General features: G+C 40.5%; 1 non-coding gene across 1 annotated transcript; it reads left to right on the top strand.

Moving 5' to 3' along the window:
* The first annotated feature begins 41,157 nt into the window (after nt 1-41,157).
* Nucleotides 41,158-52,922, top strand: LOC18421485 (uncharacterized). The gene is made up of 2 exons (XR_002280677.2): nt 41,158-41,364; nt 52,120-52,922. It is a non-coding gene; the product is annotated as an uncharacterized LOC18421485 (transcript).
* Nucleotides 52,923-72,089: the final 19,167 nt, after the last annotated feature.

The following is a 72,089-nucleotide window of genomic DNA, read 5'->3' as shown; positions in this document are numbered from 1 at the left end:
AATGTTGACCTCCCTAGAGAAACGATCAGTGTAATGGTCGTAAGCGAGCCGGGTCATGTGCAAGAGGATCATATGATCAAGTTTGAGAATATGGTGAACGCGATGATGGAGAAGATCGATCGTATTGACGTTGCATGTCAGTCGGCTATACATGAGATCAATTCTCATCACTCTGATGGTGCACCTCCACGGAAGCCCCCTTCTTCTACCTCATAGGACAATTTTGTCGCCCATCTGGTCTCTCTGTTAGATATTGACGTTATGGTCACCCATAGCCTAAAGAGCAGACAAATTTTGGAGATACAGGGTGCGATGCCTTATCAATGACCTTACCCCTCCTATGATCAGGTCACGTTCCCCTCAGACTATAAGAAAGGGAAGTTTCCCGTATTCAGTAGAACCACCTCCCCAAATCAGCATATTGCCCACTTCCAAGCAGCATGTCGGGAAACAATGACTAATGGGAGACTTCTTCTCCGACAGTTTGTTGATACCCTCGATGGCCCAGCATTCCAATGGTATGCCTGACTTCCTCCAAACTCAGTGTATACATGGGAGGAGATGGAGAAATTGTTCTATCAACGCTTCTATGAGGTCGAGAGAGAGGTTCAAACTATCGAACTTCTCACCCTGACTCAAGAACAAGATGAACCTGTGGATCAGTTCATATCAAGATGGAGAAACTTGGCTTCTCGCCATCCTTGTCCTATACCTGAGAAGGAAGCAGTCCAGACATGAGTGCAAAACATGCGACTTGAAATCGCTCTACATGTCGAGGCCTCCAATTCGACCTCCATGTCAGAGTTGTTCTCTAAATCAGTTCGCATAGAAAGTTTGTCACGCCATCATGGTGGAACATGACAACCATCTACCAGTTTAGCAAACAACAGGGGCAATGGTAGCTCTCGGAATAACACAGGGGGTAGCCAATAAAAGGGGTAATCAGTGCCGCCATCATCGTCGCTGATTCAAAGAAAGCTCCCTCTCAAACTTTGGACCTCTCTAAAGGGGTAACTGTGATAACAGTAACACCCCAGACTAGCAAGCAACAACCGTCGTACAATCGGGTGCCTCCACCAGCCAACCTTGATCGGGGTGATTATTTTGCTAGACATAGGAACAAGGTCTATCCCTTCGAGAAGGAATGGGTCCCTGTGCTGTTCCGGTTACTATTGGAGCAGAATACGATCTAGCTTCCAGAAACCAAGTTCCCTGAGCAGTCTTGCCATTACACTCAGGCGAATTATTGTACCTACCATCGGAGAATCAATCATCCCAGAGATGACTGCTACATGCTAAAGGATATCATTGAGGCCCTCATTCTGAAAGGTCAGATAAAGCTTCAAGATTCGAAGAACGCCTTCGGGGCAGCTGAGGCCTCTCATGCCATAACTATTCAAGAGGAAGATGAAATGCCTGATATCCTCCACGCTTTCTTCATTATAATGCTTCAGGAAGGGATAATCACACCGAAGCAAGCAAGGCAACCCCACCGCCTTGCTAAGGGGACTGAAGACCGTTGGTGCCCATTTCATCAAATAAGAGGTCATTATTTGTCAGAATGCACAACTTTTCTTTGATATATTCGTAGAGAAAATGCGAGAGTGTTAATAATTTTACAATCTCCCCGTAAATGATCCCCAAATCACTTCTCCATCAGGGAAAGATGATCTCACAAACCAGAACCTTCCTATCAATGACTTAGACTCTGCGGAACCCTCAAATTCCCAACCATGGATAACCTACCATGGCCGAAGCAGACTCAAGTCCTTAAGACGAGAAGTGGTTCGCCAAGCTAGAGTGGTTTGCCAACCCAGAGAGATGAACCAGACATCATGTAAGAAAACCAGAAAGATACGGGCACCAAGGGCTGATCACCGACGAAACAAGACCGCTCAACCCCTAGTCGAGCAGTAATTTCTCATGCCCCTTCCCCCGATGCCAACCTTGCTTGAGTTCATCCCTGACACAATCCTTTTTCTTTCTTCATCCTGTCAAGAAGATGCCCCCGTCTCATCTCCCACTCAACACACGTCCAATGGGGATGATGACGTTAAAAGCACTCCCCAACGGTCTAAGCAAGGGAAAGACCTAAAAGATCCCCTACACCCATCCAACTCTGGCGATGATGTAAAAAGCTTCCCAGATCGGTCTGATGAGGGGAACGACCTTAAAAGTCCCCTACCTTCTAACCCTACTTCTCCTTCTTCTCCTGCTTCTCATTCTTCCTTGTCTATGTCTCCTATAGGTACAACCTTGATATGTCCTGACTTTGATTCTCTCGATAGAGAACTTGAGGGATCAAACATAACAAAGACGCAACAGAAATGATTGAGAAAGACCTTAGCGCAGGCAGCAGGATTCTTAACAATTGCTGATGCCCTGGCAGCTAAAGCTAAGGTAAAGCCACCTTCTTCAAAGAAGCGCAAGAAGTCTAAGCCAAAGAAATCCCAGTGGCCCCCTGAGCCCGACTTCGAGCAGAGGCTGAAAGAATCAAGGGGGCAAAGTGTTTATTCTCAAGAAGCTTGCCATATGGTACAAGTGTATGCAGCGCAAGTCACCGCGGAGCAAGCACTACACACATCTCCGCAAGGGCTGTGTGATTCATACGAGGACACTTCACGCCCAACCTTTGCTGAACCCCAAAAAAAGCTCCTGCAGCCTGATTGGCTTCCCATGTTTGAGGTCAACCCTTCTGTCCCGATCTGAGAAAGGCGCAAAAATCATGACATGTCTGGAACCCGATTGGGAGCAGAGATGTCAAGGTCATGGGTCTCTGTGCTTGAGGTTGATGAAAAGTCCTCTGAAAATAATGATGAAGAGTTCCAAGAGGCCCTAGAAGAATGGGAAGAAGGTGATTAGGCCACAGCTGACGAACTCAAACAAATAAATCTTAGAGACGAAGCAGATCCACTTTCATTTCAGCGAATATGTCTTCAGAAGAGAAAGAGCATTTCACTACCTTCTTGTGATCAAACCGTGACGTCTTTGCTTGGCATTATCATGAGATGCCCGTCTTAAACCTTCAAGTAGCTGTTCACCATCTTGGCATCGATCCAACTATCAAACCTGTCAAACAGAAATCGAGAAGGTTCAGGCCTGACTGCGAGATGCAGATAGATGTCGACGTGACAAAACTCAAATAAGCAGGCTTTATTCACGAAGTCAAGTACTCGAAATGGCTAGCAAATGTTGTTCTGGTCAAGAAGAAGAATGGTCAAATCAAGGTGTATATTGAATTTCACGATTTGAATACCGCCTATCCCAAAGATGACTTCCCATTGCCATTCATCGGGATGCTCATCTACTCTACTACTCACTGCCAAACCTTTTCCTTAATGGACGGATACTCCAGCTATAATCAGATAAGGATGGCACCTGAAGATGAAGAGGCCACTGCATTCTTAACTCCAAAAGGGGTCTTCTATTATACAATATGCCTTTTGGATTAAAGAATGTTAGCGCCACATATCAGAGAGCAATGACGACCATTTTCAAAGACATGATGAACAAAGAAGTGGAATGCTATGAAGATGATTTGGTGGTAAAATTGGAAGAGGCGGATGCTCACATGAGAGACGTTGAGAAAGTATTTGAGCATTTGCGTCTTCATCAACTTAAAAAGAACCCGCTAAAATGCGCTTTTGGCGTGTGCTCCAGAAAAATCTTGGGGTTCATCGTCACACATCGAGAGCTTAAAGTGGAGCCAGTCAAGATCAAAGCAATCCAAGAAATTCCATCACCGATGACGCTTTGAGAACTGCATTCCCTCCAAGGGCAACTGGACTACAATCCTAGGTTCATCACCAACCTCTCAGGTCGCTGTAAACCCTTTACACAGCTGCTAAATAAAGATACCCCATTCATCTGGGATGAAGCATGTCAGGCAGCCCTTGACGACATCAAGCATTATTTACTCAATCCTCCAGTACACTCAACACTAGTATTGGGAGACCCCTCATTTTATATGTGACTGCCTTAGATGAGTCCCTCGGAGCATTGTTGGCACAAAACAATGAAGAAGGAAAAGAACCCGCGTTATATAACTTTAGTCACAGGATGCAAGGTGCCAAGAGGAATTATCCCCCTATTGAGAAGATGTGTCTGGCCCTAATCTTCGCAGTACAAAAAATCCGTCATTATTTGCTCGGTCATGAAGTGAAGCTTATATCGAAAGCTGATCCTATAAAGTTTCTCATGAAGCCCCCATGCTTGTCGGGATGCCTGGCTAAGTGGGCACTATTTGCTGATGGAGTTCGACATCACGTATGTCCCACAAAAGGCCATCAAGGGCCAAGCCTTGGCTGACTTTCTCACAGCACAGCCTGTACCAGCAGAATCGCCTCTATCAAGCGACTTCCCTGATGAAGAAGTATTATGTGCTGACCTTGCTCTTGTGCGGGAATTGTACTTCGACGAAGCCTTCCAATCAAGTCGAAGAGGTGCCGAAGTAGTATTCCTGAGTCCGAAAGGAGGAAAATTGCCACTTTCTTTCTCTCTTGCTCAAGCCTGTTCTTATACTAAGGCAGAATATCAGGCCCTTATAATTCAGATTGGAGACAGTCTTTGACCACGACTTGGAGCAGCTCAAGATCTATGGCGACTCTGAGTTGGTTATCCGATAGCTCAAAGGGATTTATGATGTAAGAAAAGACACTCTCAAGCCTTATCATGATACTACAAAATCGTATATGGCTCAGTTTGAGGACGTATCCCTGAGTCACATCCCTAGAATACTAAACTCGCAAGCTGACACACTTGAAAACTCGATGCTATAATTCAATTATCCTCATCAGGGCCTACGTTTTTCTGGGCGGCAGAATGGAGACACATCGAACTAAGAGCCGAGGTTGATGCGGATGACGAGAGAAATATCTTCCCTAAGTGTCCCCCTTATCCATTTGGAGCACTTCTATCGGTCAAAGAAGTAGTCAAAACTGAACAAGAAATAACACAAAGTCAAGCATCTAAGGGTCGAAACCAAGAACCAGAATTCTTTGACCCATTGTGTGCAGAAGTTGAGCAGGTAGAAGATTGGAGAGGACCCATCACCAGTTTCCTAAAGCATGGCAGGCTCCAGGAAGATTGTACCGAACGCAACAGCATACGGCGAATGTCTATCAAGTATACCCTCCTTGAGGGAGATGCTCGCTTCAGACAGTCGTTTGACGTCGTTCTTCTTAGATGCGTAGACATCCAAGGAGCAAAACAAGTGCTAGAAGAAGTCCACTCAGGCATCTATGGACTACACCAATCCAGTCTTAAACTCTATGAACGAATACGCAGATTGGGATATTATTGGCCTTCCATGATAGCTGATTCCTTAAGCTATGCTAAAAAGTGCCAAGTATGCCAAATACACTCCAGCTTGGTTCACCAACCTCCAGAGCCCTTACACTCAACGGTTGCATCATGGCCCTTCTCACAATGGGCTATGGAGATCGTAGGGCTTATTGACCCCCCTTCTGCAATGGGCCATGTTTTTATCCTAGCTGCAACAGATTACTTCTTTAAATGAGCTGAAGCGATCCCCCTTAAGAAGGTTCATGGGACAGCAATAGCCTACTTTGTTCGACATCATATCAAATATCTCTTCGGAGTGCCCGACCAAATCATATCTGACAACGGCCCTCAATTTAGGAGTCATCACATTGATCGCTTAGTTAACCAATTCAGTTTCGAATGGAGGTACTCGACTATGTGCCACCCTCGAGCGAATGGATTAGCTGAGGCTTTCAATAAGACTTTGTGCAATGTCTTAAGAAAGTCAGCATCAAAAACAAGGAAGAACTGGCATGAGAAGCTTCTCGAAGCACTGTGGGCTTATCGTAATACTACACTAAATGCTACTGATTCCACTCCTTATTCTTTAGGCTATGGGGTTGAAGCAGTTTTACCTCTCAAAATACAAATCCCTTCATTGCGAGTCACTATTCACCAAGGAATAACCGAAGATGAGAGAGTCAAGTTCCAGTATCAAGAATTGGATGCACTTGATGTAAAGAGGCTAGAGGCTCAGTAGAACCTTGAACTCAACCAAGGGAGAATGAAGAGGCCTTTTGAAAAGTCTGTCAAGATCTGCTCGTTCACCCGTGGTGATCTAGTCTTAGCTGTCAAGAGGCATATTGTTATGCATGGCCAGCATAAAGGGAAGTTTGAGCTTAAGTGGGAAGGTCCCTTTACAGTTAAAAAGGTCTCGCCCAATGAAGCCTACATATTGGCACATCCTAATGGAAAGGAGGCGATGCCCCCTATCAACGGGCGATACCTAAAGAAGTATTAACCATGATGTGTATTCAAAAGAAAGGGACTCAACGTGAGAACAAGCAAGATAGTCCAAACAAAATGGTAACTTATTTTTTATTGCAGTAAAAATGAGTTATAAGAACCCATTACTAGGGAGGTTACAAGTCTCTTGTGTCTGAGGATAAGAGGACGGTTACAAGTCAAAACTTGCACTCTTGCTCTTGCATCTGAGAGTAAGAGGACAGTTACAGGCCAAAACAAATGCCGGTCCCATGAAAGGGAGACCTTCTCATGAAGAAGAAGCAAACCCACCAAAGGAATACCCTCCTCATGAAGAAGAATCGAAACCACTTGGAGAGTTAGCTTTAATTCATCCGACGAGTAAGAGGATGGTTACAGGTCTGAAGACAAAGCAAAGCCACTCCAAGACGTTTGCCTCAGTCCCTCCAACATGTATGTCAAACATACAAGTCAGATACCTCATCTGACGTGTATGTCAAACATACGACGTAGGATCCATTCGACGTGTATATAAAACATACAAGAGGGGCTGCCTTAGCAAGGAGCTGGCTTATGACGGAAAGCATGCGTTGTTCACAGTGGATGCCCTTCCACAGAACAACATGGACCTCACTATTGTCCTGGAGGAATTGACTTCAAATAAGTCCCACAAGCCACGCCCCATCCTTCGCCACTTTCTGCTGGCCCATGAACATCATCGTACGTAGCTCATCACCGAATGTTGCGACCCTGCACGTGACTTACTGCCATACGTAAGAAGCCACATGTGCTGACGAGCGCCGACTGAAGCCAGCACCGATTGTGTTCTCCAAAGGCTAGCGCCAGTTGTGCTCCTAGCCCTTAGCGTCAGTTGCCTTTCTTGAGGTTTAGCGTCGGTTGCCTCAGTGTCAGTTGCACTTCTGTTAGCATCGACTCTATCGCGACTGTTCGCCTCTCGAGACTCCTCATTTTTTCAAAACATAAGTTTTAGCACCTCCTTAATGGTCACACGATTTCCAAGGATGAAGGCCAAACCGTCACCAATTGTACGCCTTCCCCACGATGATTCACCTCCTACAATCGTACGGCCCACCCCCTACGACCGCTCATCTCCCGCCAGAACTTTTCCAATACGGCCGGAAACCCACTGAAGAACTTTCTCGCCTGTGTTTTTTGCCAAAGTGTCACCAGAACCTCACCAAAAAACTCTTGAAAACTTCCCCTAAGTTCTTGGAAACTTCTACAACACCATGACCAGTGTCGGAAAACTTCCACAATTGTCGGGAAACCCCTAAAAATCCCTACCAGAAGAAAAACTGCACCCGAAATTTCCTCTCTTTCACAAAAAACTTCCTAGAGGATTCTCCTCTCTCTACTACTCTCTCTGTAACATCGCCAATTCTGGGAAAAGTCCACATGCCAAAGGTTTTCTCTGCAAGACCCTTGTCAGAATTCTGCGATTTGCCGAAGAATCTTCCCTGCAAAACTCCTGCTGAAGTCTTACTGCTTGTCGAAACTTCAACCGAGCACACCCTCTCCTCACTATTAAAGAAACTTGTTGCTTCAGGTTTTACCCTTGGTGAAAAATAAGGGAAAACAGGATTTTACCCCCTTAGATAGACTACGCTGCTTTCAAATGCCCCTCACAAACTCGAAATTTCAGTTGCATCCAAGGAAAGCCAAGAACCGATGAGCCGGGTCGGGCCTCGAACCGAGTCCTGAGGTAACTCTCATCCCCAACGCCGATTGACTTAGCACCAGTTGAGTTTCCAAATACAACCTTAGCACCGGTTGACTTAGCGCCAGGTGAGTTTCCAAATACAAGCCTAGCGCTGATTGACTTAGCACGGGGTGAGTTTCCAAATACAACCCTAACGTTGGTTGACTTAACACCGGGTGTGTTTCCAAAAGCGGCCCTAGCGTCGGTTAACTCAGCGTCAATTGACTCCAAATAACATCACGGGTCGTTCACAACGCCAACGGAATCTTTAACAACCCAGTGTCGATTATATTGTGAGAACTCAACGCCAGTTGAATCTTCTCAATAGACCATTAGCGCTACACATGGCGCCGGCCGTATTTCAAGCAATGTGCCCTACCCCAATCCCTAGTGAAGTTGCATCCAAGCCATGATGTGTCATCCCCAGTGGAGTTACACACGCGCCGTTGCACCCAAACCGTGACTTCCCAAATGAAGTCAAGAGCTGTCCCGGTCACACCCATATTGCAGCCTATTATCCCTAGTGGGGTTAGGGTCATTCCTACCTCTTCAATTCTTGGTGGCTCTATTTCACACCAAGCAATCTTATCCCCAAAGAGTCGGGTTATCCTCATAAGCCAATTCTCCAAAGAGTACGCTTACCACCATTAAACCCTAGTGAAGTCTACCTCTGTTGACCAGCCTTCATCAGGTCACCATTTCCATCTAGGCCTTCAGTTTGTGAATGGCCTTAACCATTATCCCCAAAGAGTAGGATCGCCATCCGCATACCTACTCCCCATGGAGCTCCACCCACATGCTACCCAACCTCGATCCGTGCTGCACGACCCTAAACTCCACAGCCTCGGTCCGTGCTGCATGACCCTAAACTGCACAACCTCGGTTCGCGCTGCATAACCCTAAACTGTACAGCCTTGGTCAGTGTCACACGACCCTAAACTGCACAGCCTCGGTCTATGCTGCATAACCCTAAACTGCACAGCCTCGATCCGTGCTGCACGACCCTAAACTGCATAACCTCTGTCCGTGCTGCATGACCCTAAACTGCATAGCATTGATCCATGTTGTCAACCCAAAATTGCATAGCCTCGGTCCGTTCTGCACGACCTTAAACTGTACAGCCTCAGTCCGTGCTGCATGACCCTAAATTACACAGCCTCGGTCCGTGCTGTGTGCCCAAAACTGTATAGCCACGGTCTGTGCTGCACGACCCTAAACTGCACAGCCTCGATCTGTGCTGCATGGCCCTAAACTACACAGCCTCGGTCTGTGTTGTACGACCCTAAACTGCACAGCCTCGGTCCATGCTACATGACCCTAAACTGCATAGCCTCGATACGTGTTGCACGACCCTAAACTGTACAGCCTCAGTCCGTGCTACATGACCCTAAACAGCATAGCCTCGGTCCATGCTGCACGACCCTAAACTGCACACCCTCGGTCCGTGCTGAATGATCCTAAACTGCACAGCCTCGGTCAATGCTGCATGACCCTCAACTGCACACCCTCAGTCCGTGATGCACGACCCCAAACTACATAGCCTCGGTCCGTGCTGCATGAACCTAAACTACACAGCCTCGGTCCGTGCTGCATGACCCCAAACTGTGCCGTCTCGGTCCGTGCTGCATGATCCTAAACTGCACAGCCTTTGTCCATGCTGTAAGACCCTAAACTGCACAGCCTCGGTCCTTGTTGCACGACCCTAAACTACACAGCTTCGGTCCATGCTGCACGACCCTAAATTGCACAACATCGGTCCATGTTGCACGACCCTAAACAGCAAAGCCTCGGTCCGTGATGCACGACCCTAAACTTCGCAGCCTTGGTCTGTGCTGCACGACCCTAAACTACACAGCCTCGATCCGTGCTGCACGACCCTAAACTGCACAGCCGCGGTCCATGCTGCACGACCCTAAATTGCATAGCACAGCCTTGGTCCGTGCTGCACGACCCTAAATTGCACAGCCTCGGTCCGTGCTACATGACCCCTAAACTGCACAGCCTCGGTCTGTGCTGCACAACCCTAAACTGCACAGCCTCGATCCATTCTACGACCCTAAACTCCATAGCCTCGGTCCGTGCTACACTACCCTAATACTGCACAGCCTCGATCTAGACGTACGACCCTAAACTGCATGGTCCAAACTATGTGACCTTAAACTGTAGTGGTGGTCCGTTCTGCATGACCTTAAACTGCACATTACCATTTTCCAAACTATGCGACCTTAAACTGTAGCAGTGGTCCGTCCTGCATGACCTTAAACTACACAGCACCATGGTCCAAACTATACGACCTTAAACTGTAGCGGTGGTCCCTATTGCATGACCTAAAACTGCACAGCAACATGGTCCAAACTATATGACTTTAAACTGTAGCGGAGGTCTAGTTGCACGACCTTAAAGTGCATGGTCCTAATCGTATGACTTTAAACTACATAACCACGGTCATGTTGGGTGACCTTAAACCGTAACACCCGTCCTAGTCGCATGACGTTTAAAGGCTCAGCAACCCCAGTTCAGCTGTATGGCCTTAAACTATAGTGCACGTCCTATTGGTATGACGATAAACTTCTTTGCCCAGGTCATGCAGGCATGACCATAAACTCGTCCCCACATACGTGCACACGCCTTTACGTGCACTTTCATGCATGCCTTTCCTAACCTACTTGATAGTGTGTGCGCACCACCTTCATTACCTCCCCAGTGAGTTCATTCATTTCATCACCATACCCCATTCCCTAGTGAGTCTCACCCATGCTCACAAAACAATGAACCATCCCACCATCCATACTTGTTGTAAGTTAGTGGTTCATCATCATCCACTCACATTCATACATCGTTCATCTCTCATAGGTAGCCCCGAGCCATCTGCCCAAGTGAGCCAAACCACCACCATACTCACTCCATGGCCTTCATAGACTGTCATCCATCACCATCACGGTCCAGCTGTATGACCTTAAACCATAGTGCACGTCCAGGCTGCATGACGTTAACCTGTTTCGCATAGGTCCCGGAGGCGTGACCTTAAACAAAACTTTACAAAGAAAAAAAGAAGAATAACGGGCATAGTGTATACCTGAACAAGGGAATGCTATGAGTAATAATGATAGACGGGCATGGTCACGAAACCATGAGTAAAAGAGTTTCGTGAATAAAAAAATCGGGCATGGTGAAAACCTGAAAGGGCATCGTGTGCAAGAATGAAAAAAAAAAAGGTGGACATGACCAGAAGGTCATGGTAAAAGAACCCCATTAAAAGAAGTTGGTTAAAATCGTCTCTAAGGCACCACTTCCCAAGACCAAGCTAAAATCCTCAAAGAACGCTTGGATCAATAAAAAGGTTAATACAACACTCGCCTCAACAGGCGGCTTCAATCCTCACTCAAAAGAAGAAAATCCCTAGTGACATAAAAACCAGGAACCCAAAAACATGAGCTTCAAGGAAAAGATTCTGACAGTATGAGTCCAGTTGCATAAGGACTGGAAAGACAAAAGACTCACCAAGATGGCAAGACAAGTCTCATGAGGAAGAACATTATTCTCATGAGGTCACAATTACACTCTAAGAAACGACCATTACAAAGGCAAGAAACTGAAAAAGCAAGGGGATAACCTGTCAGAGACTTCAGCTTGCCTAGCCGATAGGCCCAGACCTTCGGGACCGGCTAACACTGCCCCTGACTGAACTCGGCAGTCGAGACCCAGAGTGGTACTCTGAACGTCAAAAGCAAACCTGGTGTAGCAGCAAACAACACCTACCAAAGCAAACCAACGAACCCAGACCAAATGGGAACAATGCCCTTCGCCATGGCACTCAATTGCCAGATGGGCCCAATTCTGACTGACGAGGTCCGTACAAAATCCTCAGATTCAGAATCACAAACAGTCGGCATGAGGGTAAGGAATTCAACAAGATCCTTCAAAAAAGGTTCTTCTCCCCCTAAAGTCTCCACAGACAGACCCGCGAACAATGCATCCCTACGTTTGAGCAGCCTAGTTACACCATTACGTGAATCTCCTCAGCGTTCACATGGTCTTGAGGCTAGGAAGGAAAAAAGCAAAAGACAAAGGAAAATTTCGGGATGATTTTCCTTCTCGCTTCTCTTTAAGAACAACACTCGGTGGGGCAAGCTCTTTGAACGTATTTTTCAGCACCTTGGTCCTTGGTATGAAGCAAATCAATAAAGCCTACAAAACAGTGAAAATTCCTGACAGTCTCATAATGGCCCCAAAACTGGTCAAGAACTTTATCAGCACTTCAAAATACCACCTACCAAGTTTTATCACGATCAGACATGTCTAAGGCAGTGAACACAAAGGAACAGTTTTTGAAAAATGGCCTCTAGCACCCTGAAACGGATCCTACAACTGGAACTACATTTTCAGTATCTCAAATCACTGTGGAACGATCATCATTAGATCTGGCACAGTTGAAAATCCTTATCGACCAAGTTTTGACTTAATCAGACACTCCAAAACAAAGATATGAGCAAATCATTGAAACATAAGTGGCCGAATACTATTCCCATGTGGCCTTACTGCACCAAAACACCATTAAAGGTGATTGTTTTTACAGTCACGAACAGTCACCTTCGGTATCCGTAACTCACTCGTTTCAATTCGGGTTGCTCCCAAATTAGGTAAGCGTATTCGCCTCATCAAGATGAACAATTCGATATGTGCCACGCTCCGAGACGATGTCCGAGCGAGGAGAAAAGCTAGAGAGAAGTTGTGCATCTGTGAAGAAATTGCAAGAACTTTAGCAGCGACACGCCTCGCTCGATGGACCAAATCATGACGCTCGTGTAACGGATCAATACCAAACCAATTCCATTGTGTGTGTAAGGTTCAAGGCTATCATTAGTCCGAACTCCGTACATGATGGACGGTCAGATTTCATGCACGAAGCTGACAAAGTAACTGAAATTTTTGACGCCTAATTCTAGATTCGGGCCAAAACTCAAAAGTTCTGAAATCTTTGTACGGGCTCCAAATCGTGTCCCGTTTGTTGCCACGTGATCGTGACGGCATGCTTAGTGTACTACGACAAAAAAATTATAGAGAAACATCAAGGAACGAGCGCACTATCGATTCGAAGTTTCCATGATTCAATTAAATTTTAAGTCTCGTGATCATGGCTCAAAAACATGATTCATGTCTCAAAGTTCGTATCAAAACGATCGTCACATCGAGCCCTACAAGAAAACAATAATCTTTCGATCAAACGTGCATCAGAGCAAGCCCGGGTCAGCCATGGAAGATCACACAAGTTCTTGGGCAGCAATAAGGACTGTTTTGAAAGTCCACACATTATTAGGCAGGGGCAAAACAGTCCTTTTGCACCCAATTTTAGAATTTATTTTAATTTAATTAAATTTTAATTTTCAGCACGTAGGTTTAATTTTGATCAATCCACCCATGTTTGGGCACAATTCTATATAAATAGGCACTGCCTCATTATAAAAAGGACCCTTGGCCTTCAAATGATTAATTGAAGATTGAATAAAAATTTTGATTCCTTGCTTGAGCCTATGAGTACGTCTTGGAGAGAGAGAGAGGAGAGAGAAGAAATAGATCAATACCCTTCGAGCATGCAACGTTTTCTCTCCACCATTTCTCTCTCTTTCTTTCTTTCTCTCTTTCTCTCTTCTCTTTCTTTCTCTCTTTCTCTCTCTTCTTTCTCTTTCTCTCTTCTCTCTCTCTTTCTCTCTTCTTTCTCTTTCTCTCTTCTCTCTCTTTCTCTCTCTCTCTCTTCTCTGTCTCTTTCTTCATCTTCTCCTCTCATCACTATCTCTATTTGTCCCCCTTTGATGCAATCGACGAGGCTTAACGCCGGTTGGTCTCCCCTCTCTCTCTATCAGTCTGCGACACCTAACACCGACTGGTTTTCTCTCTCTTCCTCTGTCAGTTGGTGAGACCTAACACTGACTGGGTTTTTCTCTTCCTCTCTCAATAAGCGAGACCTAGCACCAACTGATTTTCCCTTTCTTCCTCTGTCAGTCAATGAGACTTCACGCTGATTGGTTTTCTCTCTCTTCCTTTGTCAGTCGGTGAGACCTAGTGCCGACTGGGTTTCTCTCTCTTCCTCTGTCAGTCAGTGAGACCTAGCACGGATTGATTTTCTCTCTCTTTCTCTGTCAATCAGTGAGACCTAACACCGACTGGTTTTCTTTCTCTTCCTCTGTTAATCGATGAGACCTAACACCGACTGGGTTTCTCTCTTTTCCTCTGTTATTCTGTGAGACCTAACACCGATTGTTTTTCTCTCTCTTCCTTTATCAATCGGTGAGACCTAGCGTCGACTGGTTTTCTCTCTCTTCCTTTGTCAATCGGCGAGACCTAACGCCGACTGTGTTTCTCTCTTCCTCTGTCAGTCAACGAGACCTAGCGCCGACTGGTTTTTTCTATCTTTCTCTGCCAGTCGGCGAGACCTCGCGCTTACTGATTTCCTCTCTCGTCCTCTGTCAGTCGACGAGACCTAACACCGACTGGTTCTCTCACTTCTTCTGTCAGTTGGCAAGACTTAGCGCCAACTGCTTCCTCCTTGAAACAGTCGGCAATGTCTAGCACCAAATGCATCTTCTCTCCTTTCTTCTTCCTCCTCTCTTCCTTCTCTCTCCTTCTGTCTATTCCCTTCTTCTCTTTAGACCATTTCTTTGTTATTCTTGTGTTCGACCAAGAGGGATTGAGGTTAGCATCTCATGGCAGGTCTGTCATCTAGCTGTACTCCCCTTGTCTTTCTTTCTTCTTTTTGAATGTGCATGCCTGTGTAAGTTCATCAGAGAGGAAAAGGGTGAGGTCTGACCCACCTGTCCCATAACCTTTGCCATATATGTGTGTGATTGCAGAAAAGTAGAAAATAAGAAGAATACGAGTTAGGGGAGGCGAGTCTAAATCAGTTTTATTACTGGGGAGCTTTCTTCGTGATCTAAGAGGGTGCCCACGCGAGTCAGCACGAGTAAGTCCCGAACCCACCTTTAAAATTCCTCTCTCACGGATTGGTAACACTTGCCCTCGTTTTCGAATGAGGTTTTCGAGAGAGCGATCTCAAAAATGTCCCGGGTCTCCCCTGAAACCTGAGACACACGTCACCCGATCATTCAGATCCGGAGGGCGAGATCGAGGCACCTAACTAACGTGTCTCCCGATCACCTAGATCCGGGAAGGCGAGATTGAGGCACCTAACCAGCTTGGCGACTCCACTAGGGACTTATTACCCCTTCGTCGGTTCACTCTTGCTTGATCAGTATTTCCTTTTACTTTCTAAGTTACATTTTATGGCATCTGGGTTATGCAACCCGTTCATCAGAGTCGGGGACTTTCTCATCCCCGCACTCATGACTGTCCTAGGGAAGCGAACTACTGAAGCTTCCTTCCTTTCCCACCTTCTGAGTTAGGACTCACAGTCTGGCTCCCAGGTTCTCTCCTAGATTGGTGCGAGAAGGGACATAAAGGTCCCTGACTCCCCACTTCCTCGCCCTAGTGGGCCCTGCACCAAGGCCCCTTGCATTGGAGCACATCTGCTATCACACATAGCACGCACCTTACTACTAGCAAGTCCCTTGCCAGTCATATTGCTGAGGTACGCTGGAAGGCTGCCCTGTTCACTCCCACAAAAGGCAAGCAAGTTGTCATTACTTCAGAGGGTCGCCGTAAGGCTACTCCTTGAACTCCTTCACTACCCCAAACCTCTACAACTTGAGGCTCAGCACGAAGAGGCGGAGATCCTAGGGTCTCCACCCCATGCACACACCTAACGGCTTGTGGTCCATCCACTCGAACCACACCTCAGGGCAACTTCCACGCTGGCTTGAGCTCACGTCTAAGGCTAGGCCTTCTAGGGCCGAACCCTGCATGTGCCATGCATCTGCATCCCATAGCTCGGGGCAGTGCCAGCTCGAGCACACGAGGGTCCACCACTTCGCCCTTCTCAACACACATGGCTTCACCCTATGAGAGATAGGTTCCTACCTGATCCCTCACAAACACAAGCTTGTAGGTCTCAGCCTCCTAAGGTCGAACCAGTTGACCGAGCCAGGGCTGACCCCCAAGTCACCCGGACAACCAACCCTAAAGGTGCACACGCACCGACTTCGTAGGTGCCTTCCCGCTCCCGACTAAGGTGGAGTCACGAGCCGGTCCCTTCCTCTGTCACTCTTCCTTCACCAAGCATGCACCTTGAGACCTAGTACTGAAAGGTTTTTCCTAAGAGTACCATCTTGAGTCAGCCGCCTCAAGTCAAGAAGGCACTCAGGCCTCACAAGCGAATTTGGGGCGATGGCCTGATGTTAAACAGAAGCCTATAGCCTCCAAGGCAGTAGCCCAGACTGCCCTCCGTCCTTAGACCCCATTCTCTGCTCCCGCTAATGGACATAGCCCTGTTGTGCTCAAGAAGACGGGGCAGTCCAAATCTCAGGCTCGGTTCTGGAGTGAAGTCCATAGCAGCCTCAGGATTAAGCAGAAGAGAGGCTTGCAAATCTTGACTAAAGAGGCCCCTAAGGTAGTTGAGGTTACCACTCTTGGTGACATCCTGCCACACAATCCCTTCTTCTCTTTGCGAATCCCAGAACCTGAGCAAGTCCAAGAAAATTGCTTGGTGATTACTGTCAAGAAGTCACGGTCCCACGATCGTCAAGAACCGGTCTATACACTGTCGATGTACAAGGCTCAAGTCTAATCGGGGCATGCTGAGCACCTGCTGACCAACTTGTCACACACGACTCGCCAGCCCTGGCAGTTCACTACTCCACTTGGCTCTGACCTTCGAGAAGAAACGATCAGTGTCATGGGATCAATGAGCCAGACGATGCCTAAGAAGAGCAGATGAGCAGGTTCGAGGTAATGATGCAGTCCATCCTCGAAAAGATGGAACGCCTAGAAGCCTCTAGGTCCCCTTCTTCTCACAATGAGACTGATTACCCGTCTGGTGAGGACACAGTTCTCAGGCAAACTCCCCCACCAGTCTCCCAAGGCAGTTTTGCTTCCCGCGGGGTTTCCAAACCGACATAGATGCCATGGTGGCGCACAGTCTCAAGAACAAGGTCCTGGACATGCAAGAGGCGCTGCTCTACCAAAAGCAGTACCCCTCTTACATCGATCAGGTGTCACTTCCCCCAAACTACCAAAAAGGGAAGCTCCCCTTATTCAATGGTACTACATCCCGGCACCAGTATACTGCTCACTTTCAAGCAGACTGTCGAGAGACGGCAACTAATGGGCAACTCCTCCTCCGTCAGTACATCAAGACTCTCGAAGGGCCAGCCTTCCAGTGGTATGCTCGGTTGCCTCCCAACTCGGTACACACATGGCATGAAATGGAGCAGTTGTTTTACCAATGCTTCTACGAAGTCCAGAGAAACGTGGAAACCATCATGCTCCTCACTCTGACTCAAGACCCTGGCGAGGCAGTTGACAAATTCATTTCCCGATGGAGAGAGTTCGCAATCTTTCATTCCATGACTAAAAGAGAGGCAGTTCAAACTTGCATACGAAATATGCTGCCTGAGATCGCTCTGCATGTTGAGGCCTCCAACCCTCCATGTCAGAGCTCACCTCTAAAGCAGTTCGTATAGAAGGTTTGTCCAAACACCATGGCGGATCTCGTCAGCAGCCCTCTAGCTCTAGAAATGTAATCCTCGCTCCAACAATCGAGGCAACCAGAAAAAAGTGGTGATTAGCACGACTGTCACCGTGACTGACACTAACAAAGCCGCCCCTCAAACCTTGGACCTCTCCAAGGCACAGACGTCTCAGACCGAGGGCAAGCACTAGTCTTACAACAGGGTCCCGCCCCCCTAACAATACAAATCGAAATGACTTCTGGATCTAGCACCAAAACAAGGTGTACCCCTTCGAGAAGGAGTGGGTTCCTGCGCTCCTTCGGTTGCTACTTGAGCAGAACATGATCAAGCGGTCAAAACCCCAAAGCTAGCCGGGCAGGCGACACACGAGAGGTACTGCGCCTATCATAGGAGAGTTGGTCATCCCACTCAAGACTGCTAAACGCTCAAGGATATTATCGAGGCCAGATAAAGCTCGAAGAGTTAAAGAAAGCATTCGGGGCAATTGAGGCTGCTCACATAAGTCAATACAAGAAGATGACGAGGCACCTGCTATCCTACATGCACTATTTTCCCTAATGCTTGAAGAGGGACACATCACGCCAAAGCCGACAAGGCAGCCCAAATTCCTGCCTCCAAGAACTGAGAACCTCTGGTGCTCGTATCATCTGATACGAGGCCATGACTTGAGAGAATGCACTAGCTTCCATGAGATCTTGACAAAGAAGTTGCAATAATGCCAAGAAGCTCATGGTAACCCGGAAGGACACCCTCAAGCCCCTACTCCACCAGTACAAGAGGACCTCCCGTCACAAGCCCAGGGAAGCGTTGAGTCAGATCATCTGCAGACCCTCTTTGAGGCAATGCTCCAACAAGGCCTTGTCACCCCCAATCACGCCAGGCAGCCCAGGCATCTTGCCCAGGGAACAAAAAACCTCTGGTGCCCTTATCACTAAGTATGGGGCCACAAGCTGAAAGAATGGTCTGGGTTTGAAGCTGTAGTCGTTGAGAAGGTGCAGGAAGGCCACATTGTTTGTTCCATTCTCCCAGAACACTTTCAAGCCACCACTCCCGTCCAAGAGGAAATCCCACTATAGGTCCCTTATGAGCATATACTGGACCCTATAGAGCCCTCGATTTCTCAGCCCTGGGAAGTTTACCATGGACGAAGCAGGCTCAAATCCCTGAAATGTGAGTTGGTCCACGAAGCTAGGGCTACTCATCAGATCGATAGGATGAACCAAACCCCTCCTCAGGGATCCAAAAGGAGACGAGTGCCCAGATCGGCTCACCGAAGGAATCGTATTCTTGAGCCACCAGTGGATGAAGAATTTCTCCGGCCCCTTCCTCCACTACTGACCTTACAGGACTTCATCTCAGACTCGGCTCACCTTATCCCTTCATCCAAACACATGGACATCCCTAAGTCATCAACTTCTCAAGATTCGTTCAATATGGGTGACGACGGTAAAAGCACCCACAACAGTCAAAGCCAGGGTACGACTAAAATAACCCCTGCACACGTCCAATTCTGGTGATGACATGAAAACCAACCCAAAATATTCTAACTCTTCTTCTCCTCCCTCCTCCTCTATCTCATTCATAGGTGCGGTCCCACAGTGCTCAGACTCCGACGTTCTAAACAGAGAGCTCGGAGGCACCAACCTCAGCAAGTCACAATGGAAGTGCCTAATAAGGATGCTGGCCCAGGCGACTGGATTCTTGTTAGCCGCTGACGCCCTGGCAACCCAAGCCAAGACCGAGCCATCTTCATGCTCCAATCCCAAAGAGGCCTCCCATATGGTGCAGATCTTGGAAGTATCCTCTAGCACGGGGCAAATGAGCCTAAGATCAGGGATGAAGCTACAACCCACACCTCAAAAGCCTAAGGTCCTCAAATTTCCTAATCCTTCACTTTTCCCTAGACCTTGACCTCAAACCTCTACATCCCTAATACAAATCCATATTACTTCCCCATCAACCCAGACCACACTGGCTTAACAACAAGTCAACAAGTGTCACAAACCAAAACCCGCTCCTAAACTTACCCTACCACCTACACCAGTGATTGGAAAACATAAGACTAATGAGGATAAAGTGAAAGATGATGTAATTGAGCATTTGAGAAAGCTTCCAGCCCTTCTGAGTATCTATGATGCGCTTCTGCTATCTAGAGATTATCGTATGGCCTTGGTTCAAGCTCTTTCTAACCCAGAGGTGTACGAGACTGAAGTGGAGCCTATTGAGGTTGACCCAGCCATCCTGAGTGGTGCTTGGCAATCTCCTTTTCTGAAGATGACCTTCAGTTGGGAGGAAAATTTCATAATCACCTCCTCTTTGTGAATGGTGAACTACACGCCTGCCCTATCAATCGGATCATGCTGGATGGAGGGTCAGCAGTCAACCTGATCCTGGGACGGATCCTTACCTGATTGGGATTAGTATCTAACGACCTCACTCCCACCCACATCATTGTACAAGGGTTCAACCAATCAGAAGAAAAGCCAATTGAGACAGTTCATCTTCACCTCAAGATCGGTGACCTCAATGATTACACTCAGTTTCATGTAATTGACACCAATACATCTTACAATATCCTCCTCGGCCGCCCTTGGCTTCACGATCAAGGGGTGGTTCCTTCCACGGTCCACCAATGCTTCAAATACAGCCGAGATGGGAGATAGAACACGGTCTATGCTGGTAAGAGACCGTTCCCTATTGTCGAGACTCACTATGCTGACGCTAAATACTATTTCACAGACCTTCCAGCACTAGAAAAGTCAAAGGATGATAATTGGAAGCCTGTGAGAGAGTCTGGACCCTCGTCTCATCATGATGTTGAAGATCTGGGGCGAATGATTAAGGACATGTTCAAAGAGGAGGAAAGACAAGGCAAGATCTTCCCTTTGACTCCTATCTATCCAAGTATACCTTGCCACCTCTCCGAGGTCATGGCATCCTCTCCCGAAGATGAAGCTTCCCCCTCTACTTCTAAATTGTAAGAACAAAATGACAAGTTAGAAGTAGTACTTGAGACCGAGGAAGCCTAGAAGTGGACCTTCTATCACCAAGGGTCACCTACACGTCGGACCAGCAAAAAGTCCTGTATGTCCCCATTGCTCTTTTAAAATCAGAATTGGCATACCATCCACCAAGGAAGGTACTCCAAATTCCATCCTCCTTGAACAAGGAGATCACCAGCAGCCAAAAGAAAGTATTACACTTCTCAGGGGTTGTCGAAGAAGTACATGTGGACAAGAGTCAGCCCCCTGGCTCTCAGGAACAAGACCCCATGGTGGAGCTGAGAAATGAGGTTTGTAGCCTCCATAATCAGTTGGAGGTTATGCGCTTGAAAGCACTTAAAAGAGTTCGTCCCTGAGACCAAGACCTACGATGAGCTCAAGAGGAATGCACCTCGAATCGAAGCCAAGGCTCCCCCAGATTTGAGTATTTACAGCAAACAGACTCATCAGATCATGAGAACCATGGACTATGAGCCCCTGTCTAGTCAAACCCTAAGGGGTGAAAAAGCAACTCTGCAAGCTGCCAAAAGACAAAGCCAGGAGTGGGCTACTCTCCATCATCTCACACTGTGGAAAAGCAGAAGCAATAAAGGAGAACGAGAAGGAAGAATAAAAGAGCCATGCATCACACTGAAGCAAAAGAGAGAATTTTATTCATAAATCAAGAAAATGTCACAAGTGACCGCGTACAAAGAAAGTAAAAGGCAAAGAGGGGCACTTTTATTGCCAAACATCTGTATACAATGCGTTATAAATGAAGAATGCCATTCAGTTCTCAAGACTAAGCTGATAGTAGTTCTGTGGCGTCCATTTGATTCTATCCTTCATAACCGCTGCCTGGAGAAAGGCAAACTTTCTAACCAAACGAGGATATTCTCCACGTATCAACTAAGGTGAAAATGGGTCTTTTTCTACCTCACGGTCGTAGTAAGCAAGCCTTCCAAATCATTGATGTTACGGTCAAAAATTGGCATGTCATCCTCATTTTCAAAACATGCATTTCTTTAAATATTGAAGGAATCTCTGAGGGAAAAATCTCGAAATCTGGGTGAAAAAACTGATGCATAAGAAAATTGGTTTTAAGGTTACCTAAGTGCACCGCCACGGAATCAGTGACAGTCAAAGGACCAGGGAAGAACTTAAGTAAAGGCCTGATAGAGGGATATTTCTCAATAGAAGTTGATTCTTCTAAATCTAGAACTGCCCTAGCTCGTTGAGCTATGTCACTTTCATTTTGAACAAGTCTGCATAGGGAACATTGAAGTTGAGGAGGTTGTCTCTCTGCCTCTTCGTCAAAAAATGGGAAGATGACCATCACGAAGAAAGAAGCTTGGCCAAAAAGTTGATAAGCAGCTCTAAGAAGATCACGTCCATTGTCCGTAGAAACATTACGATGATTGAGTCTGGTAACTTGTGCAGGGAAAGGCATCACGGCCTATGGTACGACAAAGCCTCCATGAAGGCGCCAAACGAGAGGATGAATAACCTTCCCTGAGAAGGAGGTGACTATAAAAGTTGAACCCTTCGAGTAGAAACTGCAAGGTCCCCTCTCAAAGTTGCAAGAGAAAACCCCCGGTTCCTCATTACTATCAAGTCTCACGAACCAGAATCACCTTAGGAAGGCAGTGGCGTGCCACCACTCCTAGGAACAGGAGGTTGAGATGAGGGATGCGCTTCGTTAGGATCAATTACCATCAATTCCCCCTATTCTCGTTCTCAAGACCTTCTTCCAAGGTACTGGCATTTTGGAAGCTTTCAAGGCCCTGGGTGTTTGCCAAGAAGACATCCGTTAAAAGAGGATTGAGCCAACCACCATCTACGCACAATCAATCACCAAGACACAAGCCTAACGCTGACTGCTCTTATGAAGGCTATCGTCATGAGCAAAAGGCAGGGCTATTACCGTCTCACGACCAGTGGGCTATCGCCGTCTGCCGAAGTAAAGTAGAAACACTTGCGCTCCAGCTGTTTACACATGTCACACGTGCAGCACACCACGTTCCTTGAAATTTGGGCACACCGCCTGACACTTGCGGCATGGCATGTCACTGCGTGTGCAAAGGGTGACCATTCACCGTCCCACCACCCTTCTCACGTCCACCTTCGCATGACCTTTTGCCGGCCTCGTGATGCCTCGGCTTCTCATCGAAGTTTCCTCTCCTCGCCTGGAATCCCCGTCCGACCCTTTTCTTTCCCCTTTCCAACAGCTCGGAACATCCAAAAAATTGCTGGAAATCTCCCGAAAGCTCCCTTGTGACCCTGCAGGTTTTCCTTCTCCCTTCTTCGCACTTCTACAGTTTGCCACAACTCATTGGAAGTTCACTGTGTTTTCAGTGAGCCTACTGCTGCTCCTCCTTCATCTCTCCAGATAACCAAATGACCGTCAAAACCCCCTGACCCTTTCGCAACCTGACAGTAACCACGGAACTACTGAAAAAGCACTAGGACTCCGTTAGAGCAGCACTGCGACTCTTGCAGTTTCACTGGAAAAGTCTCAATGAAACTCGGAGTAGCCCCCGTTCCCTGCTCAAAAAACCTTAACACTCTTCGAAAACAATCGCAAGCACAATGCAAAGGCCCACGACCTGCTCAAGATCACCAGAAAATTCATGAAGGCCTGTATGCTGCGAGTTTTGGCTGGGAAAATCTTGCCAAAAGTCTCTTGATGGAAGCTCTGGCACTCTCTAAAAAACTCTCTTCGACTATTTTACCCTTCTGTGAAACAATAAAATCGAGTTTTTCCCTCTTCTTATACTCAACGGTGCCACAAACTGCCCCTTACAAATTCAAAATGATGCTCCAGTCCTCATCCTCAGACAGCAATAAGACCAGGCCCGGGCGGGTCAAGTCCGAGACCCTAAAGGGTTATCACGGCGTGCTTCGTCAAGGAGATTTCACGGCATGCTTCGTCAGGGACAAATCATCGCGCGCTTTGTGAGGACTTAACGACACACGTGCCTCACCCAAAAGCCATCGTTGTGCACTTTACCAGAAGGTATCGCCGCATGCGCTTCACAAGGGCCTAACGCCGCGTGCCCTCCATCCAGGGCCTAATGTCGTATGCACCATCCAAAACTTAGCGATGTGCGCATTCCATGGAACTCCCATCTAGACCTTCGTCCTACATCCCCAAGAAGTTCATTCCCTGTAGCACAGTCTCACTCCTCAGAGTCGAGTTTCCAGTTACGGCTTTCCCCAGGGAGTCACATTCCCTTACCACATGGTTTAGATGCGTGACCCTAAACTGCATGGTCCAAACTATACAACCTTAAACTATAGCGGAGGTCTAGTTGCATGACCTTAAACTGCATTGTCCTAGCCGCACCATGGTCCGAGCTACAAGACCTTAAAACTGTAACGCACGTCCCTATAGCAAGACGATAAACGGCTCGACAAATAGTCCATATGCATGACTCTAAACTTCAAATGGGCACACCTCCTCGCCAAGTGTATTCCATCAACATCCCTGGTGGAGTTAAGCGTATTCCATCAACATCCCTAGTGGAGTTAGGTGTAAATAAAAGAAAAAGAGGATCGCCTTACCCCTTCAATCTTCGATGGGTCTATTTCACACCAACATCCTCAGCAGGAGTCACACAACCCATTATCTTCACAGGGTCATTCTTATCTTTTCAACCCCTAGTTGGGTTGCATCTGCGATGTAGCCTGTCATCCTCAACAGAGTTATATTCATACCATTACTCATTATCCCCGGATAGTTACACTTGCCCTCTTAATCCCCAGTGAAGTTCACTTCCATTTGCCACTCCTCGTAGGGCCAATATCTTCATCTAAAGCTCTTTGCTTGTGTATAGCCTTAACCGCTTTTATCTCCAAGGGAGTCGGATTTCTATCTACGACCTATTCCCTATGGAGAATCACCTACATGGTGACCCACACAATGGTCAGTGCCGCATGACCTTAAACTGCACAGCTATGGTCTAGATGCACGACCTTAAACTGCATGGTCCAAACTATACGACCTTAAAATGTAGCAGAGGTCTAGTTGCACGACCTTAAACCGTATGGTCCTAGCCACATGACTTTAAACTGCATAGCCATGGTCCGAGCTACGAGACCTTAAAACTATAACGCATGTCCCTATAGCAAGATGATAAACGACATGATAAATAATCCACATGCATGACTCTAAAGTTGAAATGGGCACACCTCCTCGTCAGGTGTATTCCATCAACATCCCCAGTGTAGTTAGGCGTATTCCATCAACATCCCCTGTGGAGTTGGGTGTATGCAAAATAAAAAGTGGGTTGCCTTACCCCTTCAATCCCAATGGGTCTGTTTCACACCAACATCCCCAACAGAAGTCACATCCGTACCACAACCCGGTAGCTCCACAGGGTCATTCTTATCTTTTCAACCCCCTGTTGGTTTGCATTTGTGCTCTAGTCTGTCATCCTCAATAGAGTTATATCCATACCATGACTCATTATCCCCGGGAAGTCACAATTTCCCTCTTAATCCCCAGTGAAGTTCACTTCCATTTGCCAGACCTTGTAAGGCCACCATCTTCATCTAAAGCTCTCTGCTTGTGTATAGCCTTAACCATTTTTATCCCCAAGGGAGTCAGATTGCTATCCACGACCTATTCAACATGGAGAATCACCTACATGGTGACCCACACAATGGTCCATGCTGCATAACCTTAAACTGCATAGCCATGGTCTAGGTGCATGACCCTAAACTGCATGGTCCAAACTATATGACCATAAACTATAGCAGAAGTCTAGTTGCACTACCCTAAACTGCATGGTCCTAGCTGCAGGATTTTAAACTGCATAGCCACAGTCCAAAATTTATGACCTCAAACCATAGCACACGTCTTGACCACATGACGTTAAACTTCTTTGCATAGATCCTGGAGGCATGACCTTAAACTCACCCCTACACACACGCATACTCCCTTTACGTGCATCTTCATGCATGCTTTCCCTAACCGACCCCTTCGTACGCATGCACCACCTTCATTACCTCCCCAGTGAGTCCATATCCATTCACTATCATCCATCATTCCCCAGTGAGTCTCACCCATGCTCACAAAATGACAAGCCATCCCGCCATCCATACTCGTCATAAGCTAATGGGTCACCAATTTTCACCGTCCACACATACATCACCCATCTTTCATAAGTAGCCTCATGCCATCTCCCCCAAAGTGAGTCAAAACCACCACCATACTCACTCCAAGGCCACCACAGATTGCCATTCATCCCCACTACGGCTCAGTTGTATGACCTTAAACTGTAGTGCACGTCCTGGCCGCATGACATTAAAAAGCTTCGCACAGGTCCCAAAGGCATGACCCTAAACACACCTTAACAAAAAAGAAAATAACAGGCATGGTGTATACCTGGACAAAGGAATGCCATGAGTAAAAATGACGGAAGGGCATGGTCACGAAACCATGAGTAAAAGTGTTCCATAAAAACAAAAACCCGGGCACGGTGAAAACTTGAAAAGGGTACCCGTGAGAAAAAACAGATGAACAGAGGCGGACAAGGACACAAGGTCATGGGTAAAAGAGCCTAAAAATAAAGGAGGGTAGTGAAAACCATCTTTACAGCGCCACTTCCCCACTCCAGGTGAAAACCCGCAAAGGGCATTTGGACCAACAAAAAAGCAGGTTGAAACAACATCATAGCCTCAGCTGGCACCCAATTGCCAAACATGCACAATTCTGGCTAATGAGGTCCATACAAAATCCTTAGCAGCCAGCATCGAATCACAAAACAAGATGGTTCACCCGGGAGTGAGAGCCTGACAAGATCTCCCAAACAACAAGAACAAGAAAAACATTATGACAAACTTAAGATTCCAAAGGCAAGAAACTGACAAAGCCAGGGCAGATTAGAGACTTCAAGGTGATGCCTCGCCGTGAGGCCGCCTCGTCAAAATGCCCTCTAGTCGACAGGCCCAAACCTTCGGGACAGGTCAAAGAAAAAGCCCCCGGCTGGACCTGGCAGATGGGGCGCACAGAGGTACCCTGATTATCAAAAGCAAAGCTGGTGTAGCAGCAAACAAACGTCGACCAAAGGGTCTTTGGCTGTCAATCCAATAGTGCTCTAAAGCATGGCACCTGGCCTCCAGATAAGCTTGATTCTGATCAACAAGGTCCCATAAAAAATCCTCAGCTGTCAGAATCGCAAATAGTCCCTTGAGGATGAGGACTTCGACAGATCCCTCAAAAGTCTCTTCTCCCACTAAATTCTCCACATATGGACCTATACAGTGCATCAAAACGTCTAAGCATCCAAGTTACAATTTTGTGTGGATATCCTTGGCATTCACGTGATCCTGTGGCTAGGAAGAAAAAAGAAATAAAGCCAGAGGAAATTTTTCGAATAATTGTCCTTCTCACTTCTCTCGAAGAACAAAATTCGGTGGGGCATGTTGTCTGAAGACATTTTTCAGCACCATGGTTCCTCGATGCGGAATTAAGAAAGAGAAGCCTGTCAATAAAGCCTGACAAAACAATGGAAATCCCGATAGTCTCAGAATGGCCCCAGAACTGGTCACGATCTTCATAAGGACCCCAAAACATATCTTACCAAGTTTCGTCATATTTTGACATGTCTAAGGTAGTCCACACCAATAACAGTTTTGGCAAAATCAGTCTCTAGCACCCTAAAATAGATCCCTATAACTAAAACTATATTTTAGATGTGTCAAATTGCTGTTCAACCACTGTCATTGGATTTGGCACTATTTAAAACCCCCAAGGATCAAATTTTAGCTTAAACGGACATTCCAAGAAGAATTTATAAGTAAAAGAGTAAAACATGAGGAGTTCCACGCTTTCCCGTGCAACCACCCTGCAACTAAACTTCATTAAAGGGACAATCATGAACAGTGACTTGCGATGCTTATATCTCCCTCATCTGAGATCTGATTATGTTCAAACTTGATGGAGCATGTTCGTCTCATCGAGACGAGCGATTCGATATGTGGCAAGCCTTGTAACGACGCCCGAGCACTGAAAATCTAGAGAGCAGTTGCCGATATATGAAAGTTGCAGGAAAATCAGCAGCAGCACACCTCACTCGAGCGGCCAAATCACACCGCTCGCAAGTCCGATTGGCGTGAAACTAGTTGCACCATGTTTGCAAGGCCCATGGCTATCACTGGGCCAAAGCTTGTGCATGATGAACCGTCGGATTTCTCACACAAAGCCGATGAAGTGATTGCAAATTCTAGCACTGGAATTCCAGATTCCAACCAAAACCCCAAAGTTGCAAAATCCTCATCCGGACACGAAATCGAGATGCGTTTGTTGCCACACTATCATGATGGCATGCTCAGTGTGATTTAACGAAGAAATCATGGAGAAACATCAAGGAACTAGCACACTTTGATCCGAGGATTGCAAGATTCATCCAAAATTTAAGTCACATGATTGTGGCCTAAAAGCACGATTCATGGCTCGAAGTTAGTATCAAATCAATCGTCATGCCGAGCCTTATAAGAAAACAATCATCTTTTGATCAAACGAGCATTACAGCAACCCCGGATCATCCATAAAAGATCACGCAAGTTTTAAAGCAGTACAGGGATTGTTTTAGAATTCCACAAATTGTTAGGAACGGGCAAATCAGTCATTTTTCACCATATTTTTCTAATTTTTTTAATTCAGTTAATCTTAATTTCTAGCAATTAGGTTTAATTTTGATTAATCCACCCATGTTTGGGAACAACTATATATATCTCACGAACTACCATTGTACGAGTACCCATCGCCAAAGACAATTTTTCCCAATAAAATTTCCTCTTCTTCTTACTGTTGGGTCACGTTTTGAGAGAGAGGAAGGAGAGAGAAACTTTTGGATTAGTACCCTTAAGCTCAAGGTAAACATTTCTCTCTCTTCTTTTCTTTTCTTTCCATTTCCTTTTCTCTTTCTTCTTCTCTCTCGTTGTCTGTTTCTTCTTATTCGTCCTAGTTTCCCTCAGAAGCCATACACGGCAGTGGCAGTGTCGTGCATGCCTCTTTCTTTTCTTTTTTTGTCCCTCTTGTGGTTTTATAGGTCATGCATGGCGGTGGTAGCACCATGAGCAAGCTTTTTTGTCCTTCTTTTTTACATCTCTATCTCTCGACAAGGCTCACAGACAGCGTTGCTCATCGTTGTCCGCAGATGTTTCTTCGACATATCAGCGAGGAGCATAGACGACGAAGCCTATTGCCACCCACAGGGGTATTCCCTTATTGCGTACCTATTGCAGACAGTGATGCCCGTTGCAGACGTCGATGTCTATCGCCACCTGCGAAGGGTCGCAGTAATACCTATCGTCGTCCATGAGCTTCCTTCACACGTTTGGTACCTATCGCTGTCCACGAGCGTTTTTCGTGCGCTTAGTGCCCATCGCCATTCGCTGGTTTCTCTTGCGTTCGACGCCTATCGCGGTGTGCCTCATAGGGAACTATCGCCGCGTGCTTCACAAGTGGCCATCGTTGAGCGCTTCATAAGAGGTTATCGCTGCCTGCGAAAGGGTGTTCTGCCTTCTCCTGTTGCCAACATCGATGCTTAGTGCCACCCGTAGTTCACTGCTCACCCTCCAGCCGTGAGCAGTAGTGTCTAGCGTCGTCCAAGGGCCGTGACGCTGTTGCTCCACGATAGTGAATGGCGATGCCTAAACATCGTTGGGACCTGTCTCTTCGCCGTCTCATGCTTTCCCTTCATTTTCTTCTCTTCTCACTTGATTGAGGGTAGACTCAGCTTAGCATTGCCATAGCGGTCTGGCTGTCGAGCAGTATTACTGTCGTGCTGGTCTTAAGTACCATGCCCGCCTTGCTGCCACACCTGATTAAGACAGTCATATCAGCCTCAGTTTCGAGTAGCATTACCATTGTACTAGTCTTGAGTACCATGTCCATCTTGCTACCACTCCGAGTCGGTCACTGGTCTAGCTATCATGCTAGTCTCATCCCCTTATCAAGTTCCCTTCTTTTCCTTTATTCGAACCTTCCGTTTCATCACCCTCACTTATGAATGTGCATTTCCTTAAGATAAGGACGGGTCCCTTGGCCCACTTGTCTTACAAGTTAACCATGATAATGTTGTGCAGAAAGGAGATTGCAAGTCAAGGGAGGCGATTCCGAACCAGCTAAAGTAACTGGGGAGCTTTCTGTCATGATCTAAGAGGGCTCCTGCGCGAGTCAGCCCGAGTAAGTCACGGACCCAGGTGAGGTTGTTCCCCACCTCACATCCAAAATTCCTCACTCACTAGTTAAACACCTGCCCTTGTTTTGTGAACGAGGTTCCTAAGAGAGCGATCTCAGATCTCGGGTCTTCCAACCCGAGGCACGTGTCACCTGATCACCAAGATCCGGGGAGGCGAGCTCGAGGCACCTAACCATGGACCTCTTTGTTCTTCACAACTATATGGTTCTTATGGGCAGAATGCAATTGAGAGTTTTCCAGGATAGGTTGACCAGAAGGGAACAATTAGTCATACAGATCATTTCACATGTTCAGGAGTTAGCTGATGCTAAATCTTGGACATTTCATTTGTCAGAAAAGGTGATCATTGATAACTTACAGTTCAAATGGTATCATCCGAGGGATAAAATTATTATTTCAGTGGCATGGTCATTTCCTAGCCCTAATCACTTCAAGAGAAACATTGATGGGGCTTCCTTGCATAACCCAGTTCAAGCAAGGGTGTAGACACCCCATTTTAAAATTAGCAAATTCCATGGTTTTCTTGAACCCATAGGACCACACTATTACAGTAGACCCCTAAACCATAGACCACACCACAATCTATGGTCCCATCCTATGATCCACACCTAGCAAATCTTCTAGTTTTAGTAGTTATCCATTCCACACCTAGCAAATCTCAAGCTTTTAGTAGTTATCCATTCTACACCTAGCAAATCCCCACCTTTTAGTAGTTATCCATTCCACACCTAGCAAATTCCTATGTTTTAGTATATATCTATTCCACAACCATATTAGGTTTCTAAGAAAAATAAAACTAACGTCCCTTTTTTTAGGAGGTGAGACGTGGGAGACTAGGGACACCTCTTAAAAAGGTGGGACGTGTAGGTGAGAAGAAAAAGGAGCTGGGATGTGGGAGGCTAGAAGTTAGAGAGAGAGAGCACAGAGAAGGAAAAACCTAGACCTAAGAAACCCTAGTTCTAAGCTATCTTTAGATCAGAAAAACCATTCAACCAGACTAAGGCTTGGTCAACCCTTGGGAGAAAGAGAGACAAAGATGACACTGGTTCTGATACGGACGAGCCCTCGAAAGCTCAAGAGTCCTGGAACATCTAGCCCAGTTTGGTATCATTTCTTATCCTTTTATTATTTCTTTTCTATTTTTATTACATTTTAATTAGAAATAATTAGTTTACTTCTTTTTATTCATTGTTTCGTATTTCGGATTTATGCTGGCTCTGCCACTGATCTGAGAGCAGATCTACTCATTTCTGAGTAGATCTGGCCTCAGATCAGAATTCGATTTTCCCCACATTCTCCATCACCTTTTAAAATCAGTTTGTGGTATTCAGATTTGAGGATTCTTCTTCTGAAGATATCTCTGATTATGCATTGTAAACAGTTTGGCGCCCACCGTGGGGCATTTCGAGCTAGATCTGTTCACGAAAAATAAAAACAAAAAATAAAAAATATTTCGCACCAATTTGAATCATATTCATTAATTTTTTGCTAAAATCTCTTATCAAAGATATTTTCATCAGAGATGTTTTAGGAAAAACCTTTTTCTGAGCAAATACAAAAGTCCAGTCTTTGTTTTCATATGCAACTTCCTTTTTCGTTTAGATCACTGTCATTGGCCCACACTTTTCTCCTCCTCCTCATTCTCCGAGAGCAGTTCTAAAAAAAAAAGTGTTTTTGTTGCATAAACCTTTGCTTCATGTCTCCTTGTTTTATTTTCTCCCCTCTTCAATAAAACATGCTTTTCCTTTCTGTGCACTGGTTAGGTGCCTCGATCTCACCTCCCCGGATCTAAGTGATCGGGTGATACATGTCTCGGTGTTGAAAGACCTGGGACCTGAGATCGCTCTCTCGGGAATCGCATTCACAGAACAAGAGCAAGTGTCCAACTAGTGAGAGAGGAATTTTGGATGTGAGGTGGGGACCAACCTCACTTGGGTCTGTGACTTACTCGGGCTAACTCGCGCGGGTGCCCTATTAGATCACGACGGAAAGCGCCTCAGCTTCTTCAGCTGGTTCGGAATCGCCTCAGCTTCTTCAGCTGGTTCGGAATCGCCTCCCTTGACTTGCAATCTCCTGGTTTTCTGCACAACACTACTATGGTTAATTACAAGACAAGTGGACCGAATGACCCACCCTTTTCTTAGGGAAATGTACCTTCATGTGACGGAGAAGGTGATAAGTTAAGGTGATGAAAAGAAGGAGGTTTGAATGACAAGGTGACGCGACTAGCATTATAGCTGGACCAGTACAATGATCGACTTGGAGTGGTAGCAAAATAGGCGTGGTAACTTAAACCGGCGTGCCGACAATACTACTCAAAACTAAGGTCGATATGACTGTCCTAATCTGACGTGGCAGCAAGACTAGCGTGGTACTCAGGACTAACACAACGGCAATACTTATCGACAGCCAGACCGCTATGGTAACTCTAGACCGAGTCTACCCTCAACCAAGTGAGAAGGGAAGAGAATGAGGAGAAGGAACGAGATGGCAAAAGGAGGAGGTCCCGACGACGCTGGACACTGTTGCTCATGGTGAAAGGGGAGCAAATAGTGGACTACAGGCGGCGTTAGGCATCGTCGTGGGCAACACGAGAAGGCATCATGTCCCTTTGTTGGCTGCGATAGCTTCTTGTGAAACGCACGGCGACAGTCGTGGGACTCAGAGAGAGGCATGCGCACAACGATTGGCACTGAGCGCACGAAGAAAGCTCACAGATGGCGATAAGCACCGAGCGCATGAAGAAAGCTCACGGATGGCTATAGGCACTGAGCGTGCGAAGAAAGCTGGTGGACGGCGATAGGCACCGAGCGCATGAAGAAAGCTCCTAGTCAGAAATAGGCACCGAACTCGCGAAGAAAGCTCACAGAAGGCGACAGGCACAAAGCGCACGAAGGAAGCTCATGGACGGCGATAGCACCAAGCGAACGTAGGAAGCTCGCAAACAGTAATAGGTATTGTCGTGACCCCTCGCAGGCGGTGATTGGCATCGTCGTCCGCGATAGGCACGCAATAAGGGGAGACCCCTGCGGGTGGCAATAAGTTTCGTCGTCTGTGCTCTTCACTTAGACGTTGAGGACACCTCTACGCATGGCAGTGAGCAACACCATCTGCGAGCCTCGCTAAGAGATAACAACGGGCAAACAGAAAGGGTAAGCATTTTGCACATGGTGCTACTATCGCCATGCGCGATCTGTGAGACCACAGAAGGGAGAAAAGAGAAGAAACAAGCATGCACAGTACTGCCACTGCCGTGCATGGCCTCTGGGAGGAGTTCGGATGAAGAAGAAGAAGAAGAAAGAAAAGAAGAGAGAAAAAATTTACCTTGAGCCTAGGGGTATCGATCCAAAAGTTTCTCTCTCTTTTCTCTCTCTCTCTCCAAAAATGACCCAACAATGAGAAGAAAGAGAAATTTTATTAAGCAAAGTTCTTCTCGTGAATGAATGAGAGGGTTTGCATACAATGGTAGTATGTGGTATATATAGAATTGTGCTCAAACATGGGTGGATTGATCACAATTAAACCTAATTACTAGAAATTAAGATTTAATTGAATTAAACGAAATAGGAAAATAAGGTACAAAATAACAGATTTGCCCCTTCCTAACAACTTGTAGAATTTCAAAAAAGTCCCTGTGCTGCCCTTGAACTTGCGTGATCCTTCATGGATGATCCGGGGTTGTTCTGATGCCCATTTAATTGAAAGATGATTGTTTTCTTATAGGGCGCGGCATGGCGATCGATTTGATACCAACTTCGAGCCATGGATCATGTTTTTAGGGCACGATCATGTGTCTTGAAATTTGGATGATTCTTGAAACTTTGGATCGATAGTGTGCTCATTCCTGACGTTTTTCTGTGATTTCTTCGCTAGATCACACTGAGCATGCCATCACGATCGCGTAGCAACAAACGCAACTCGATTCTATGTTCCGACAAAGATTTTGCAACTTTGGAGTTGTGGTTGGAATTTAGAATTCCGGCATCAGAATTTGCAATCATTTCATCGGCTTCATATGCGGAATCCGACCGTTCATCATGTACAGGGTTCGGACTAGAGATAGCCCTAGACCTTACACACGCGATGAAGTTGGTTTAACATCGATCGTACTAGAGAGCAGTGTGATTTGGTCACTTGAGTTAGGTGGGATGCTGCCGATTTTCCTACACTTTCTTCATGGATTTGCAACTTCTCTCTGGCTTTTCTTCGCGCTCGAGCGTCGTCACAATGTGTGCCATATATTGAAACGCTTGTCTTGACGAGACAAACACGGTCCATCAAGTTTGAGCAAGATCCGATCTCAGACGAGGGAGATATAAGCATAGAAAGTCATTGTTCGTGACTGTCCTTTTAATGGAGTTGAGTTGCAGGGCGGCCACACGGGAATAGCACGCGGCTCCTCCTATTTCACTCTTTTGCCTATAAATTTTTGCTGGAATGTTCATTTAAGCTAAAATTTGACCCTTTGCGGTTTTCAACCGTGCCGAATCCAATGGAAGTTGTTTCACAGCAATTTGACACACCAAAAATATAGTTCTTGTTATAGGGGTCTGTTTCTTAGTCTGCACTGTCTTAGACTTGTCGGAATGTGACGAAACTTGGCAGGGGACTTTTACGAGTCCTCATGAAGATCCTGAGCAGTTCTAAGGCCATTATGGGACTGTTAGAATTTCACCTGTTTGTTAGGCTTTATTGACTGGGGACCAAGGTGTTGAAAAATGTCTTCAAACATGCACTTTAATTTCATGTGCTTGCATCAGCCACACTTTCCTCTCTCTAACCTTTCTCTAATAATAATAATAAAAAAAAAAAAAGTGGTTTCAACAAAGTGTCTTCAATACTTAGCCTTTCCTTTTCATCTCTATTTTGATTGCATTCATATATATTAGATTTTACTTTTGCTTTCTCTTTATCTCTAAATAGATTAGATTTTAAATTATTTTATCTCCTGTTTTATAGCAGGACCTGGTCAAAATCCTATAACAGGAAGCCAGGATTTACGTGGGGACCTACTCAGTCTAGCCGCATTTCAATAGTTAGGAACCCACAAAGACCAAACCTACCCAAAATCTAGGCCAAAATTTTTCGAGTGTTGTGCTTGTTTAGTTCAGTAGCTTAATCTTATATCTCAATCCAGATCCGCTTCTGGTTCGAGCTTAATCCTCTAGGTCCAAGCCCCAACTTGTACCCAACCTAGCCTAGGAACCAGGTTCACACCTCCAAACCTATGCCTACTTTTGGTTGGAGCCAAGCGCTCGTGCCTAGCCCAATCTTGATCCAATCCGGGTCAACACCTTGTCTGATATTCAAAACTCTCTCTTGGTCTAAGCCCTAGCTTGTACCCAGCTCGGTTCAGGTCCGAACCAGGTTCACCGCAAGTCCAAACCTAGACCCACTCTTGGTCTGAGCCGAGACTCATTCCCTTATAGTCTAGATCTTAGTCTAAGTCTTAGCATAGGTCTTAGCTTAGAATTGCTTCCAGAGCTAGACTAGGCTTACCCTAGTTCACATTCCAAACCGAAAACCACCGAGTCTAGCAGATTTCATCCAGTCTAGGTTCTAACCTAGGTCTTAGTTAGTGTTTTGCCCCTAGAGTCAGACTAGGTCTACCCTGAGGCGTCGAGTCTAGATCTCACCGAGTCTAGGAATCATGACCCAGAATCATAGCAGAGCAAGCTTCAACCCCATGACCCCAGCTCAGTCTAGATTCAGAGAACCTACTCAGTTCAAGAGGCATCGTCACAGTGCTCCGTCACAAATCATCCATAGCACTCGTGTCAGTGAGCCGACTCTCGACCCACATGGAACCAAAAATAGCCGTCCAAGCCGCCTTCAAGGCCACCATTTAGAAGTCACGAGCCAACAGGTTGATAAGGTTCTTAGCACCTTGAATAGTCAAGGGGTCAGGCGGGGGGAAATCCTCCAACACGTAGGGGTTAACCTCAAATCCAGTCGGCACAACATGAATATGGCCTCGGCCCAAATCTCTGAGTCAGCCAATCTCAGTCGTGTGATACCCAACTTTCAATTAGCAGCCCAACATTCCAATCTTAGCAATTAGCCAATTAACTCACATACAACTAGAGAAAGTCTACCTAAGCAACCCATCACTCGATATAAAGACAATCCTAAGGTGCATGCTTACTTTCAAGATCTCCTCAATAGAGGATACACCATCTAGTGCACTCAATCTAAGAAAGTTGGGTGAAAAGCTCAAGCTATAGGCCAAGTCCAATATTTTGTCTCAAACTAAGATAATCCTAGGGTTGTTAGCCTGCCAATCCAACCCACTACGAGCCAGAGTTCTAATTCTAATCATCACCCGAGCCTAAGTCTACCTCGAGGGCAGACTCCATCTAGCAGTAGCTATGACATTCCTTCACTCTTTCAGTCCAGTGCCGGGGAATGAGAATACCCTAGCCCTAAGGATAGATCACCCAATCAAGGTCAAGGGTAGGTAGACCTAGCCACTTGAGGTCAGAGGTCTAATCGTCATAGCAGCTTGAGTCGTCCATCCCAGTTAAGTGGTGATCCTATCTTGCAGGCCACCTTGCGTGGCCAAGTCGTACAACCTCCTAGTGATGGGTATTCTCTGGCCCAATTTAGCACGGGTGAGTCTACAAGTTGACAACCGGCACATCAAGTTCAACACATTTCTCAAGCTCAGTCCTTGGGGCAACCCGCTATATGGGCCCAACAGCTAGTTTATACGAGCCACATACCACAAAGTCAAGTTCAACAGACCATACAACCGAGCCAGCTCACAGCTATAACAACAACTCAATTCGCTCGTATGAAACACCTCCAAGACTCTTTAGAGAAAATGGGAATATGGGATTTCTCAACTCCTAAAGCTTATGTAAAATAAATTCTAGGACTCCTAGAAGATCTACCAGTAAGGTTCATGATGCCACAGTTCATAAACAGATTTTCAGGGAAAGAGGATCCTTCGGCACACATCAATGCCTACTTATTGATGGTCCAGGCACTACAAGACCAACCCAACCAACTTAAGGTTATGCTCTCGCATAGCTTATCAGAAGAACCCTTGATGTGGCACCAAAGATCCATGAAGGGTGACCCTCAATCAACTCCTGACAAAATTTTCAGGTAATTTTCCTCCCGCTATCTTAGAGGAAGGCCAAGACCTGTCACCCTTGGTGAGTTAACTTCTACTAAACAGAAGTCGGGTGAGTCTTCTTCTAACTTTATAATCAGATTCAGAGAGGCCGCTATGCAGGTTATTGAAACTCCACTCTCTAAAGCCGCGAAGGTAAGCATGGCATTAGAGAATATGACTCCATAATATGTCACGTTCTGCAGTATGGGCGTAGTCCCTTACTCGTTTGATGTTATGCTTGAAAGAATATCACGATACGAGAGAGCCAAGGAAGATAAAGTCACAGTAAAAAAACCCTCTCAAGAAGGTGAGGTGAACATGATCAAGAAAAGAAACCCTTCTCCAAACCATTCACAAGAAATAACTAAAATGTAGACTTCCACACCAAGGGAATTTGCTCCCATTGATGATTCTATGACCGATGTCCTTCAGAAGTTTCTTAAGGTAAGGCTCATAGAAATACGGACAGAAGCAAAGATTCCTCCTTCCCATGAAGGCGATACATCTCAATGGTATGATTAACATCAAAACTATGCCCATAGCACTGAGAAATGTTGAGCTTTCAGACATAGAGTTCAAGATCTCATCGATAACGGCATGTTAAGTGTCAAAAAGAAAGATGTTGATGGCAAAGAAAAATCAAAAACTATAGATGTCTTGACAAATCGAGCATAACCTCATCTAAGAGTTAATGACTAAGGATACTCAAGATCAAAGTAGTGAGGATGATCTTAACTCCAAGCCCATAAATGAAGAAAGGGGAAAGAAAGGGGTATCGCATATGGAATTCCACTCCAAGATACACTCCCAAAAGTGGCACAAGAAATCCCCATCATCAAGAGTCACACTAGGACATATGAATCCTTCAACCCGTACTTCCAAGTTAACACAATAAATGGTTCATACGTGTGTGGCAACGAATCAAACTCGCAAGAGCAATATGAACTTGAGCATAAGCTCAACTAAGGTTTTGAAGCTATGGATTCCCAAGCGCATGACGACAAGAAAACCTTAATTCTAGAACAATAACTCTTGAGAGGGCAAATGAGCAAGTGTTAAAAGAAAGCCCCTCACCTCAAAACCTTGACGATCCACCTAAGTGGGATCAATATGATGAGGACGACGTATTAGAAATTGATGTGATCCAAATCAACAAGAAGGGATCATCTTCCAAACAAGGGGTCAACCCTCAAAGTCTCCCATTATACTTCCAAACAAAGGGCCAACATCTCAAATATCAAAAGAAGTCAAACATTTGGAAATTCTAAGGGGCCCACCTGGGCCACCTTCACCAGACTTCTTGACCAACCCACTTATATAGGATGCGGAGCCAAGCTTAAAAGATTTTAATCGACTCACCTCTCGAGGTGAACCCAGTTATAGCTGATGGAGAAGCAAATAGCCCAACTTTGACTGTTCCCAAATATTTAGCATCTTCACTAGGGTTGATAGAGCTCAAACCTTTGGAAATTCTAAGGGACGCACCTGAGCCACCTTCACAAGATTTATTGAATGATCCATCAATCTAGGATCAAGAATTGGATATTAAAAATTCGACCATGTTATCTCCTCAAGAGGCAGACTCTTTAAAAGTCATTAACGACATGAGCACAACACTTATAACCGAAGCACCACATATCAAGAGAATTCATTCTGTGAAGAAGAAATTCCCAACGGAACAGAAAGCCCTGTAGGGGCAACCCCATCAAAATATTCAATAGGGGAAAACTCCTCTCATGAAGAGGATACAATAGGGGCATGAAATTGAACCTTTGTTTGTTGATTCCCAACACGTCATAAGGCCATTTAATACAACAGGGCAACTAATGAGATTGAACCCTTCTTCGTTGACTCCCAACATGTCGTAAGGCCATCTAATACTAACCCAACTACTCCTCTTGTGCGAGAGTCTTACCTAAGTTCGAGCACTAAGAAGGAATCTACTACGGAGCTAACCTCCGAAAAGCAACACAAAATTTGTAATGAAAAAGATAATTGAAAAGTAGTTGGGTGATCACTCACCCCATGCAAATAACCAAATGAGGCATTCATGCCTCACACTTCAAAAGGCATTAACACCTAATGTGTAACATAAAGTACTCCATTAACGAGAAAACCCTGATGAGCTTATCCATCCATGCATAAGATTGAGGGATTTTTTTTTTGTCCTAAAATCAAGGTTCAAGTAGAGCAATTCAAAGGAAAATTTTCACGGAAATTCAGTAACTATTGTTAAAGAGATATTTGATGCCAACCTGGGGCGAGGGAAATCAAAGGATAACCGATATTAAAACCTCCCTGCCACTTGGAGGAGGAAAAGATGATCGAAGTCCTACATGATCATAGGGTGAATTGTTGCAACAAAAAAGAATAAGAAAAAAATAATAAAATAAAAAATAAGGGAAAGGCACCTTGACTCTTCTTCTTCATCCTCCCCCTCTTCCTTTATCATTGTTTTCTTCTTCAAAAAAAAAAAAAAAATCCGTTGAGCTGAAAATCCAAAAGGAACTCCAAGCATTGGAAAAAGGCTATCGGGCTGAACACTCGAAAGGGAACTCGAAGCGATAAAAAAAAAGAAAAAAATAATCCATTGGGCTGAAAATCTGAAAGGAACCCCAAGCGTTGGAAAAAAAGGCTGCTGGGCTGAACACTAGAAAGGGACCCAGAGGCGATAAAAAAGAAGTTATCTCCTTCATTCTATTCTCCAAAGTCCTTTCTCTCTAAACATCTTCTCTTCCTTCTTCCTGAGTCAAAATGGTGTCAAGAGAAAAACCAATGAGCATTAGCCTGATGGAACATTATTAAGGTCCTCGATTATCTGGAGCTTCAAAAGGCGAATGGCGGAAGAACAAAATCGAAAATCCGAAGAGATTTTGAACACCCAGGGGCAGTATCCTATATTTTCAAAACTATGTTTTGCTCGAAAGCTCCAAAGAACTATCCTTTGAATTAAAATACAAGAGCTGAGGTTGGAAGATAAAGAAATACTTTATGATTCATTGTCCTGAAGATTCAAGCAAGAAGCCGACACGCTCAAATAGGGTCCACCAAAGGGGTCACAAGTAGTTAAACTGTAAGACCCACATTTAAAATAAAATAAAAAAAAATCTTGAAATTTTCATTTCAAAACTTTTATTTAAAAAAAAAAAAATCACTCCATGATTGTATGAGTATAATTGCCAACTACCATGTCCATCGTTGTATGACGTTAAACTACTTATATGGCTCTATAGTTGCAGGAGCTAAAACTGCTAGCTAAAATTTGCTTTTCGAAATATCTTTCTCATTTCAAAATTTTCATTATATGTCTTGTGTTTTCAAAAACTTTAATTTCTTTGCTAAAATCTTGTCATGTCCAAGTTTTAGGTTCTATTTTAAAACTCCCCCTTGTTTTCAAAATTTCTAAAAAGACTTTTAAAAACGAATGAGCTTGGACACCTATATATGATGATTATCGTGTTGCTGCCTCATCTCTCTCTTCAGAATTGACCAGGCAAATATTTTCCTAAAATAAGTAAAACATATAGATGATCTTAGGAAACCCTAAGGAAATCAAAGAAAATGCCAAGTTAAAAATTTTGAAATTGCGAAAATCCCTGAAGTTAAGTGGCATGGCCAAAAAATCCAACTCGAGTTTCAAGCTTGTGTAACTCACCGACATCTCAAGTCAAAAACCCTAGGATGAAAATGCCCTAGGTGGATGAGAGGGGAGCACCATGTCTTAGAGGAATAGTTGGTGTGCCCTCTGACCACGAAATGTCAGGATGAAAGTTAAAATGTCTGCATTATCTTTGCCACTCACCTGTCCCTTGAAGGACAAGGAGTGCCAAAGAGTGTCTACTTCAGTGTCACTCATCGGGAACAAGAAGTGCCAAAGAGAGCAACTGTAGACACCCCATTTAAAATTGGCAAATTCCATGGTTTTCCTGAACCCATAGGACCACACTATTTCAGTAGACCCCTAAATCATAGACCATCACAATCCATGATCCCATCCTATGATCTACACCTAGCAAATCTTCTAATTTTAGTAGTTATCCATTTCACACCTAACAAATCCCTAGCTTTTAATAGTTATCTATTCTACACCTAGCAAATCCCCATCTTTTAGTAGTTTTTCATTCAACACCTAACAAATCCCCATATTTTAGTAGTTATCTATTCTACATCCCTAGTAGGTCTCTAAGAAAAGTAAAACTTACATCCCTTTTTTGGGAAGGAGGTGGGACATGGGAGACTAGGGACACCTCTTAAAAAGGTGGGACGTGTAGGTTAGAAGTAAAAGGAGCTAGGACATGGGAGGCTAGAAGTTAGAGAGAAAGCCCAAAGAAGAAAAACCTAGACCTAAGAAACTCTAGTTCTAAGTTGTCTTTAAATCAGAAAAACCATTCAACCAAGCAAAGGCTTGGTCAACACTTGGAGAAAGAGACACAAAGAGGACACCGGTTCTGATACAGGCGAACCCTCGAAAGCTCGGTAGTCCCGCGCCATCTGGCCCAGTTTGGTATCGTTTCTTACTCTTTTATTATTATTTTTTTGTTTTTATTGCATTTTAATTAGAAGTAATTAGTTTATTGCTTTTTTTTTCAGTGTTTCGTATTTCGAATCTATGCTAGCTCTGCCATTGATATGAGAGCAAATCTGCTCATTTCTGAGTAGATCTAACCTCAGTAGAAAATTCGATTTTCCCCACATTCTCTATCACTTTTTTAAAATCAATTTGTGGAATTTAGAACTGACGATTCTTCTTCTGAAGATCTCTCTGATTTTACACTATAAACAAGTGGGGGTGGTGTTATTAAGAATTCTGGTGGTGCTTTTATTACAGCATTTGCCAAACCTTTTAGAATACTCCATTGTCAATGACACGCACGATGTGAAAAGGTGGCGTGCAATGATTGCCCATAATGTAATGTATAAGAGGAGTGTGTGTGGGGCTAGGAAAACATAATGGGACTATTTGAATTAAAAACGTGTGCCGCTGCCCCTTGTTTTCAAACCAAGATTTGAAATTTTTGCAGTTGACTCGGTAGCATACCGGTTATATAGAAGAAATTCTGGGGTTCCCATTTTATAGCTGGATGAGAAACGGTCCAGCCGATATATATCTCGATTCGGAACAGTCCAACCAATAACCGATTTGGATCAGGTCACCGATTTTTGAAACATAGACTTAAAGGGAAGGGAATTTTTCTTTTTGTAAAAAGGAGGCCTAATTGAGATAGGGAAGGGAATTTTACTTTTTGTAAGGTGGTCACGAAAATTGTGGCCAGAAAAAGAAAAGGTCTTAACGAGAGTCACAATTCAAACATGCACCGCCCTTTCTTTTCAAACCAAAATTTGAAAATTTCACGGTGGACTCAGCGATTCTGAACTGTGGTGATGTCAACACACTGAAAAAGGGAGGCCTAATCGAGATTCAACATTCAAACATGCGCTGTCCCTTCTTTTCAAACCAAAATTTTAAAATTTCACAGTGGACTCGGCAATTCTGAACTTTGGTGATGTCAGCACATCGATTATATAGAAGAAATTATGTGGTTCATGTTCTATCGTTGGATGCAAAAAGGTCTAGCTGATATAGCTGGATCCAGAACAGTCCAGTTGATATCCGATCCGGTTCATTCATGTTTAGGGGAAGTATATCATGAAACTATTTATTTTTAGTAGAAAAAGATCATGATTTTTCTTATCCATTGGATGTGAAATCTAACATATTAAAATGTATCACAACTTTCAAAAAAATTTGTTTTGAACATTGTGCCCAATTAGTGATGCTGATTTCATATCCAATAGTTGATAATAATTGTGACCTTCTTGTATTAAAAATAATAGTCTCTCATCACATATATTTCTTATTTTAAACTAATATTATGTATAAAAAATAAATAGTCTCTCATCACATATATTTCTTATTTTAAACTAATATTTTATTACACAGTAGTAGTTGTTGTCTGCCCACTCTCCCTCAAAATTCTTTGTCTTTCTCTTCAAACTCAAATTTCTTGCTCTATCTAAAAATCTCTTACTTCTTTCTTTAAACTATTCGGTTTGATGATAGTCAAAATCACCATATCCATATTTTCTTCTGAAAAATTAAGGATATTATTGTAAAAAAAATGGACTTTCTTGGACTCTCTATATAAGATAGTATAAGGAGGATATAATACACATCCTTTTGAGGTCACCGATTTGGAGTTATGGGAAGGAATCTCCAAGATAGAGATGGGTCTCCAAAAGAGAGAGACATGACCTCCAAGAGAGAGTTGGTGTTTACATGATATTTTGAGTTAATTAAGTTTCCATTTCTAGATAGGGAAAGTTTCTTGGTTGCTCTCAATGTGCTCTTTTTTATAAAGGTATAGCAGTGGGGAATATGTTGATCGACAGTGTTGATAGCCCTATAGAGACAAGGGTTAAAGCCTCATCACTGAACCATCATACGACATGTGTATATGACAACCGAATTGGGAAAACAATACACCATTGAGGGTGCAACGTGCATATATATGAGAGATTACCCCTATACACTAGAGAGTCATGGTTGCATCCAGTCTAGGTGACCATGGCTTCTTCTCTAAGGGAGAACCTATAATTCATACACTGAGATTATGTCCATTTGCCTATTGGTTGACTTTGATAGCTTAATCATGAATCCCTACAGTAGTCTGTGGGTCATGGGAACTGCTGAGTTAGTTTGAAAAAGCAAGTGTAGATTATAGTCTACAATAGAAGACGAAGTGCTTCAGAAATATTAATTCCTAAACCTAAAAGGATCCCATTCCCATCAAATTTATTTGGTTTTATTTGTTTTGATGTTAATTAATTTTTAGAATTATTATTTAAATTTTTTTAAGTCTCTGGATATTTTATTTTTGTAAAATAAATTTATAAAATAAAAATATTCAATTTTTAGTATTTAAATAATAAGAGAAAATAAAATTTATTTCTTCAATAATAAAAATCAAATTTCTTATTTTAAAGGTTAATATAATAGATGAGGGCCCATCAAGACCCCATTAGGACGTGTGTGGGGCCCACTATGGGAGCCCTAGTTGGCACACCCCACTTAAAGTGGGGAATTCTCTACAATTTTGAGATCCACTTAATTAAGATCTATTGATTTGGATCATGTCTTGTTGAGCTAGTCAATTAAAGCATGATATGCTCTATGAGTCCTTAGAGATTAGGATAACTAAAAGAGATAAGCTTTAAGGAGTTCAACTCCAAAAAGTACTAGAATTATGTTAAAGAAATATTTACATGAACATATATTATCTAATATTTTACTTATCTTTTATTTGATAGGATAAAGGTTTAGGAAACTGAAGGCTAAAGTTTTGCATTATCCTTTGAATCATGATTGCTGATTTAAAGAATGAATGTCTATATTCTCTTACCCCACAAATTTCCTACGATTCATTGGTCAAGATCAATCTACAAGGCTATCCCTATGGAACTCTATCCCCATGAAAAGTCTATAAGTAAATGTCTCCTCATCTCTCATTTTCTGCACCAAAAATCTATCTCTCTCTCTTTAAACTCTATCGGGTGGCACGCCATCCTCTGGGAAATTCTTCTTTCTTTCTTGAATGTCTCATCTCTCAAAAGAGAGATAAAAGGTATGCCCCCTTAAGAGACTATGGAGGTGGGCACCACTCATAAACTAGCCTAAAGCATTAAAGCCTTGGCTCGATCAAATAGTTATTGCTCTCATATTGTTGTGAAGGTTTTCCCATATTTGGAAGATCCGAGATAGACCATTGATCTCATGTACCAGTAGGAGACACGGTGTCGGGTGTACTAAGTCCAGTTGAGATAATCTTCTGACATCTTGCTTTATCGTTTGTAGTATTTAATTTCTTATTCACATAAAACATTGTATTTGTTTTATTCAATAAAAGAAAGTTGAAATTGCAAATAGAGGCAGCAAGTGAATGATTTTGATACTCTCTGATATGAATTTCGGTGCATTCTTTTTATAATCAAGGTGAGCTACATGCTGTTGAAATTATCAAAGTATGATATATGATGTTGCTGAAATTAAACAGAGTATGATACATGTTGCTTAAATTGATTTCAGGGAATTTTGTGATAAAAAAGAAAGAAATGATAGTTTATAGGCAAGTGTTGGTAAAATGTTAGTAATGCATTTCCCATATTTCTTCCAGACATGGCCAAACAGAAGTAATGTATTTCCCAGGTTGCATCTAAATACTGCCCAAACAATAACAATCCATTTGCAGGTAATGCAGTAATGTATTACGTCAGTAATATATTTCACAGACAATATATTTCCAAATATCCAAATGACCCCTTAATTTTTTAAGTTTACACTCCTTGAAAAAACCCAATTGTTTTTTAAACAAAAAAAAAATCAATCAGTCTATCATGAAGCACCACATTTTTTTTTTTTTTAACAAATGTTATAAGCATGTATTAAAAAGATGCTTAAAAAGCATGAGGTTACAATATTGGAATCAAAGCACTAAAAACAAACAAAGACAGAAGGTGAACTCCATGCTTAGCAAGGCCGTCAATAATATCATTGGCCTCTCGATAGGTATGGCTGAAGGAGATCCACGTATTTGACGCAACACAAAGATCAAGAATTTTAATCTAGAAGATATGCAAGGACAAAGGAATCTCTTGCTCTTGCCTGCAATACTTAATAACATTTAGATAATCACCTTCAATATGAATACCCCCATCAAAACCCTTATCAGTAATAATTTGCAGGCCTTGTAAAAAGGCTGTCATTTCAGCTTGATTGGTAGTAGTAGAGCCACATTGACCAATATAAGAGAAAAAGACCAACCCAGCATTGTCACGAAGAAATCCTCTAACACCCATAGGACCTGGGTTTCTTAAAGAGCTACCATCACAGTTTAGTTTGAGGCAACCTTTTGGAGGTGACTTTTTGGTCCAATGAAGAGGACCCAAGTAGGAGGAGGAATGAGTTAGATTTTTCAGATTGACATAAATGTCAGTCTGAAGAACTTCCCGATCTTCAGTTTTCGAAGAGAACCTATTCCAAAGGAATGGCAAAATACAATCTTTGACCCCTTTCATACTCAAACCATCAAAAGTTCTCCTGTTTCGTTCTAGCTAAACCTGCCACATAATAGCACTTCTAAATAACACCTCTTTTCTTTAATAGTACTAATGAGGTTCACTGGTAACATAAAGAATAGACCCAATATAGAGAGAGCCCAATGCCATAAGCAAGCAGCAAAAGGACAATGTAAGAATAGATGAATACCAGTTTCTCCATCGTTTTTGCACATCAGGTAAATATTAGGAAGAATTTTATCCCTTTTTCATAGATTGTCCACCGTCAAGCATTTTCCTTGACAGGCTATCCAAAGGAAAGCCTGGATTGCAACAGGAATAGGCCACTTCATATAGAACCAAGTGTAGAATCACTATTACAGACCCGGTCCATAAAAAGAAGTTTATAAGCTTATTTAAAAGAGAACAACCCATCATTTTTAGTCTCCCAGATAATTACATTGTCAAAATTAGGGGAAACATCATCAAAATTAGGAGAAATATATGCTTGTTCAAGGAGATGTAAAAGATTTTGCAGCTGCGATATGATTGTATCTAGAAGCAAGTTGTAGAGACATTCAATATTCCAAACCGCACCATTGGAAGGAGAAAACGTTATCAGTTCTGAAATTTTGGCAGTTGGCTGAGTAGCTTTGACAAAAAGGTCAGGAAACACAGAATACAGAGGTGCATCACCAAGCCATCTATTAAACCAAAAGAAAGTACTATCTTCTTTACCATTAACCATCTAATATTGCTTAGGACAATATTTCTGCAGCTATAGATATCTTTCCAAATCTGAGATGTGAACTTGTCTCCGCAACCTTTCTTGATAGAATGAGATACATGATTGAAGCCATACTTTGCAATCAACATATCTTTCCAAAGATGAGAAGAATTCTGAAAAATTATCCACCAGCATTTGGATAATAGAACCCAATTCATAAGTTTTAGCTTTTTGATACCCAAACCCCCTAACTTTGCCGGCATACAAACCTGATCCCAATTCACTAAATGATATTTTCTGTGGTATGAAGCACCAAAATTTTACTCAAGAAACAGAAGCACCATAATCCACATTTGTGTATAGGGATATTGCCTTGCTGTTGTCGTTCTCAATATTAATGTCTTTCTTTTATTTTTTATTTTTTAGGGGGGAGGGGACTTTTTGCTAGTAGTTGTGCCTGGCTCATGACCATATCCTATTTTATTTTACTCACTATTCATTGTGGAAGGCAACAACACTCTTACGAATTCTCATACTACACCAAACCCTACTACACACATTGGCTGTGGCCACATCAAACTATTTGTTGGTCGTTTCACTACTCGAGGAAATCAGTGACTCACCGTCAAACAAAAATAAGCGCAACGATTATCATTTTAAAAGTCTACAAAATCTCTATCGAGAAAGTGGTTAGTTCGCATGAACCTTGCATTCTATCTCCATTGATTTTCTCTCATTCTTTTGATACTATGGCTATTATATCGGTGATCAATGAACTGTTTAAAACCAAAAAACTTAACTAGACAAACTTCAATATGTAGATAAGGAAAGGGAATTATATCCTAATTCCAAACAAAATTGACTATGGTTTATGCTCTATTAAACTTGAATTGGGTTTAAACCACATTGCACAAAGTAGAAGACAATTTGATGAATAGGTAGAAGACGGCAAACTAGCAAAATCCACTTTATTTTTATGGAGGATGATATGATTAGTGCATTTAAAGATTATAAAATTTCTAAATTAATGATGAAAACATTGATGGAAAAGTATGGATCTATAACATAAACCCATTTTCAACTTTTGTTTCAAAAATATAATTTATATAAAATGAAGGGAAATGAGTCAGTGGTAGAGTATGTTAACATGATGATTGTCCTTGTTAAAGACCATGTTACGACTGGAACCCTATTTCCAATGGTATGTAAATGTCAACTGTATTGAACAATCTACTATCTTCATGGGAACCAGTAGTAATTACTCTTAAACACTTAAGGTGTTATTATATTAAACTTGCCCATGCACTTGAGTATAGAAGCAGAGAAGAAACAAAAGGGCATGGAAGCTTCGCCCAAAATTCTTCTAAAAGTGGTCATCTTAGCGCTAAAATGATTGAACTAATAAAAAGAGATTCAAAAGGAAGGGAAAATATTTCAAATTGTTAAGAGGAAAGACTTTCAACAATCTGCCAAAATATTATATGTGGAGAGATATGACATATTAGACCTAAATGTCCTAATCAAAATGTTTCCAATAGTAGCCAATGCAAGAACAATAAATAAAGGAGCAACTACAAGAAACTCAACCTAGTTTGTGTGATTCCTCAATCCATGTTGGGTGACCATGATTTGAGTGGATGGTGGGTGGACTCGGCATTACATATCACATAGACATGTTTTAAGAACTAGGGACCATTTTGATAATATGATGGAAGTTGGAACTAACGACTAGCAAATATATATGGGGAATGACTCCTTTTGTTATGTGCTAGGTGTTGGCACCCACAAGTTGGAATTGCTTAATATAGTTTTTCTCGTACTAATACTTTGTACGCCTTCAATATAATGTGAAACCTTATTTTTGTTCTTAGTTTAGATGAGAAGGGCTAGGTCTATTTACGTCTAATGGGAAACATGATTGAATTTATGTTTGGAGGGAGAAAGTTGAAAACTTGTATCACGTAAATATTGTTAATAAAATAATGATGTGACTTCCTTACATCGATACATCAATGAGTGTAGATAAAAATGACACATCTATAGGAGATTTGACCTATTAATAAAGATTGAAAGCAGAAATTAGTAAAAATATAATAGTAATACCTAACCTTCCGATTCAATCATCCCCCCTTGGGGGCTGTTTGGATACCTGGAAATACATTTCCATTTTTTATTTTTTTTTGTGGAGATGGCACATTTTTGGCATTGGGATCAAAATTTTGGGAGAAAAAAGTATTTCCATCATAAATTATTTTCCTATTTCAAGCCAAAAATAAAGAAATTTGTATCCTTGCCTTTATCCTTAGAAAATTATTTCTAGGAAATTTTTCCACTACAAAGGTGCCTACTTAATAAAATAAAATTAATTCTACCAAAACACCCCTACAAATTAGAGAGAGAAACTATCACAAATTTTAAGTTTTAGAGATAGAAAGTATCCTAAAATTTTAGAGAGGAAATAATTTTAGAGAGAAACTATATCAAATTTTAGATAGAGAAATACTTAAAAAAATTTAAGGAGAGAAACTATCTCAAATTTTTTAGTGAGAGTAATCATATTAAATTTTAAGTTTTAGAGAGAGATACTACTTGAATATTTTTAGAGGGAGAAACTATCCTAAAATTTGGAGAGAAACTATATCAAATTTTAAGTTCTAAGGAGAGAAACTATCTCAAAATTTTTAGAGAGAGAAACTATATCAAAATTTAATTATTATAAACAGAAAGTACCTAACAATTCTTAGAGAGAGAAAATATCCCAAAATTTAGAGAGAGACTATCTCAAATTTTAAGTTTTAATGAGAGAAACTATCTCAAAAGTTTTAGAGGGAAACTATATCAAATTTTATGTTTTATAAAAAGGAAGTACCTAAAAAATCTTAGAGAGAGAAACTATCTCAAATTTTTGTTTTATAGATAGAAAGCATGTAAACAATTTTAGATAGAGAAACATCATCAATTTTTAAGTTTTAGAGAGAGAAACTAACTCAAAATTTTTAAAGAGAGAAACTATATCAAATTTTAAGTTTTAAAGAGATAAGTACTTGAAAAGTTTTAAGGAGAGAAACTATCTCAAAAATTTTAGAGAGAAAAACTATCTTAAATCTTAAGTTTTAGATAGAGAAACTATCTCAAAATTTTTAGAGAGAGAAACTATCTCAAAATTTTAAATTTTAGTTAAAGAAAGTATATAAAAATATTTGGAGATAGAAACTATATCATTATTTTTAAATAGAGAAATTACCTCAAATTTTAAGTCTTAGAGAGATAAACTACCTCGAATTTTTTAGAAAGAGAAACTATCTCAAAATGTTTTGAGAAAACAAGCTATCTCAAATTTTAAATTTTAGAGAAAATACCTAAGACGTTTTAGAGAGAAAGCTATCTCAAAATTTCTACAGAGAGAAAATATCTCAAATTTTAAGTTTTAGAGAGAGCAAGTACTTGAAAATTATAGAGAGATAAAATATCTCAAAACCTTTCGAGTGAATCTTTCTCAAAAAATTTAGAGAGAGAAAATATCTCAAATTTTAAGTTTTAGAGAGAGAAAGTATTTGAAATTTTTTAGAGAAGGAACCTATCTCTAAATTTTAAAATGGAGAAATTATCTCAAATTCTAAGTTTTAGATAGAGAAATTATCTCAAATTCTAAATTTTAGAGAGAAAGTATCTTAAAATTTTAGAAAGAGAGAGAAACTATATCAAGTTATTGAGAGAGAAACTATCTAAAACTTTTTAAATGAGAAACTTTCTCAAAAAAATTAAAGACATCAGATTTTAATTTTTAAAGAGAGAAGTATCTTAAAATTATGGAGAGAGAAACTATATCAAATTTTAGAGAGAGAAAGTACATGAAATTGAAAGAGACTATCTTAAATTTTAAGCTTTAAAGAGAGAAAATATCTTAAAATTTTAGAAAGAGAAATTATATCAAATTTTAGAAAGAAAAACTACATAAAAATTTTTAAAGAGAAAAATTATATCAAAATTTTGAGAGAGAGAGTGCATGTCAAATTTAATAAAAAAATGACATTATAATGAGTAATATAATAAAAAATATTCAACGAACAACAAAAAAAATTGAAATAGTGGACTTCAACATTGTGATGGGTAAAGGCTTTGGATTGCGGTTTTCTTGAGAGCTTCTTCTCCATTGTATCTAGCTTGAAGAGAAGGAAGCGCCAGAGTTGGGGCTTTGCTGGTTATAACGGTGAGATTGAGAACGGGACACTGGATAATGGAGAAATTCTGTGAAATTTTGGTGATTTCACGTGCCCATGGGTGGAAGAGAGAGAGAGGGAGGCCCTTTTTCTCACGAGACGAGGATTTGTGAGGGCTGGCATTAGATAAAAGATAAGTGGCACTCGTGTAATTTACATTAGGTGAAAAGAGTAGAGGGGATTTTATGTGTGCCTTTTAAAATTGGAAAAAGTTTACATAGGTCAACTTTATATTATAAAAAATAAGGCACACTTCAAAAATTCATTAGAAAAGGTCATTTGGATACCAAAACACCTTTTAATGGATTATCTTGATCTCAAAATGAATAGATGTTAAACAAATAAAGATTTCAAGTCATAAAAATAGTGCACATTGAAATGTATATTTGAATAGTCTATTTTCAAGATTTTTAATTATTCATAGATCAACTAAATCTACACTATTTTTGAAACTTTAAATTTCATAATTAGTATGGAATTAAATTTTCAAACCACCGTAGGGATTTTTGGCATTGAAAGAACATCTTTCGGCATCATTTAAAGGTGGCCTTACATTGACTGTTTCAAGCGCCATACAGAACTCACCCTTTAAAATTTTGAAAATTTTGATGGAGTCAATGGGTTTCTCTCAAACCGAAGCATTTCTTTGGGACTAAAAAGAGATGGGCTTTCTTCCATGTTATGTAATGAAACTGATTTCATAAAAGACATAGTTGGAAGTAGTGAGAAAAAATACGAGGATTTATGATCTTACTAAAAATACGACCCTTGATAGAGCACCTAGGATTTGCATAGCCTACCCCAAATATTTGAGAAAAAAACTATGATGATGACGATGACGACGATGATGATTCCCAAATCCGTCAGACAACCACGTCATCCATGACCATTCTAATGCAATTCCATTATCGATCAATGATCAAAAATATCCAGCACTAGCATCATAAAGAATTGACAACTTCGAAAGTTCAAGTGTGTTAATTTGCATAAAACAGACCCTAATATTAAACACATCATGCAAATAAGTTCTCTCGTGTCGTTATCAATGAACACAAAATCTCGATCAATGCTTTCATCGATATCTATATAACTCCCCCCATTCATATCCCATAACCATCTCACACTGAGAGAGACAGAGGACTCCCTTTCTTCATATTTCATACTTCATGTGAGAGAGAGAGAGAGGACTCTACTCTCTGTTCATATCTCACATCAATCTAGAGTGTCATCTTCCCTTTACTAAAACGACCGAAATCGACAGGACCGAAGAAGATGGCCGGCAAGATGCCCTTGAAATGCTTCAAGATATGTTGTTTGGTTACCCTCCTGCTAATCCTTCTCTGCGGAATAACTTTAGTTATCTTATGTTTCACCTTATTGAAGCCCAAGCAACCTAAAGTGGAGGCCAGGGCCGTTACACTGGAGGACATATAATTCGGAATGTTCCCTATGGTGAACCTCAATGTGACCCTTGGCTTAGTATTGGTAATAAAGAACCCAAATGTGGCTAGTTTCAAATTTTCCAACTCAACGGCTTTTGCCTACTATAGAGGGGTGGAGGTGGCCCAATCTCTGGACCCAGAAGGCCGAATTGCAGCGCGTGGGTCCCACATGCTGAGCACGAGAGTTGTGATAGTCGCTGACAAATTGGTGACGAAACCAAATTTTTTGAGTGACATTCTTAAGGGCTCCTTGTTTTTCACTTCGATATCAGAAGTGAGTGGCAAGGTCGGGCTCTTTGGGATCGTTGAGTTTCAGGCTAAGTCATCTACCAGTTGTGATATCACCGTTGTTTTGCCGGCTGGCCCTGTGAACTCCACTTGCAACTTGGCAGTCAAGTTTTGAGATTCGGCCGCTTGTTTCCATGTTTCAGAATTTAAAATGACCAAAATTCCCCCAAACTTCACATGGTTTCCGGGGTGACCGCGGCCATGAATTTCCATCAGCCACCTGTCTTGCTCTCCTTTTCTGCAAAATGAAAAGAAAAAAAGAAATAATATGACATATTTTGGATAGTGAATTATTGGGTTTGTAGAATTGAGTTTTTAAGATATATATTTGGATCATTTCTGATATAAATTTATTCTTTGGAGCATTTAAGCATTTGGGACATGTCTTCTCTGTGTTTCTATTAAGAATTTAGAGGACTTCATTGAGTATAGGAGAGGCAACTTTTATTTTCTTTGGAAGCTGGGATATTTGTATCACCGGCGCGTACCATGCTCACTTTGTACCGTGCAACTTCTAGAATATCTTGCCATTATCATTATGTATTTCTATAATTTCTTTCAAGGAAATTTATAAAAATGTAAATCAGAGATGAGCTCTTTAATATATTAACTATTTTTTATTTAATCCCAAAAATGTCAATTAAAATACATGTAATCATGAGTTGGAATAACACAAAATGGGTACAATAGGAAAAAGTTTATATGAGGTGTCAACCTTATAAAGTACGAGTAAGATGCACTTAAAACACCCGCTAGAGATGGTTGTTCATATACTAGAAAACCCTTAAATTGATCATCTCGATCTCGAGATTCATAGACATGATAAAAAAAGGATTTCTAGACCTAAAAATAGTTCATCTTTTAAACACATTTTCAGGGCTGTCCATTTTCAAGATTTTAAAGTGTTTATAGACTTAGTTGAACGTCACTATTTTTATAATTTTAAATTTTAGAATTGGAGGCAACAATGGATTTCATATCATCATAATGCTTTGCAGCACCGAAACTACATTTTCGACATAGTTTTGAAATGCACCTTACTTCAATAGTATAAGGTTTACACCTTATATAAACCTCACCCTACAAAATATTATACAATTAAGTTTTTTTTTTTTTGTAAATTTTCACTTTTTCCTAGATATAGTTAGCTTGTAGTTTCTCAAGCACCCTTTTTTATGAAACTGTATATATTTTCTTTCTTTCCTTACTAGATAGGATGATCATGCAGGTTGTAATAGGATGTTTTCTTTTCTTTTTTATCCCTATATATATATATATATATATATATATATATATATATATATATATATATATATAAAATTGAAGAATCATCTTATCCAATTGAAGAATCTACTTGTACTTGTCCTATCCCCTCACACAATCTTCATACTCTAACACAAGAAGATAATTTGATTCGGGATCTCATAGAAAAAATCACCGTTCCAGATGAAAAAAGATCTGTGATTACCACATTTATAAATTTAGCTAAAACAAAAACAAAAATACCTCCTATCAGTAAAACACCTGATGAATATAATTTTGCCTCTATTATGAAAAGAGTTAGTGAAACACACCTTATTAAGCAAAAAGAACCTTCTATCTCAAACCTAAAACAAGAGATAAATGAAGTAAAGAAAGAAGTTCATCAGCTTAAAAATAGAATTAAAATTCTAGAATTACAACATTTATCCAATCACAATTCTGATACAGATGAAGTAGAATTTAATCATCTAGTAACTACATATAGGCCTGATCCATCTGGAGATACTCCAGAGACCTCGAAAAATAAACCACTTCTAATAACTACACAGTCATCAGTCAACCTGTTAGATAAAATCATTATACAAAAATGGTATGTTCAAGTAATGATCATAGTTGCAGAAGATTATAAATTTCAAACATCAGCTTTAATAGATTCAGGAGCTGATCTCAATTGTATCAATGAAGGGCTTGTACCAACAAAATATTTTGATAAAACAACACAAATCCTAAACACTGCAGATGGCAGTAGACTCTTTATAAATTATAAATTATCTAATGCTTCTGTTTGTAATAATCATCAATGTATCCAAACACCATTTATCATGGTCAAAGGACTCAGTCAAGCAGTCATCCTTGGAATCCCATTCCTAACATTATTATATCCATTATCCATAGACCATACAGGAATAACATCCACATATCAAAATGTCCCTATACATTTTGAATTCATTCACAAACCAAAACTCAAAGAAATAAATAGTGTTAAAAGCCAATTACAAAATAAAGAAAAATTCCTATGTACTTTAAAACAAGAAATTCGATATAAACATGTGGAAGAACAATTACAAAATCCTTTAATACTACAAAAGATTCCACAACTCCAACAACAGATATAAACCTATATCTGCAGTGAACATCCCAATGCTTTCTGGGATAGAAAAAAACATAGTATCAGCCTTCCATATGAACCCGGATTTGATGAAAAACAAATTCCTATGAAAGCAAGACCAATACAAATGAATACTACTCTACTGAAAATGTGTAGAAAAGAAATTGTTGAACTCCAAACAAAAAAGCTGATTAGACCAAGCTCATCACCATGGAGTTGTGCAGCTTTCTATGCTGAAAAGGAACGAGGAGTTCCAAGACTGGTTATCAATTATAAACCATTAAATAAAGTTTTACAATGGATAAGATATTCAATTCCTAATAAAAAAGATTTATTAGATCGAGTAGCAAATGCTTGTATATTTTCGAAATTTGATATGAAGTCAGGCTACTGACGAATACAAATCCAAGAAAAAGATAAATATAAAACAGCATTCAATGTTCCATTTGGACAATATGAATGGAATATAATGCCATTTGGATTGAAAAATGCCCCATCTGAATTCCAGAAAATAATGAATGATGTATTCAATGCTTATTATCAAATATGATAGTCTATATTGATGATGTCCTGATCTTTTCTGAATCCATAGATGAACATATAAAACATATTAATACTTTTATCAATGCAGTCCAGCATGCTGAATTAGTTGTATCTGCAAGAAATATTACTTTATTTAAAGCAACTATTCGATTTCTAGGACACAATATACATCACGGCACAATTATTCCCATTGATAGATCAATACAATTTGCTGATAAATTTCCCGATCAAATTCTAGATAAAAAAGAACTCCAAAGGTTCTTAGGATGTCTTAATTATGTTATTGATTTTTACCAAGATCTTGTCATTGATGCTAAACCTCTCCATGATAGATTAAAAAAGAATCCACCACCATGGAAAGATATTCATACTAAAGCAGTCCAACTAATTAAAAAGAAAGTCAAAACTCGCCCTTGCCTTTCTCTTCCTCATCCTACTGCTTTCAAAATTATTGAATGTGATGCTTTAGAGTTGGGTTTAGAAGGAATCCTAAAACAACAAGTGGATAGTCATGAACACTTACTCAGGTATACTTCTAAAGCCTGGAATCCAACCCAACAAAATTATTCCACGGTAAAAAAGGAATTACTTGCTAAGGTCCATTGTGTTACAAAATTTCAAAGTGATATTCTCAATCAACATTTTCTCATACGCACTGATTGCAAAGCTGCTAAAGATATTCTGCAAAAAGATGTTCCAAATCTTGTTTCTAAACAAATATTTGGTCGCTGGCAGGCAATTCTTTCTGCATTTGATTTCACCATTGAACACTTTCACGGTTCTGCCAATTCCCTTCCTGATTTTTTAACCCGTGAATTTTTGCAGGGGGGCCACACTGATGCCAACGACGAAGAAACACCATTATCATTTGCACTACAGCTCTTTTGTAACAATCCTAAAATTTCAAAAAAAAAAAAAAAAAAAAAAGGAGAAAGGATGCTTTTAAATAGGTGATGGTCTGTTTTAAGTATGATGGTCCTTGGGGACCATCACTATTTTCAAAAAGTTTTACTTGGTTAAACTTTTGCTGCTGTTTTTTGTTTGCAGCCTTTGCAGCTGCTGCTTGCAGCTGGCCACGTCCTTTAGCGGACGTGGTTTGCGTATATTAAAAGCAGAGGCTTAACGGGACACCTCAGGTATGAGGTAGAGCATAATAAAATAATATAATAATAAGTTATAAGAATTTAAATAGGGGAGGTGAGCACTCCTACCCTAGAAAATTTTGAGATCTCTCTCTCTCTCTAGCCGAATTTTATCGAAGTTCCCTCTCAAATATTTGTGGGTAAGTGACATCGTCTTCCTGAAAAATAGTCTATTTCTAATAAATAGTGATATTTTCATCTAGGATCTTTATTTTATCAGTTTAATGTGTAAGTGACCTCATTGTCTCGAAAAATAATCCATTCTTTTTAAAAATAAAATGAAATAGTTATTTCTGCTTATTATCATGAATTTTAGACGCGATAAATTTTATGCGCACGTGACCTCATTATCTTGAAAAATAATCTTTTTAATAAAAATTGTGATATTTTACCTATGTTAGAAATTTTGGATGCTGTAAATTAGAAAAATAAAATGATTTATTTTTCTTGTCTATTGTTAGAAATAAATGTGATATTTCTGCTTTTAGTAAAATTGTGATATTTCTTTCTACTGTTTTGAATAGTTAGACATTGAAAAATTCATGTGCAAATGACTGCCTTATTATTTAAATATTGACATTTTTGTAATTGATTATAGTATTGTTGTGAAATGTTTATTTGTGGATTGATATCCCATAAATTGTGATAATTCCGTATTCTTGAATTTTTATAAGAGTTTTTCTATACATATTAAATTGGCAATTATGCTAGAATGCCTTTACAAACTGCTACCTTTCTAAATTTGAGCCCAAAATATTTGATTGGTTATTTTTGGAAATGTTATAGAGAGTGACTGTTATTAATGGTTTAAGTGAAATTCATATTAATGGTTTCAGTGATATGTTGAGTGCATGATATTGCTGCTTTCGAATGTTTAAAGAGATTTAGAAATAATTTAAGTATGCAAGTGGACTCATCCGGTTCGCCGGTGAGGTATAAGTGGACCTATCTGGGACGTCGGTAGGGATTAAGTGGACTCATTCAGTACGCCGGTGAGGTATAAGTGGACCTGCAGGGATTAAGTGGACCTATCTGGGACGCCGATAAGGATTAAGTGGACCCATCAGGACGCTGATGGGGTATATAGGTGACCTACTTGGGACGCCAGTAGGGAATTTTGTGAAATCCTTTGAATTATGTACTGCCGTTAAAAGTGTTATAAGTATTTCAATTACTCGGATTATACTTAGTTATGCATTTATTGAAAGTGAAATTGTTGATGCATTTCTGTTAATAGATCTCATTTTAGAAAATATTGATATCTTTCAATATTTTATCTATGTTAGAAATTTTGAATGCTGTAAATTAGAAAAATAAATTTATTTATTTTTCTTGTCTATTGTTAGAAATAAATGTTATATTTCTGCTTTTAGTAAAAATGTGATATTTCTTTCTACTGTTTTGAATATTTAGACATTGTAAAATTCATGTGCAAATGACTGCCTTATTACTTAAAAATTGACATTTTTGTAATTGATTATAGTATTGTTGTGAAATGTTTATTTGTGGATTGATATCCCATAAATTGTGATAATTCTGGATTCTTGAATTTTTATAAGAGTTTTTCTATACATATTAAATTGGCAATTATGCTAGAATGCCTTTACAAACTGCTACCTTTCTAAATTTGAGCCCAAAATATTTGATTGGTTATTTTTGGAAATGTTATAGAGAGTGACTGTTATTAATGGTTTAAGTGAAATTCATATTAATGGTTTCAGTGATATGTTGAGTACATGATATTGCTGCTTTCGAATGTTTAAAGAGATTTAGAAATAATTTAAGTATGCAAGTGGACTTATCCGGTTCGCTGGTGAGGTATAAGTGGACCTATCTGGGACGCCGGTAGGGATTAAGTGGACTCATCCGGTACGCCGGTGAGGTATAAGTGGACCTGCAGGGATTAAGTGGACCTATCTGGGACGCCGATAGGGATTAAGTGGACCCATCAGGACGCTGATGGGGTATATAGGTGACCTACTTGGGACGCCAGTAGGGTATTTTGTGAAATCCTTTAAATTATGTACTACCGTTAAAAGTGTTATAAGTATTTCAATTACTCGGATTATACTTAGTTATGCATTTATTGAAAGTGAAACTGTTGATGCATTTCTGTTAATAGATCTCATTTTGGAAAATATTGATATCTTTCAATATTTTTTCTATGTTAGAAATTTTGAATGCTGTAAATTAGAAAAATAAATTTATTTATTTTTCTTGTCTATTGTTAGAAATAAATGTGATATTTCTACTTTTAGTAAAATTGTGATATTTCTTTCTACTGTTTTGAATATTTAGACATTGTAAAATTCATGTGCAAATGACTGCCTTATTCTTTAAAAATTGACATTTTTATAATTGATTATAGTATTGTTGTTAAATGTTTATTTGTGGATTGATATCCCATAAATTGTGATAATTCCGTATTCTTGAATTTTTATAAGAGTTTTTCTATACATATTAAATTGGCAATTATGCTAGAATGCCTTTACAAACTGCTACCTTTCTAAATTTGAGCCCAAAATATTTGATTGGTTATTTTTGGAAATGTTATAGAGAGTGACTGTTATTAATGGTTTGAGTGAAATTCATATTAATGGTTTCAGTGATATGTTGAGTACATGATATTGTTGTTTTCGAATGTTTAAAGAGATTTAGAAATAATTTAAGTATGCAAGTGGATTCATCTGGTTCGTCGGTGAGGTATAAGTGGACCTATCTGGGACGCCGGTAGGGATTAAGTGGACTCATCCGGTACGCCGGTGAGGTATAAGTGGACCTGCAAGGATTAAGTGGACCTATCTGGGACGCCGATAGGGATTAAGTGGACCCATCAGGACGCTGATGGGGTATATAGGTGACCTACTTGGGACGCTAGTAGGGTATTTTGTGAAATTCTTTAAATTATGTATTGCCGTTAAAAGTGTTATAAGTATTTCAATTACTCGGATTATACTTAGTTATGCATTTATTGAAAGTGAAACTGTTGATGCATTTCTGTTAATAGATCTCATTTTGAAAAATATTGATATCTTCCAATATTTTATCTATGTTAGAAATTTTGAATGCTGTAAATTAGAAAAATAAATTTATTTATTTTTCTTGTCTATCGTTAGAAATAATTGTGATATTTCTGCTTTTAGTAAAATTGTGATATTTCTTTCTACTGTTTTGAATATTTAGACATTGTAAAATTCATGTGCAAATGACTGCCTTTCTATTTAAAAATTGACATTTTTGTAATTGATTATAGTATTGTTGTGAAATGTTTATTTGTGGACTGATATCCCTTAAATTGTGATAATTCCGTATTCTTGAATTTTTATAAGAGTTTTTCTATACATATTAAATTGGAAATTATGCTAGAATGCCTTTACAAACTGCTACCTTTCTAAATTTGAGCCCAAAATATTTGATTGGTTATTTTTGGAAATGTTATAGAGAGTGACTGTTATTAATGGTTTAAGTGAAATTCATATTAATGGTTTCAGTGATTTGTTGAGTACATGATATTGCTGCTTTCGAATGTTTAAAGAGATTTAGAAATAATTTAAGTATGCAAGTGGACTCATCCGGTTCGCCGGTGAGGTATAAGTGGACCTATCTGGGACGCCGGTAGGGATTAAGTGGACTCATCCGGTACGCCGGTGAGGTATAAGTGGACCTGCAAGAATTAAGTGGACCTATCTGGGAAGCCGATAGGGATTAAGTGGACCCATCAGGACGCTGATGGGGTATATAGGTGACCTACTTGGGACGCCAGTAGGGTATTTTGTGAAATCTTTTGAATTATGTATTGTCGTTAAATGTGTTATAAGTATTTCAATTACTCGGATTATACTTAGTTATGCATTTATTGAAAGTGAAACTGTTGTTGCATTTCTGTTAATAGATCTCATTTTGGAAAATATTGATATCTTTCAATCATGATTATTTTTAGGATTATGATGATCACTTACTGAGTAGTCAAACTCATCAAACTATGGTAAACATTTTTCAGGATAACTGCGGATTCATTTTGAGTGCTAGTCAAGATCAACCTTGGAAGATATTGTTGTTGTACTAGCTTTCTTTATTTACTTTGTAAGACCTCGCCACTGTAAATTTGTCCTATCAATTGATGTATATATGTTTTTTCTATCACATCTCAGAAATAACAGTATTGTAAATTCTTGTGGTGTGACAATTATGGTATCAGAGTCATAGGTTTAAGATCCTTAGGAAATTTAAAAAGAATGTACTTAAAAATCACATTTATTGTGTGTACAGACCGGGATAAAGTCAAGATCCAGAATAGCTGAAGCCAATATGGAAGGAATTCACAAAGCCTTGGAAAATATGGTTGCTCTAATGCAACATCAGATGGAAAACAACAATCCACCTAGGCAGTCAGTTACAGGAAATGGTGGGAGCAATATCAAACAATTTAAGAAATTAAACCCACCTTCTTTTAAGGGTGTTGTAAATTCACTGGAAGCCGAGGGATGAATTATGCAATTGGAAAAAATATTCGAGGTTATGGAATGTCCTGATGATAGGAAGGTGGCCTTGGCAGTTTTTATGTTAGAAGGTGAGGCACAACACTGGTGGCGAATGGCAAAAGGAGTATTGGTCAAAGAAAATAAAAACTTGACTTGGGAAGTATTTCTAGAGGCATTTAATGAAAAGTATTTCCCAGATTTTATTCGAGACCAAAAAGAAATTGAATTTTTAGAATTAATCCAAGGAAATAGGACAGTAGCACAGTACGAGGCCAAGTTTACTGAATTGGCCAGGTTTGCACCACATATGATTAACAATGAGGCAAGAAAGGTGAAGAAATTTGAAAGGGGTCTCAGGCCAGCTATTAGAAGCAGAATATCAGTCTTGAAATTAAGAACTTATGCTGAAATAGTGGATCGTGCCCAAATTGTCGAAAAAGATTTTGAAGATTACCAAAAGACGAAAATCAGAACAGTCATGTTAGACCTACATCATCTAATCGACAATAGTTTGAAAGGCCAAACAAGAAGCCAAGGCCCTCGCCATTTCAAAACCCAATAGAACCATGTAGAAAATGTGGGAAAAATCATGGATCAAGCCCTTGTTATTGGAATACCGGAGCCTGTTTTAAATGTGGAAAATTGGGACACCAGATTAAACAATGTCCTAGCTTACAAACACAACAGCTTCCAAAGCAGGGAGAGATAGCTCCAAAGCCTCAAATGAAGGGAAGAGTATTTGCGATTACCGAGCAAGTCGCTCAGGCCTCAAAATCAGTGATCCAAGGTACTCTTACTATCTTCTAAAAAGTAGCTCATATTTTGATTGATCCTAGATCTACTCATTCATTTGTGTCACAACACTTTGCATGCCACTTAAAGGTAGAACCAGAACAATTAGAATACATTCTAGAGGTAGCCACATCGATGGGAGATTCAATTAACACCAATATAATGTACAAATCCTGTGTAATAAAGATAGAAGAAAAGGAACTGTTGGTTGATTTAATACTCTTGGAAATTCAAGATTTTGATGTAATCTTAGGCATGGATTGGCTTTCTGCATACCATGCAAGTATTGATTGTTATAAGAAAATTGTTACCTTTAATATTCCGAATCAACCAGTATTTTACTTCAATGGTGTCAAAGAAGACTCCCCATCATATTTAATCTCTTGTATTCGAGCTAATCGCCTCCTTCGAAAAGTGTGTCAAGGCTTTCTTGCCTATATCAAAGAAGATAGGAAGGAAGAAATAAATTTGGATACCACTCCGGTTATCCGAGAATTTCCCGACGTTTTTCCTGAAGAATTGCCAGGATTACCGCCTGACAGGGAAATTGAATTCTCCATTGAATTATTGCCAGGGGTAGCACCAATTTCTAAGACACCTTACAGAATGGCTCCTGCAGAACTTAAAGAACTGAAACAACAATTGGAAGAATTATTAGATAAAGGTTTTATCAGGCCCAGTGTGTCACCTTGGGGTGCTCCAGTACTGTTTGTCAAAAAGAGAGATGGGACTATGAGATTGTGTATTGATTATAGACAGTTGAACCAAGTGACAGTGAAAAATAAGTATCCATTACCTAGAATTGATGATTTATTTGATCAATTACAAGGATCACAAGTGTTTTAAAAAATTGATCTTAGATCTGGATACCATCAGCTTAAGATTAAAAGTGAAGATGTACTCAAGACAGCTTTCAGAACAAGGTATGGCCATTATGAATTTTTAATCATGCCTTTCGGATTAACCAATGCACCAGTTGCATTTATGGATTTGATGAATCGAATCTTTAGGCCCTTTTTGGATAAATTTATTGTGGTATTCATCGATGATATTTTAATTTATTCCAAGAATCAGAAGGAACATGAGCAGCATGTAAGAATGGTATTGCAAATATTAAGAGAAAAGAAATTGTATGCTAAACTTAGTAAATGTGAATTTTGGCTTGAACAAGTGACATTTTTAGGACATGTCATATCAAAAGAAGGTCTATCAGTTGATCCTTCAAAGGTTGAAGCCGTTGTTAATTGGAAACAACCAAGTAATGTGATTGAAATTCGAAGCTTTTTGGGATTGGCAGGATATTACAGAAAATTTGTAGAAGGATTTTCTCGAATCGCAACCCCATTGACTCGATTGACACAGAAAATGTCAAATTTGAATGGACAAGTGAATGTGAGGAGAGTTTCCAAGAACTAAAAGTTCGATTAACTTCGGTACCTATTTTAACTATTCCTAAGGGGAGTGGGGGATTTGTGATTTATAGTGATGCTTCACATAAAGGTTTGGGTTGTGTATTAATGCAATATGGGAAAGTAGTGGCATATGCATCCAGACAGTTGAAAGAATATGAGAAAAAATATCCAATTCATGATTTGGAGCTAGCTGCGATAGTATTCGCTTTGAAAGTATGGAGGCATTATCTATATGGTGAGCAATTCGTAATATACACGGATCATAAGAGTTTGAAATACCTTTTCTCTCAGAAGGATTTAAATATGCGGCAGATAAGATGGATGGATTTCTTAAAAGATTATGATTGTACAATCCATTATCATTCAGGAAAAGCTAACGTTGTGGCCGACGCTCTAAGTAGAAAATCTACGGGAGTCTTAGCTCATCTAATGATCCAAGAAATGCGATTGTTAGAGGAAATAGTGGATTGGCATCCAACTCCGTCCATTAATGGTGTGGTAAGTATGATTGCCAACATTAAGGCGGAACCCCAATTAATCTAACAGATTCGATTGGCACAAAAGAAAGTCCTTCAGCTTATAACAATTATAGAAGAGGTGAAGCAAGGAAAGAGAAATGAATTCTCTATATGTAGTGAGGATTTGCTAAGATTTAAAGGTCGGGCTTGTGTCCCGAATGATGAGAGTGTAAAGAAAGCTATCTTAGAAGAAGCACATCATTCTCATTATACGATACATCCCGGAAGTATTAAAATGTATCGGGACCTGAAGAAAACCTTTTGGTGGAATAATATGAAAAAAGAGGTAGCACTATTTGTGTCTAAATGCCTAACATGCCAGCAAGTAAAAGCTAAACATCAAAGGCCCGCTGGGTTGTTGCAGCCTTTTCCGGTGCCAGAATGGAAGTGGGAGCACATCTCTATGGATTTTGTCTCTGGCTTGCCTAGAACAAATTCAGGACATGATAGCATTTGGGTCATTGTGGACCGGTTAACCAAAGCTGCCCACTTTCTACCGATTTGCACGACGTACACTTTGGATCGACCGGCTCAGTTGTACATTAAGGAAATAATGCGGTTGCATGGAGTTCCTGTTAGTATTGTATCGGACAGGGATACTCGGTTTACTTCTAAATTTTGGGCTAGACTACAGTCAGCCATGGGAACGAGACTCACCTTTAGTACTGCCTTTCACCCCCAAACTGATGGACAATCGGAGAGGACCATCCAAACCTTGGAAGATATGCTGAGGGCCTGTGTTATTAACCTTACAAGAAGCTGGGATGACCATTTACCCCTGATTGAGTTTGCTTATAATAATAGCTTTCAAGCCAGTATTCAGATGGCACCATATGAAGCCCTGTATGGAAGGAAATGCAGGTCACCCATATGTTGGGACGAGGTTGGTGAAAGAAAGCTTTTGGGGCCAGAAATTGTCCAGATAACCACAGATAAAATAGCATTAATTCGTGAAAGGCTCAAGACAGCTCAGTGTCGGCAAAAGATTTATGCCGATAACCGAAGGAGAGATCTTGAATTTGAAGAAGGTGATCGAGTTTTCCTAAAAATCTCACCAATAAAGGGTATTATGAGATTCGGCAAGAAAGGAAAGTTGAGCCCACGTTACATTGGACCATTTGAAATCCTGGAAAGAATCGGAGGTGTCGCTTATAGACTTGCCTTACCACCCGAATTGGCAAATGTCCATAATGTCTTTCAAGTATCTTCACTACGAAAATATCAGCCCGACCCATCCCATATCTTAAAATATGAACATTTACCGATCAGGAAGGACCTATCCTTCATTGAGCAGCCAATTTTGATACTGGATAGAAGGGTGCAAGTGTTGCGTAACAAGGAGATTCCTTTGGTCCGTGTATTATGGCAGTACCATTCAAGAGAAGAGTCGACTTGGGAACGAGAAGACGAAATCAGAGAAAAATACCCCTATCTTTTTCAGTAATCAGGTACACAAATTTAGAGGACTAAATTTCTTTAAGGGGGGAAGAATGTAACAATCCTAAAATTTCAAAAAAAAAAAAAAAAAAAAAAAAAAAAAAAAAAAAAAAAAGGAGGAGAAAGGATGCTTTTAAATAGGTGATGGTCTGTTTAAGTATGATGGTCCTTGGGGACCATCACTATTTTCAAAAAGTTTTACTTGGTTAAACTTTTGTTGCTGCTTTTGTTTGCAGCCTTTGCAGTTGCTGCTTGCAGCTGGCCACGTCCTTTAGAGGACGTGGTTTTTGTATGTTAAAAGCAGAGCTTAACGCGACACCTCAGGTATGAGGTAGAGCGTAATAAAATAATATAATAATACGTTATAAGAATTTAAATAGGGGAGGTGTGCACTCCTACCCTAGAAAATTTTGAGATCTCTCCCTCTCTCTAGCCGAATTTTATCGAAGTTCGCTCTCAAATATTTGTGGGTAAGTGACATCGTCTTCCTGAAAAATAGTCTATTTCTAATAAATAGTGATATTTTCGTCTAGGATCTTTATTTTATCAGTTTTATGTGTAAGTAACCTCATTGTCTCGAAAAAAAATCCATTCTTTTTAAAAATAAAATGAAATAGTTATTTCTGCTTATTATCTTGAATTTTAGACGCGATAAATTTTATGCGCACGTGACCTCATTATCTTGAAAAATAATCTTTTTAATAAAAATTGTGATATTTTACATATGTTAGAAATTTTGAATGCTGTAAATTAGAAAAATAAAATGATTTATTTTTCTTGTCTATTGTTAGAAATAAATGTGATATTTCTGCTTTTAGTAAAATTGTGATATTTCTTTCTACTGTTTTGAATATTTAGACATTGAAAAATTCATGTGCAAATGACTGCCTTATTATTTAAAAATTGACATTTTTGTAATTGATTATAGTATTATTGTGAAATGTTTATTTGTGGATTGATATCCCATAAATTGTGATAATTCCGTATTCTTGAATTTTTATAAGAGTTTTTCTATACATATTAAATTGGCAATTATGCTAGAATGCCTTTACAAACTGCTACCTTTCTAAATTTGAGCCCAAAATATTTGATTGGTTATTTTTGGAAATGTTATAGAGAGTGACTATTATTAATGGTTTAAGTGAAATTCATATTAATGGTTTCAGTGATATGTTGAGTACATGATATTGCTGCTTTCGAATGTTTAAAGAGATTTAGAAATAATTTAAGTATGCAAGTGGACTCATCCGGTTCGCCGGTGAGGTATAACTGGACCTATCTGGGACGCCGGTAGGGATTAAGTGGACTCATCCGGTACGCCAGTGAGGTATAAGTGGACCTGCAGGGATTAAGTGGACCTATCTGGGACACCGATAGGGATTAAGTGGACCCATCAGAACGCTGATGGGGTATATAGGTGACCTACTTGGGACGCCAGTAGGGTATTTTATGAAATCCTTTGAATTATGTACTGCCGTTAAAAGTGTTATAAGTATTTCAATTACTCGGATTATAATTAGTTATGCATTTATTGAAAGTGAAACTGTTGATGCATTTCTGTTAATAGATCTCATTTTGGAAAATATTGATAACTTTCAATCATGATTATTTTTAGGATTATGATGATCACTTACTGAGTAGCCAAACTCATCAAACTATGGTAAACATTTTTCAGGATAACTGCGGATTCATTTTGAGTGCTAGTCAAGATCAACCTTGGAAGATACTGTTGTTGTACTAGCTTTCTTTATTTACTTTGTAAGACCTCGCCACTGTAAATTTGTCCTATCAATAGATGTATATATGTTTTGTCTGTCACATCTTTGAAATAACAGTATTGTAAATTCTTGTGGTGTGACATCTTTGCAGCTAATAAACATAATACTTTGTCCAATCCACCTACTCTTATGGGCTCTCGTAGTAATTCTTCCCGCAATGAGAAACGCCCACTGGAAATAATATCTTTTGAAGGTGAAAATCCGCCTTTGGCCACCCTTTCACCTTCCATTTTATCCATTCGTCAAATCACCTATCCAGAAGCTAATACATCCACTCCAGCCTATACTCCTGCTCAATCACGGCTGACCCAAAGGCCTAATATTCCTCGATCTGCTTTCATTGAAAGAGCATATCTTATGGACATTACAATAGAGGACCACTATACCAGTATGGACCCAATCAAACTTGCCCCTTTATACCTTATAAACCATTTGAATCCTACCAATGGAGTAAAAACCCGTGAATACTATGAGGCTATTCTCATGGAAAAAGGATCCATTTCTGTTGTCCATTACTACCAACAAAATACAAGAGTGATTGCATACTCTAAAATGCAAATCAAGAAGTTGCTTTTATATGAGGAGTGGGGTTGCAATCCCACTCAAGGCAAAAAATTAAACAACACTGATTTTTCGTATAAATATTATAAATATGCCGAATACATAGAAGCCTGGCATAAAGTATTTTATTATCAAAATCCAAATAATACTCATAGCTGGTATATTCAATTTAGGTTACCAATTTTCGAACGATTCCCAACCTGGTTTAAAAACTGGTTTTTAGTATGGGGATCAACTACTGCAATTTTACCTCCTGCTTTTCAAAAAGCGTAGGAACAGTTTGCTCTTTTTAATAATATTGATATCAATACAGATCCTCACCTTTATGCACTATACCAACTCCCATGGATTATGAAATGGGAATATTCAATCTCTCTTAATAATACAGCTGACCATACTTATATTCCTCGCCTTGGAAAAACCATTTCAGTTAAATGGTGGGATATCTTCAATATGGATCCCACAACCATAGTGCCAAAAAGAATTCCTCCACAAAAACCTATATATAATCTCAATCCAACAGGATATACTACTGCCAATACCTTTTTTGATTTTCCCACATACTTGAGAAACATGCTGCAAGCAAACCCGAATGCCACCAAAGAAATTCTTGAACAACAAATGAAAGAGATTTTTACAGAAGCCGGAAGAAAGCCAGTCTCATCAAAAGAGACCGTACAATCATCACCAGCCCGTACCAATAAATATTTTCCACTTGAAGAAACTGATCCCGAAGAAGAAGATGATGATCCAAAAGAATGCAGTCAAAGACCTTGACCCGTTGCTGCCAAAACAATTGACCCGATACGAGCCTCACTACCATACGACAAAGACCCTGATAAGACTACTCACACAAGATAAAAAGATATTGTGCCACCGAGATAAAAGACAATAGAGTTACTAGTCCCAGATGCTGTAATTATCTTTACCGACGCATAAGAAGACAAAAGCCGACAAGATTTGCTGTAGCCACAGGAAAATGACAAAACCACCGACACGTGATGACAAAGGAATACTATTCCCAGATGCCCTTTTTGTCCTCATCCCCGACCAAAAGAAGATTCCTTTTTCTTTTAATTTTGTTTTTTCCCTTTTGGGTCTTATCACTTTGCTTTCTGACCTTTCTTTTTCTTTTATGCTCCCTCTTTTTATCTTACCTTCAAGACGAAGGCATCTGTCTTTTCTCCTTTTTGCTTTACTTCGCCGCTAAGGAAACTCTCGTCTATTATATAAGAGCATCTCCTCTGCCTTAAAAAAGCCAAGGTCACTCGGAGCCTCTCTACTCTCTAAGCTCTTCACTCTCTCTTTCTGCTCTCTTATTCTGAGCTTTCAAGCTCTAAGCTCTCTCTCTCTCTTTCTGTCTAAGCTCTCAGCTCTCTCTCTCTGCTCTCAGTTATCTCTTTGATATCTCACTATACGCTCCATCTACTGACATCACAGTTGCTGTTCCGACCTCACAGCCCATGCTTTTCAGGTCTCTGTCTTAATTCTTACTCCATTCAGACCCAGGTTCTATCTTCTCCTTTCTTCTATTTCCAATATGTGCGATTGTAATATATCTTCACTTCCGTCATATTGCCCTCAGCACTGGAAACTCTTTTTCAGTTATTGTATTTGCACTTTGTAAGTGTGTTTTTGTATTTTTAAGTTTTGTTCTGAAAAGTCTGTATAAAAGTTGTTTCCATTTGCTGTTTGAATACATGTATAAACATCTGTAAGAGTGTTTTTCCAGTTGCTTTCTTTTGTATACAGTCCAAGTTATTAATGTAATGTTTTGATGCAATTTAAACTTGTGTTTAGCATAAAAATAGAAAATGACAACCACGCACAGTGGTTAGTAATAGGTATATCTGTCATCCCATTTATCTGCATACTTCTTTTCTGTCTAAACTATTATCGTATCTTACAAGAAATAGTCAAGTACAATAGTCTCTTATTCACATACCTACTCTAAAATAGGCATTTAAGAATTCACTGTAGATCCTGGCCCCATTTGGTATATATATATATATATATATATATATATATATATATATATATATATATATATATATATATATATATATATATATATATATATATATGGGAGTCACTGTTGTACGCCCATACATGAATGGCCCATATTGAATCTGGGCAATTTTGTGGCCTATCTAACGCTCACATATATCCGACAGTGTTTGAATTTTAATTTTTTTTTTTACAAATCCAAATCAGTTGAAATTTTAGGCATGTGTTCTTTTCATCACGGCACCCCTAATAAAAATATAAACAACATAATTCGTAAAACACAATTGACAAAAATACCTTGTGAAAGTTTTTGGGGGTATTTTGATCAATTTATTTTATGTAAATGTTTTTTTGATATTTTTCGTAGATTCGCCTAGTTTTTAAGAGCACAAAAACTAAAATTTCATGTAATTTGGAATTGTAGAAAAAAAAATTAAAATTCAAATACTATCAGACATGCATGATCGTCAGATCAGCCCAGATTCAATCGGGGCCGTGAGCGTTTACTGTAGCAGTACGCACCTGGGCGCACAACATATTTTCTATATATATATATATATATATATATATATATATATATATATGAACAAGATAGGTAAGCGGCCTCGCATATTTAAGGAGAATACACCAACGGTGATTAACCACTGGTCATGGAATGAACGGCTTGCAATATTGTCACAAAATTCAAACTATTCCATTAATTTAACATCCTCTCTCTCCTGACAGCTGATATAGGGTGGGATTTTCTCTTACCTCTAAACTCTCTCTCATTAATGTGACATCCTCTCTCTCTTGATAGCAAAACCAGGGTCTCTCTTACCGGAGCACCCTCTCGCGCTCAAGATTGTTGTACGCTCTTGCGTGCAATACCACTGAACCAGGTGCACTCCTCCTCTCTCTCTCTCTCTCTCTCTCTCTCTCTCTCTCTCTCGGCTTTAGTTTTAGAGGACCATGCCGATAAATAGTTCCCAATAATACAGCAACATACTCGTGACCCATAAGTGTCTATGCTGATAAATAGTTCGCAATAATGCAACAACATACTCAGGAGCTTTGATGTTAGGTATCACTGGTTCAAATGGGAACTCAACTCAAACCAGTGTCATTTACTAATGGAGCTTTGATGTTGGGTACAACTGGAGAACTTGCATTCTATGCAAGTTGAAACAAGGACACTTGAAGTGAAAAATGGAAGCTTTAGAGGGAGAATAAATGTAATTTGCAGAACATAGGCTGCACTTATTTGGGTTATAGACATTGGAGCCATATCTACACTTTACGTATTCTATTTCTTTTTTCTTCTTTGTGCATTCAAGGAAAATCACACAATTTCTTTTGTTTGTTAAGTTTAAGAAGTCCACACTCTCTGATGTATAACCCTTCTCTCATGCCTTTTTTTTCTTTTTATGTTGCCTTTTTAAAACTATAATAGTTCCCAATGATGCAGCAAGACTCAGGCCAATATTTATTAGTGAGAAACACCTTGTGTGCTAGGTAGCTTTGAGCGGCTAGACATTCCTTTACATACAATAGATTTGAGTAAAGTAAATATCCATGTGCTCAACTGATAAGGATCACTTCGTAGCAATTCCTCAAATACCAATTCTGCCTCATCGAACGCCCTTAGATTGTATTGGACAGTGGCGACTTGGGCTTGAATATAATTACTAAACCTGAGAATTCCTTGAAGAGAGTCATACTTTGATAGGGCTTCATTAAACATTTTGAGTTCTAAATAGGCATTAGCGAGAAAGAAATCTTTTATCCAGTAGTTTTTCAGGTTGAGGCTGTTTAAGAATCATGCAAATACTAATGCTTAGATTTTTTTTATTGTTTATTTAATAATTGGCACTTCTATAGTTCTCCATATATCATATGGAAAGAACCATGAGCTTAATTTGTTGGCATAGGATGTATTTCTTACTTTTTGAACAACATATATGAAAAAGTATATGAACCATGAACTTAATTTGTTGGCATAGGATGTATTTCTTACTTTTTGAATAACATATATGAAAAAGTATACATTGAGTTATGCTCGAGTCTGTTGATGATTTTAATAAAAAATTAACCATGAGCTTAATCATGATCTTAACCATGAGCTTAACCATTGAAAAATTAACCATGAGCTTAATTTGTTGGCATAGGATGTATTTCTTACTTTTTGAACAACATATATGAAAAAGTATACATTGAGTTATGCTCGAGTCTGTTGATGATTTTAATAAAAAAATTTGGTTATATGCATCTAAGAAATCTTTTTCTTAAATTATTTAATACTTGTTATATAATATAATTTCTTCCTTGTGTGCATCTAAGAAATCTCTAGAGAGACCAACTACAAGAAGGCAAGTTTGGATGAGCAATGGAGGAATTCTCTGTGCCCTTTCTGTTGTCTAAGGTTAGAACTGGTTTTTGCATTTTCTTTTAAGGAGAACACATTGGATATTGTGAAGTAC

This window comes from Amborella trichopoda, chromosome 2 (genome assembly GCF_054954075.1).
Source record: "Amborella trichopoda isolate Santa Cruz 75 chromosome 2, AtrichopodaSantaCruz75HAP2 v2.0, whole genome shotgun sequence".
Classification (NCBI taxonomy): domain Eukaryota; kingdom Viridiplantae; phylum Streptophyta; class Magnoliopsida; order Amborellales; family Amborellaceae; genus Amborella; species Amborella trichopoda.
Note: the sequence above shows the minus strand (reverse complement) of the source record. Positions and strands in the feature narration are given on the sequence as shown.